This window comes from Gossypium raimondii, chromosome 8, assembly GCF_025698545.1.
Source record: "Gossypium raimondii isolate GPD5lz chromosome 8, ASM2569854v1, whole genome shotgun sequence".
Classification (NCBI taxonomy): domain Eukaryota; kingdom Viridiplantae; phylum Streptophyta; class Magnoliopsida; order Malvales; family Malvaceae; genus Gossypium; species Gossypium raimondii.
Window position 1 is genome coordinate 45,182,082 of NC_068572.1, and position 72,089 is coordinate 45,254,170.

Below are 72,089 nucleotides of genomic sequence, written 5' to 3' on the forward strand. Positions count from 1 at the left end.
AATCTCAAAATTAATACAATTTACCACCGAAAAATGAAAATTTAATAGACACGCAAGCGATAGCCCGGTTAGAAGTCAGAACTGAAACAGCGTGATCTTATCCTCCACGTTGTTTAAAGAATCTCAGCCCATTTTTCTTTTCTGATTATTTTCTTAAACCTTAGACCTAGGTTTCTACGAACCAAATATGTATGCTCAAAACAATTGATTACGACGCCGATTTACCTTTAAACATTGCCAACCCGACAGTAACAAGTAATTGCTTCGTATAATTCAAGGTTGAATTCAATCCTATTAAAAGTCAACAAACAAAATATAATACCAATTTAATGTATGTGTTTGATCCACATGGCAGCTAGCTTGCTTGATGTAAAAGGTATTAGATGTGATTGAAAGGGAAAAATGATGATAGAATAGAAAATAAGTAGGTATTGTTGTAAAAGAATGGTTTCGTTGATGTAAAGCATGGACAAATTGCTCCGATAGGTCAGAAAATCGAAATGGAAGTTCTTTTTTAGTATGGAAATAAAGTCACGTGAGTGAATGGGCTTTAACAATTGTACAGTGTACTCCAAACGCCAACTAACTCAACTTAGAGATGGAGGACCACTGAGGCACGTTTCATGCGCATCATCTCCCAAGACCCTACTAATACAATAAGAATTGACACCCACAGGTGCTTTTGGTTTTGGAGTAGAACCAAGGAAACCTGTAGCGTAAACCACATTTCATTACATCATTAGCCTCAACAAACCACCTTTAATATTATGATTCTAAATATCCCAACCCCCCAAAATGAATATAATAATCATAATAAACAAATAAAAACAATGCTTTACACACTGTTCTGGTAACTGGCAAAAAGGCAAACTCAGATGATTAAAACCCACAAACACAAGCAAGACCATAAAAAGTTAGCCCCCCAAAATGTTCATAATCTAATCGAGCCAGCGAGTCACCCCATCATCCTCCCCTATAGCTGCCAGAATCTCTATGCGTACATCCAAAACCGCCTGCCATTCAACCAAATTAAAATGAGACAAGATAATAGAGCAATGGAAACAAAGGGGAACACAATCTATGGAGAGAAATGCCTGTGCCGAAGATTAAGGTCAGACTATACTATATAGTCCGACATAATAGGGAACTTACTGAAGGATTTCTGCAATTGACCAGCCTACATTCCTCCAAAGGACCTTGCAATGTCCAACTCTCCCAAACATCGAAGCTGTGACTAGCAAATACAAATTCCATTCTTCTGTTGATCTGCCATCACAGCACAGAACAGTGAGTCATCAAAAAGCATAAACTTAATAAAAAATTAGAACAAATGAGAGGGGAGGGGGAGGGGGGGGGGGAAGACTTTCTCACTAGTGACTACACCAACTGTTCTAGCAGCATTCTTATTCAGTTCCTCCACAATACAAGAAATTTTTTTTTAATAAATTGCAACTGAAATCTGTTACTTGACCTAAGCTGTAGCTTTTGATATGGCAACTTCAATGTATTTAAAGTAAACGTCAGAATTGTCTTTTGGGGCCAAAAACAAGACCACCATCATTTCTAGGCTAATGATGTCATAGGACTTGCCTTATTCTTAAGAGTAACTACTCCTAGTAAGAAGTAACAGAAGTAGAGGAACGACTCAGAGAGAAACACTGTTTCAGATTTAGAGAATATGTTAACCAACTACAGCAGAATAAATTAGAGAATTCATGGTTAGGTTTATTGAGAGAAAAAGCAATCCTTTGACGAACAATGTAATAATTAGTAAAGTTACCTGCAGCAATTTCCCACCAGCAGCACAAGATCGTAGACCAATTGTCTCCTGATAAATATGCATAAAAATTTCAGCTACGCTGGCCCAAAGGCTCAGAACTGTAGTTAATTAATTCAAAATACATCCATCATAGTAATTTTAAGTTAAGGCAGAAAGTAAGGACCAATTGCAAATGTCACAAGTTCCTGCCAACAAACCTTGTTTCTGTAGACAACAAGGAACTGTGCTGCAGGATCTCTTTTGGTTACATTAGACATGGTGTCTAGGAACCAACCACCACCTTTAACTCTTTGTCTGGACACGTGGAGTGCAGGACAAACTCTTGCATACAAAGCTATAATATATCCATCTTTCAGACTATCACCAGACAGTTCACTTAGCTTCTTGCTAGTTTTAAGAAGCCGGTCAGAAGTTGACACTTGCATTAATTCTATAGGGGTTTTCCTACTTCTTGAGCCTTCTGGAGACTGAGAACCAGAACTTAGTGCTTGATCGGTGCCACTCATAGCAGTGTCATCTTCTCTTTGTGAAGTACTTTCTTTTTCTAATATCAAGGGCTCATCTGATTTTTGTAGGGTTTTTTGACGGGCCTGCCTCTTTTTGGCCTTTTTACCTGATCTGCTGCGTCTCCCCTCTGATTTGGCAGCAATGTTATGAGGTAAACCAGGACTTGGGTTCTGATTAGACTGCTTAGATTGATTGGAATCCTTTTTAAGGGAGCTTTCAGGACTTTGTTGAATCTCATTGATCAACTGTTCAGCACAAGATCCCTGCAAAGCACTTTCTTTGTCTTGTATGCTAAATTGTCCTTTTTCATCAACTATTTCACTTTCTTCCTCATCCTCATCAGAAATGGCATCCTTTGGAATGACCCCATCAAAAAAAAATGATTGCAACATAGAGATAGCCTTCTCCCTTATCTCCATCCATGCTTCTTCACTATAATCTGCACTTCGTGGAAGTATCAGTACATTGGGCATCTCCTTCACCTGAAGCAAAGATGTTATCATAATTTGATTAGCGACTACCTTCCTAAGGAAACAGCATACCACAGCAACACTTGAATTCATAGCCTAAGATATGTTTCATACCCATGCTTCCATCCACTGTGGCCCTTCAGCTCCATCCAGAGCACACCCAGCTAAGGTGCCATCAATGAGAAGTTGCTTTAATGCACAATCATCCAAGAGCTGGCTGCTGCCAGTGTTCACAAGAAAAGCCCCTGAATGAAACAACCCCAAAGGGGAACAAATTTAGACAAAAGAAAGAGAAGGAATAAAAAATAAAGAAAATGAAATAGAGATCTCAAAATATGAAGCAAATGTACCAGGTTTTACATGCTGCAAACATTCAGAATTTATAATCTGAACAGTTTCATTCGTTAAAGCACAATGAAGCGATATAAGGTCACTTGCAGCTAGTAAATCGTTAAGAGTATCCATTCTGCGGGCAGCTGGTGGAAACCTTATAGAAGATCTACTTACTTTTCCATTTTCCTGAAAACATGAATCAGGGGATATTTATTCCAACATAAAAAGGTGAAGATCATTTCTCTTTTAAATACAATTAACAAATACCCGTTATTTTTTAAAAAATTTACCCAATAACATGATAAGAGAGAGACTATAAGTCTATAACTTTAAGATCCTTAGATCCATCTCAAAATGAGTACAGCAAATTAGCAATTCAGCTATATTATGCTAAACTCTTCCACAGTAGTGTGCATTTTAAGTTCTACTCCTAATGAGAAATTCTATACCGCTTTCCAGAAGCAGCCAGACAAAGTAGATAAAAGAATAAAGATTTAGTTTTTCCTAAATTCCAAAAACATGCAAGCACAAAAATTGCTAGGATTAGACAAGAATTTGCTAAATTAATTTGTTTCACCTAATTATCAAAATTTAATTGATTAATAACAAATGATAATCTCAACAATGAAGCAGATTCTAGTTGTTAAAAATCCAATTGGTGAATAAATAAAGACGTAAACTTTCTAGAATTTTTTTTCCTTTACCTCCACAACATCAAAATAAAGCACACTCATTCTGAAGGCTAAGCTTCGGGATGCCAGAGACCGGGCCGACGCAGATCTGCCAACTATTCCCAACACTAGACCTCGGCACCGCCTCATTCCCCTGCAAAGCGGCTGAACCGAGCCAAGCCAGCCGGAAGCCGAAAGTGCGTGGCGGGAGAGCAAGTGCGTCCGACGGAGCAAGCCAAGAAACAGCGCCATGACAGTGTCAGCGATCTCCTCGGCTCGCGAGACGTCGACATGGACAAGGCGTAGTCCAAGGTCAGCGGCTAAGGCAGAGTCGACGGCGCGGTCAGAGGAGCCGAGACAGAGGATGAGCTGGTAAGGACGGAGGCGACGCTGGGCAGCTCGAGGGAGGTAGGCAAGAGAGTGAAGGAGGACAGCCGCGGCGGCCTCGATCTTCCCATCGGCTAAGCGGCTAAGAGGGACGTGCTCGAAGAGCGAGACGCCGGCCAATGATTCTTGTTCGAGAACGCAATCTTCAACGCAGTTGAGGGAAACGACCAAAGGGAGAGGCGTAGGGATATTACGTCGAGGCATCGTGGCAGAGGATCTGAGCCCAGACGACGTCGTTGGGATGGATGTATTCATCCTCGGATCCCACGATATTGTCTCCAATGAATCACTGAGCAAGGGAGTGGGGTAGTAAAAGTATTTCTCGGGCGGTGGTTAATTGAGGTTAGGGTTTATGGGTGCAAATTTAGGCATTTGCAGGGGCTAAATATCAAATGATGGAGATTGTAAGGTAGAATGAAAACGCATCTCGTATCTGATTGAAAAAGATCTCATCTTGGCTTTGTTTACAATTTCAAAAATCCCAGTTTTGTCCCAATTTTTGGCAATTAGCAGGAGACCCTTTTCCATGTGCGTAGGGAATGGAATATACGTATAAAGGAAATGAGCAGTCTTTTAAGAAAGATCAAATCAAACTTTCCAAAAAAACTACATTCAAATTTACTTAAAACTGAACACTTTTTGTTCTCTCATCCAGGATACAACTATAATACATTACAAATTGAAAACAACTCACGGCTTTTCTAACTAATGAATTGGAATGATAGATATATACATGTACACTCTCACATTACACCAACTGTTGAACCACTCTATATGGCAGCACATTCTTCTTATTTCTCCTTCATCTCTAGTTTTCTTTTTCTATATAAACAAGTATGTTCACAGTTCACGGTCAAGGTAAGGGATGCTTTAGAAACTTCTATCCACTTCCTATAACAACCTACAAGGCCTCGTATTTATAAGTTTGAGGTGCTATCTTGAGCTTTTTGATAGTTTTTGGCCTGCAACACTGATATCTTCCAGGCTGCTACAAAAATCCTGAATTTCTTTTTCCTTTTAACTTCTTCGTAATTAAAAGAGGACATCGTCACACTGCAAAGTGATGGGATCTATCTTAGAAAAACCTTCTCCTAAAGTTCCGGGTAGTTGCTTGATATGATCGCATTAGCAGTCCAACTCCAATTCCAACCCCAAGGCACATCCCAAGGCCAATTCCAACCCCAACTCTAACACCAGCATTAAACCATGAAAGCTGACCATCCTCTCCAGCATACATGTCTTCAGAGTAGTAGCCGTGTCCGATTTTTCCATCAAACTCATAATCTTCAAGTCCGGATTCGGTAACCTACATGGTGAAAAAAAGAACAGCATGTGAGGACAGGAAATCCAATTCTGGACAAATTGAGAAGTATGAAAAGCCCAAAGAAGTTTCTAAGAATCTGCCAAAACACTTGATGAACACATGTCAGTATCCCCATTATTATTTTGAAGCTCATTGTTTTAGTAAAGATACAAATTTATAATGCACCTATGATAAACAGAAAAAGGAACATTAAAGCAACAGTCACTCTACATTTTAAGACCTTGCTATGTTGTTCATTGTCATAACAGGCAGCTGTTGTTGTTATGCTCCCAGAACTTGAAAAAAATTATATTTCCCCCTAAAAGAACCTTAAAGTTGAATCTAGGAGACGAATTGAAAAAGTTTACTAAGAACAGCTGATGAATACCCTAAACCACTCAGCTTGCTTAACAAGCAGAAAACAAGCTGTGGCAAGGACTGGGAATTACAAATGAAGAATCCAATATCATTATACCGACCGAAGCAGACAACAGAATGCTTTATAACGAAACAGGCAAAGCAACAACATTGTATACGCCTACTCTCTAAGACCAGAATAAACCTCCCATCATGTATAGACAAAAAAAAGGCAGCAACATTTCAATTTCAACTCAGCATACTTATAAAAGCAATAACAGTATTCATATGCTAATGCCATAAAGTAACATCTTAAACTCTGTTATAAGATTCTAAAAACAATCAAGGGTTCTCACGCAATAACGCCAATTCCCTTTACATGATGGAATCTAAATCCACATTATTGATTTATGATCAGTTACAATGCCAATTTTACCTGCAAATTCCGGTGTCTAACCAATCCATTACTACCCTTGTTATTCCCTTTGCCAATCTCTTCATCCTCAGGAATCGCATCCAATGTCGAACTAAGCCTCGACCCATTTTTCCTCCAAGGACTCACTGTTATCGTCTTCGTCAATATCACAGGCACACCCGCGGAACACCCCGCAATGTAAACTTCAATGCCCGGCGCTGAAACCCCCTTTTTCCGTTGGAAAAACGCAGAATTCCCAGGCTCCTTAACCGCTGCCGCCATATAACAATCCATGCTCCATTCCCCTTCCATCCTTTCCAAAGAGCCACACAACATCATCTTTTCATTCTCGTACACCTCGAATTCAAACCCTCCGGTGACGCGAACGCTATCGGTGCTCAAATAAGTGACCTCCGACGACTCCCGGTCGAGACGGTCGCGGCGGAGCGTGAACGAAGCGGAATCGGAAGCCGGGACACGAGAGCCGTTGACTTCGAGGGAGAAACCGATTTCGCGGCGGAGGTAGCAGAGGGTGAGGTGGTCCGGCGCGCTATCGATTACGCGGGGCGCTATCCGAACGTAAAAGAGACGGATTTCAAGCCATACGGAGGAATTGTTCATGATACTGTAGGGATCCGAGGCTTTCGGGATTGAAATTTGCAAGGGATCAAGCTGTTGAAGGTCCATGGGTTAAGAAAACTGCAGGGTCAACAACGAAACGAGGTATCGTAAGAGAAAACAATAAAATTAGGGTTTCTGGAAGATTAGGAATGATGGGCATAAATAAACAATCATGATAAAAAGCGATTCCATGGTTCTTTTCAAAAAAAAGGAGAGATTGGTTGTAAATTTTAGTAAATTTTTAGGTGATGGCAATTGGCCAATGGGTAAAACAACAGATAGACCGTGTCAAAGCGAAACCCCCACCTCAAACTGGAAGAAGATGGAAATGGGCGATCGTTAAAACCTAATAAATAAACTAGAAAAGAGCATAATCAACGCCATGGCCCAATCATTGATTTCTTAAGCCCTCGAAGTCGGTGATTAGTGGCTCCTTCCAGCCATCAATTTGTTGGGCTTTTGCTTTTATGGAATCAAGCCCTCAACATAAATTTATTAACGCCTCGTTGGGATGAATGGCAAGATTCAATGTTGAGGGAACCGAATATAAAGGTGAATATAACATATGGTACTCAAATTTGATTTTAATGTTTAATTTTGTCCCAAGGTTTGATTTTAATATTTAATTTGGTATCTAGACTTAGCGACATCACGTGACCCAATGAATATTTGACATTTGTGCTTTAGTAAAAAAAATATGTACTTAATTTTGGATAAAAAAGAAAGCCAAATTTAAGTACTTAACTAGGACAAAAATACTCAAGCATCAAATGGAAAAAAATTAGCTACCAAATTGAATATTGAAATCAAAATCATGTATCAAATTGAGACAAAAAAATTTCATGTCTTAAACTGAATATTAGAGACAAACTCAAATACCAAATAATATATTAACTCGAACGGAAATATTAGATCAAAATGTGTGATGTACATATATATATATATATATATATAAATATTTCCACCAGCAAACTATTAGAAGGAGACAGGGGAATAAGGTGATTCATTTGAAAAACGGGTGTGGGAAGTGGATTGATAATGAGGAAGAAGTCTATAACTGTTGAACAAAATGAGGATCTTGTCAAAATGGTGACTATTGATGAGATTAAAAATGTTGTGTTTCAGTTGGGAGGGTTGAAAGCCCCATGGCCGGATGGATATTGTAGGGTTTTTTTTTATGAAAAATTTTGGTCTGATGAAGGAGGATGTTGTGAAGTATGTGCAAAGTTTCCTTTCATAATGGGTAAATGTTGAAGAAAATGAAAAAGATTGAGATTGTGCTTATTCCAAAGGTGAAAAGGCTTGAGTTGGTATCTCAATTTAGGTCTATAAGTCTTTCTAATTTTGTTATAAAATAATCTCAAGAATGGTGGTTGACAAATTGAGATCATTGATGGGAGGATTGATTACATGCAACCAAAATGCTTTTATTGAGGGTAGGATGGCTCGAGACAATGTTGTGATTGTTGGTAAGGTTTTTCACTGCTTGACATTGAAGAAAAGAGGTGGAAAGTATGAGGTGGGTATAAAGTTGGACATGAACATGGTGGAATGGGGATTCTTAATGGCAATCATGACCAAAATTGGGTTTGATAAACAATGGATAACATGGATTATGGAGTGTGTAACCTCTGTGTCTTACTTTTTGGTCATTAATAGTAAAAATAGTGAGGTCATTAGACCAACTAGGGGTTTTAGGCAAAGGAGACCCATTATCTTTTTTTTTCTATTTGTTGTTGATGTTCTCTCAAGAATGATTTCTAAGGCAATGGAGTCTAGATCCCTCCAGGGTGTTAGAATTAGTAGGTCAGGTCCTATTATTTCTCACATTCTTTTTACAAAGGATTCTCCATTTTTCTTAAAGCCTGATGGGAAGAATTGTAGGTAGTTTGCCAAGATAATTGAGGAGTATGGTATAGTGAAGAAAACTAGGTAACTTTGAGAAATTTATTGAACAAACTGTTTTCAAAAATGAACTTAGACTTTTTTACTTATCTCAATACAAAGCCAGACGATAGTATTTATAACTTGCTATCTTTAACAAACTAGCTAACTTTTCAGCCTTCACTAACTACCTCTCTAACCGTTTTATTATCTTTAACATGCATCCATCTTCTCTATTGATAAGACCCGAAGAAAATTTCTAAACCGAGCAAAACACGAAAACGGCAGTGGTTTAGTTAATACATCAGCAACTTGATCGGATGCAGGAACTTCTCCGACCAGAACTGAACCATCGGCAACCTTCTCACGAACAAAAAATAGATCTAACTCCATATGCTTAAACTTGGAGTGTAACACAGGATTAGCAGCAACTGCGACTGCACTAGAGCTATCACACCAGATATTTGGTGGAGAAGTAGACCCAATTTGTAATTCTCGTAATAATGAAAGTAACCACATAACATCACTCGTAACAGCAGCAAGACTTTGATATTCAGCCTCAGCCGTAGACCGCGACACCACCTGTTGTTTCTTCGATGACCAGGAAACAGGGTTAGACCCAAAAAACACACAGTACCCCGAAGTAGACCTCCGATCATCAAAATCCAATCCCCAGTTTGCATCAGAAAACCCAATTAAAGAAAGAGAAGCAGACCGTCGAAAGACAATTCCAAAATCAAGTGTAGCAGATAAATATCATAATATCCTTTTAAGAGCAGTCATATGAACTGTGGTTGGACTATGCATAAACTGACATACCCTATTAACCGCATAAGCAATATCGGGCCTAGTAATGACCACATACTGTAACGCACCTGCCAGACTCCTGTACTCAGTCAGATCAGATAACGACTCACCATCATTTTTAGAAATATGCAACGAGCTAATAATAGGCGTATGTACGCCTTTAGCATTCGTCAAACCACTACGCTTCAACATATCCCGGATGTACTTCTTTTGACAAAGATGAAGGCTCCCACAAGGCGACCTGGTAACCTCAACTCCCAAAAAATAATGTAAATCACCCATGTCTTTTAATGAAAATTCATCATTCAACATCTGTACAAACCAGTCAATAGCCGACGCCAAATTACCAGTAATGATAATGTCATCAACATAAACAAAAACATAGAGAGTGGAGTCTGAGTGAACTCGAACAAATAGAGAAGCATCCGACTTAGAGCCAACAAACTCATCTGTCAAAAGAAATGTCCTCAACTTCTCAAACCAAGCTCGTAGAGCCTGTCGCAAACCATATAATGCCTTCTTTAATCAACAAACCAAAAGTCTCCCATCAGGACCAAGCTTAACATATTCCGGAGGTTGCTGCATAAACACTTCATTATCAACATCACCATTTAAGAAGGCATTGTTAACATCAACTTGTCTAAGTGACCATCCTTTAGTAACTGCGATTGACAAGATTACCCTTATAGTGGCAGGTTTGACAATTGGACTAAATGTTTCTTGAAAGTCGCACCCCAGAACTTGAGAACAGCCTTTCGTAACCAGACGTGCCTTGTACTGTTCAACCGTTCCATCTGGGTTTTTCTTCACTTTAAACAACCATTTGCAACCAATAATTTTGCGACCTAATGGCATAGGAACAAGTTCTCAGGTACCATTACGAATTAAGGCATCATACTCCATTTGAGCAGCGATTTGCCACTCAGGGCTAGCGACAGCTTCTTCAATCGTTGACGGTTCTACAACCTCAACAGCAAGAACCTTGGGTTTAAAAATGCCAGCTTTTGAATGAGTAGTCATAGGATGAATATTCACATTAGGCACAGAAACCTCTGGTCCTGTAGGGTCAGACGGAATTGAAACAGTGGGCGTGGGAGACTGATTTTCAGAATGCAAGACACCATGATGAGAATTATCTTCTTCAGTCAAAAACTCATTCAATGAGGAAGTATTACGATAGTTAGTATTTGTTGGACTAACATCCACTCCATTCTAAGGACTTAGAGACCCAGGCACACTAGGCGGACAAACAGGACCAGTAACAGAGTTTCGTTGTAACAACGGATTAGTCTCAAGAACAGGAAAATAAGTAGGTATAGTACTCACCTCCCGTGACCGAGATATATTTGGCGGAGAGAGGAACCTAGATTCATCAAACTCCACATGTCGAGAAATAATAACGCGACCATCCGGCAACAGACATTGGTACCCTTTGTGACAAGGGCTATAGCCCAAGAATGTACACGGTTGAGCCGAAATTCTAATTTATGACGCTGAAACGGGAGTAAAAACGGATAGCAACAACATCCAAAGATACGCAGGTGATCATAAGTAGGGCCTGGTCCATAAAGCACATTATACGGAGCCTTACCATCCAACACTGGTGTGGGAAGACGATTTATTAAATGAACTGCGCATGTAAACGTATATGCCCAGAATTCCATCGAAAGACCCGCTTGAGCTAAAAGAGTAAGCCCCATTTCGACAACGTGTCTATGTTTACGCTCGGCAACGCCATTTTGCTCAGAAGTATGCGGACACGAAACACGATGAATGATACCTTGAGACGCCAAAACTGAAGCCAACGCTCGATACTCACCACCCCAGTCACTCTGGAACTGCTTGATGGTCTTGCCAAACTGAGTGTGAACAAGTTTCTGAAACTGAATGAAGCAAGTCATAACCTGAGACTTCTGCCGAATTAGGTATACCCAAGTAAACCGAGAACTCATGTCAATGAACGACACATAATACCAATTGTTACTAGAAGCAACCGAGGCAGGTCCCCATACATCAGATACAAGCAATGAAAAGGGATCAGTATATTCAGTATTGGAAGCCGTAAATGGCAACTTATGAAACTTACCCTTTTTACAAGCAGTACAAACATCACTAATAGCAATTTTATTCAAAGGAACATGACACTTATGTAAAACATTTTTAACAACAGTTGACGACGGATGTCCAAGTAGCTTGTGCCATAATGAAAACAACTCACTGTCGGCAGTCAAAGTCAAACATTCTACCTGAGTAGCAGACATACAAGAACCACCATCTGGCATAGAAAACCGGTATAGCCCATTATGAATATGCCCCGTTAGTAAAACCTCCAGTGTCACGCTGTCCTTTATAACACAATAAGTAGAGTGAAACTCAAAAAACACCCCATTATCAGTAGCAAATTGTGATACTGACAACAAATTTTTTCGAATGGTTGGGACACATAAAACATTAGATAACCGAAGCAACCTAGACTGTGTCGGTAAAACACTTTGACCAACAAACGATATTAATGCGGGCGTACCATCACCCATTAAAATAGAAGACATACCTGAATAAGGAGTAGCATTATGCATAGCTGACGTATCCCGACAAACATGATTGCTGGCTCCTGAATCAGGATACCAGGATGACGTCCCAACTGGTCCAGGAACCAGCGAGTCAGACTCGTCCCCACTCACTCTATGTCGATCAGAGTTAATATGAGAGCTAGAGATCGACAGATTAGAATAATCAGACGTGTGTATATCTCCCAGTCTAGGAAGTCCAAAACACAGATTTGACGCTGAAAACACTCGCGCACGCGGCTTAGTCTGCCACGGAACTGCCATAGTACCGGTTGGGTTAGCCGGATCGAGCTGAACATTATTCACAAACAAATTTGTGGGCATCGGAGGAGGAATATTTGGCCCAATATTCTGCCCACTATTCGGCCCAATATAAGACGGCATTCCAAACCCTCCATGAACACCATCATTTGGCCCACCAGCATGCGGCCCAGGATTTGGAGGCCTGAAATCACGCCGTTCACCACTCGGCCTAGACCAACCATTTGGCCCAACCTGCTGACCTCTACGCTGCTCATTGAACCCCCCTTCATCACACCAATTTTGACCACCATCATATGAATTTTGACCAGGCCCAAAGTAATTTTGACCTGTAACACAATTAATTTGATTAGTCCCATAATATTGTTGACCAGGGTTAGAAATCCTAGGTCTAGTGTTTGGTTGAGAAGGCCAGCCACTATCGCTGGAGTGGAGGTTCGGCATCTGATTTTGTAGTGGAGGTTGCACCGGAGTGATCTGGCACTGGAGTCGCGGCTGAAAGGTCCTCCCACGACCACGCACCCCGATCGTCCTCCTCGCGGCGTGCCGTCCGTAGACACATCCTCCACCAGATTTACAGCATATACCACCTCTTGACTTGAATGAGTATGCCGAGTTTCACACTCTATTAAAGCTTCAACCAGATGCGAAAACGGCAACGGAGTCGGAGAAAATGAAGCCGACGAGACTACACCTTCAAACTCAGATGGAAGCCCCGCAAGAAGCACTGCTGTCCTTTCTGCCATTGAGATGGAGGTTCCAGAGGAGTCCAATAGAGCACACACACGTTTTAACTTCGCGACATAATCACGAATTGACATGCTTCCTTTCTTGAGAGAGTGAAGCTCATGACGCAATTGTGACTGCCTCTGATCAGAATCGGCCGCAAACATTTCCAACGCCGTGGTCCATACATCGTTCGCCAATTGGACATCCATAAAGGATGAGAGAATTGATGAACTTATGGTGGAGAGAAGCCAGTACGTGAGCAGGTTATCCTGTTGCTGATACACGGATGCCACTGGATTGACCACAAGCGCACCATCATGTGCTTGTACAAATCTCGACGGCACTGTAATAGATCCATCAAGAAAATCGAAAAGATCATAGCCATTAACAATGAATCTTACCTGTTGCTTCCATTGAAGAAACGTTCCTTCATCAAGTTTCACAACGTCATGTCTAGGAAGCGAATTCACCACACGCTCAGTAGCAAACACCGAGCCAGGCACTTCAGCAGAGTCCGACACAGCAGAGTTTGTAGTTGCCATGATCAAGAACCCCTAGCGACTGATACCATGAAGAAAACTAGGTAACTTTGAGAAATTTATTGAACAAACTGTTTTCAAAAATGAACTTAGACTTTTTACTTATCTCAATACAAAGCCAGACGATAGTATTTATAACTTGCTATCTTTAACAAACTAGCTAACTTTTTAGCCTTCACTAACTACCTCTCTAACCGTTTTATTATCTTTAACATACAGAATCTAATAAAAAAGTTAATTTGGAGAAGTCTAGTGTTGTTTTTGGTATGAATGTGCATGAGGAGAAAAAGAAAGAGCTTAGTGACCTTCTATGTATAAAGAAAGCTGGCAATCCTAGAACTTACTTAGGTACTTCTTCTTTGTAGGGTAGAATGAATTATGAGGTTATGAGAACTTTAAAAGATAAATTTTATGCTAAATTGGAAAGTTGGCAGCATAATTTATTATCCCAAAGTGGAAGAGAAGTGCTTTCTAAAACTGTGGTGAGTGACATTCTTGTTTATCTTATTACTTGCTTATTGGTTCCAAAAAAGATTTGTGAAGCTCACTAAGCTAAAAGCTGATGATAGCAATTTAATATTGCTATGTTGGCCAAACAGAGCTGGCGGTTGATTCATATGCTTGATGAGTTGTGGGTTAAAGTCTTGAAAGGTAGATATTTTCCTAATTTTGGCTTTTTTGAAGCTAAGAAAAAGATTAAAGCTTCTTGGATATGGGGTAGTTTGTTGACTGAGAGGGATCTTATTAAAGATAATTGTCTATGGCAGGTTATTAATGGTGAATCAATGAGTACTTGGAAGGATAAATGGGTCCTAAAATTGGGTGTTAATGTGCTTGGGGGAGATGTGGATAAAGAGAATGGTAGATGGAATATTGATGTCATTAATGAATGGATTACTGATGTGCAAGAAAAAGCTTCACCCCAACCCTTAAATAGGAGGATAATGCATTTTAGTGCATTCGAACTCACGTCCTCATGCATTGGCAACAATATTGATGTCAATCGAGCTAAGAATCAACCAATGCTTATATACTTATTTTATTTGTTTATAATATAAAAATTAATATTTATATTCCATTTTTTATATAAATAATATAAATATGTTTATTTATGATTTGTAATTGTTTGTGAATATGTTCGTTTTATGTTCAATAATATGTTTACTTAATGTTTATGAATAAATTCATTTAACTTAAACAAACAAATACGAATACACATAATTTTAAAGAAATAAACACAAAAACAATTTTGAATTCCTTAACAAGCACGAATTGAATACAAACAAGCTTAAAAATAAACAGACGAACATGAACAAATGTATGTTCATTCAAACTCAATTCATTTATAACATTAATTATAAATCCTCAAAATATCATTATTATATCATTTAGGTATATCCTTCCATAAGATTGATCTTCCAACATCTGAATCAAATTGGTGATTGGTGTACGTCAATGGCCACTCGGTATAAGTGCTTTCGCCCCAAGACATCGATCCACCGAAGTTGAAATCGTACGCACTGATTGAATGTCAAGCCCGGGTGTCGAGATTCGGGTTATGGTCATACCCTAACTGGTAGTGGCCACCGAAGTTTAAATTTGTGTCGAAAATCGATGAATGTCTACCCATAAATGCTTTGGGTACACTATATTAGGAGCTTTGTAACAAGACAGTGAACCCACCGCACAACTGTAACACCCCTCACCCGTCTCCGTCACCATATTAAAGTTATGGGATGCTACAAATCAAACATTTCATACAGTGATTAATTGAATTAAACTCAATGAAAAACATGTCATTTCATAATTTATCGGTGTTATATTAAACATATATAAGCTATAAAACAATTTAAAATAAATCAGGGACTTAATTAAAACATATCAAAAAATGGAGTAAAAATGCTAAATAACGGTCACACGGCCGTGTCACCGTGCCGTGTGATAACCCCAGGCCGTGTGAAGCCATAAGACATGGTCGTGCCAACTGACCGTGTGCGAGGACTCAAGCCGGTAGAGGAGACACACGGTCGTCTATCCAGACCGTGTAACAAATTGTGACTTGTGTGTGCAAATTGGTACTTAAAAATATATATATCACACGGCTGTGCCAACAACCTGTGTATGACACATGGCCATGTGTCAGGTTGTGTATCAGCTCGTGTGCACCTAAAGGTCACTTTTCCATCAAGTTAACCAAACTAATCTCTCTTAAGCCACAAGCAACAATATGCAGCAAATGTTCGAACCTACTCCGAAACACATTAAAACATGCCAAAATCATCACATAATCAAGCATCCTAAGTGCCAAACCAATATGTCATAAAAAGGCACCTCAAATCAAACAATTTCAAGCTACCAAACATTACCATTTACACACCATTCAATATCCATATACATATGGTATACAAACAATTTATATTATCATGCAAGCCTGTACATGTTGAAAAAACAAATTTGGAAAACATAACAAAAAATAAATTTAGAGAAAAATCAAAATTTTAAAAAATTTTCCAAAACAAAAATCTGATTGTGATATCTAAACTAATAAACACTTAATCAAAATTATGCATTTTCAATTCGTCTAGGATGAACGCTTCGATCGAGTAGTCTTCTCCGTTATCCTCAAGCTCATGTTTGCCGAGTGTGGGCTCACTTCGAATCATAAAATTTTTCACAAAAATTACCAGTGGGGTAATTTCGTAATTTCTCTAAACCTTTGGGCCAAGTTGTAAATAAATAAATCTTTAGAAATTTTCTAAAATAACTTTTTCAGAGAATTAATTCTCTACAACTTTCTCTTGAATTCAAGTGTGTGTAAAATAATAACCCAAGACTCTTTTTATATAGGGAGAATTTAGAGAGTTCAACTATGATTAAATTTAATTACTTAAATATTAAATTAATATAATATTTATCTACAAAAGAAATATTAAATTAAATTTAATATTAAGAAAATCACTTTAATATTAAATTAATAAAATACTATTAAAATGATTATTAAATTAAATTAAATTAAATATTAAATCTATTAAAATAATAATATTTTTAAAATAGTTAATCTGAAATCAAATTCTCTAGTAGAGTCTCAGTAGAATTATAATTCTTTCACTACTCAACCACTAAAGAACCATCGTTCCCGACCATTTTCTGGCCACTGAAATGGCTCTGTTGTAGCCGCCGGTACCCCAAGTCAGTTTGGTCCGAGCTAATGACAACTCGACCGAAATGGTTCAACCACTGGCGGACCGTCGACCCGGTTTGTTTGACCAATTTTTAGGTCTTAGTCTCAGTTTTGGGCTCCTGGGCCCAATTTATGATTTCAAATCCAATTTTCAAGTTCAATTACTCATTCGGCCAATTGTCTTACTTGAAAATTAATTTCTAAAAATATCATATTAATTTTAATTAATTTGATTAATTTAATTTTACTTGATCAAAATTAATTTTCCTAAAAATCACTTATATTTTCCAAAATAATTTTTCAAGAAAATTTTTTTAAAAAATTCTCTAGTTGAACAATTCTTACGACTACCCAGTTTATTTCTACATCGAACAAATCAACTCAATTAAATTATTTCTAAAGTCATAGAATTTTTTTTGCTTCAAATACAGTCCGATCGAGTTTTTGTTAAGCTAGCAGAGGGACCAATTGTAGATATACAATTAGGCTCTAGTAATTGCATTTATATCCAGAAGCATCGTTCCGATAATTCACAATTACTTAATCATGGAGTCAGTCCACAAGAAGTAGCATGATTAAAAACTGATTGCAGTCATAAAGCAACTAAAAATCTGACAAAGGCAAGTGCACCTATCAATTAATAGTATAGCTACGGTGAGCAAAGATATCGTTCCCACGAGGACTAAAAGTACTAGTAATTACTGTATTTTTATTATTTAACCGAATAACTAGAGTGATTAATTGAAACTAAAATTAACTAAAGAACACAACAAAGAAAAAATCAGAAGACAAAGAACAAATCAGGAAAATAATAGATTAATAACCAAGAAGCGAGACAATACCCAAGAAAGAATCCACCTAGACTTCATCTGTCATTATCAATCTAAATTAAGCAATTTCTTCACTTAGTATCTTGATCTGTAGAAATCCCTAAATTATGCTAGTATCTCTCTTCAAGACTAAGAGCAACTGACTCTAGGTTGATTAATTGAAATTTCTTTCTAATTAAAACCCCTATTATCGCATTAACTCGATATACGGATCCCCTATTAGATTTGATTCTAATCCGGTAGATTTATGTCGTCCTATTTCTAGGATTGCATGCAACTCCACTCAATTATGCTAGATCTACTCTTAAATAAGGTTTATTCCTATGATTTAAGCACATCAAACATGGATTAATAGTTTAGAAATATTAAACCAAGAATTAAGCACACATAATTGAGAACAAGATCCAAGTATTTATTACATAAAAATAGAAATTAAATAACAAAATCCATCTTAGGGTCATCTCCCTAGGTATTTAGAAAATTAGTTCATAATCGGAAATAAAAGCATCTTAAAGTCAATATAATCACAAGAAATAAAGAAACTCATAATAAATTTCAAAGAGATCAAAAGGAGATCTTCAATCTTGATGGAAATATGCTTCAGAGTCGGCTTCAATGGTATTTTTTGAGTTATTTTCTTCAATATTCTATGATGGTTTCCTTTCTATCTTCTTATATTTAGTATATATAGGTTTTAGAATGCCCGAAAAACCAAAAATTTGTGTTTTTCCGTGTTTTTGAAGTGCAGTTCACGATTTTCACACGGCCGTGTGCCTAGCCCGTGTAAGAGGGTGCAGCCCGTTTGCCCCCTGTACTTCGCTCCAATTTTCTAGTTTTTACTATATTTGCTCCGAATGCTCTCCTAAGTATAGACACATGAATTTAAAGGATTAAGAGCATAAAAGTAACCATTTTACATCAAATAATCATCCAAAAACACATTAAGAACGAGATTAAAACATGTTACTTTTAGCACTTATCAAAAACTCCTTATTGTATACTTTTTGTGAAAGTAATTCATCCAACTGTTTTGTCCAGCGACCTCGTCATGTGTGTGTTACCCTCATATGATATCCTTGATTCCTTTAAGTTAAACCCGTTCATTCAATACAATCATATTTTATCTCATTTTCACCATTGTGTCTTCTTAATGATTAATATGATCATTGTCAACAAATGACTATGATAAATTGCTCGTTTGAAAACTAGTAACCTGTGACCACGTTCCATATTTATCAATCTACACAATGCCAATGAGAGGATATCGTTAACTTTTTAATTGAACTATGAATACCACTGTTGCTAATAAAGTCATGCCATACACAAGTCATGTGCCCAACATACTGGCTATCGGCTCAATCATCTTTTAAGTATAAGCCTCCACTTATACATACACATGGCTCGTGACTAACTCAAGATTTAGGTAAATCATACCATGAACGTCACAAGTGAATTAATTCACAAACGAATTCAAAATGATCTTATCTTGGGTCCAGTCTAATGTATAATTATGCCAATAAATACATCTACGTCTCTACCCATGGAGTCAACTGCTCCAATAGTGAAGACTAGTCATCTCCTAAATTGGAATTGTAGACAACATAATAATCCTTCTCAGTATTTAAATCAAATGTTCACTTTGATTCTTTTATAGGATTACGGACTCGTTTAGATTATCTACTGAAGTAAGTTGTCTTTCTCATAATGTAAACATTCTTACAATGCCACTTATCATCAGTTTGAACTTAGACCATTAATGAGCTAATATTTGCTTGCCACAATTTCGCTATGTATGCAAAATATGAAAGACAGAAATACAAAAGACATAATAGTGAAATGTGAAATTAATTTTATTTATTTATTTATTCATCATTCAAATAAATAGAAAACAATTACATGTTTACTACAATATGAGCGCATTTCCCAACAGTACAAAGTGAACCAAATTATTCAAAACATTTACATAGCACCTTAACACCAACATAACATAATCAAAACATACCATTTTATACCATTCATGTCACCATTTTCATGCCTAACCAATTTCACATTCATTAATCATCATTCCACAAAACTTATACCAAAACTAACCCGCCAAAACATGATCAAAACAATTTATATATATATATATACATATTTAAATACCAAAAGTACCAACCAAGCCAAAAGTCACAACCATATTTAAATAACCAAAACCACACCATAACTTGAACAATTACATATGATGTTCAAACCACCTACTACATACCACTTATAACCAAAATCAAAACAAACAAAAGTTCTACTGAGTCGTTGAACGGATAGTGTGAACTCCGGCTTGACTTTCAACCGATCAAAACTTTCAATAATCTACAAAGAAATCAAACATAACAGACGTAAGAAAATCATTGCTTAGTAAGCTTGTATTAAACTTAAACCTTATCTTACTAAATATGATGTAACTTAAACATTTCACAATCCAAATCATGAGTTCATTATTTTCCTATACACATCACAAATCTCACAAGGTTAATGAGTTCATATATGAAATATGAAACATGTAACATTATCATGTCACAAAACATATAGAAGTAACTCATTTGAAACACAACTCAAAATTCACATATCTATTAACATTTCACATTTTCATTTCAAGTATCCATTTCATATCACCATTTCGTATAATCATTTTACATATTCATTTACACCCGATGAACCATAATGAAGTAACGCTGGATACACGTGAATAATGCTCACACAAGCTGTGATGGTAAATGCTTACACAAGCTATGAAATGGGCTTGCTCACATGAGTTGTGGGTCAGGATGTTAAGCTACGTGATACTGCTTACACGAGCTATGAAGAATCCCCAACAAATGCAGGATCTTAGCCATCGGTAGGACATCCAAGACCAGCACTCAAAACGATGATAACCTTAATGACATGTCATTTGTATTCTAAGCATTCACAAAGTTCATACGGGCCATGTTTAATATCCATATCATTTAAATCCATACACATTACTTCATCACATGAATTCATTCATATAGTTTTCCAATTTCAAACATAACCTTTAATTATGATATCACTGCAACTTAGTCCATTTCATCACTTTATATTTACCAAGAAAAAAACCCAATCACAAACATACATGGATAATTATTAAATCACAATAACATCAAATAATTATTTTAATCAAAACACGGACTTACCTAAATCGAATTTGTAGCTACCACAACACCGATGATTACTTTGCTAGCTTTCCTTTTTCCACAATTATTGTCTGGTTGATTTGTTTCTTGATCTAAATAATAATTCTAATTCAATTAACCATTTAAAATATCTTAAATAACTAAATTTATGTGTATAAATCCTTTTGTTAACATTTTACAATTTTACCCTAAAATTTTACCTTTTATGCAATTTAGTCCTTATACTAAAACTTGCAAAATTTTCACAATGTCAAATTCTTTATGGTCCATCTAAATAGGGGCAAGGTCAGAAATTTTTTTTAAGGAGGGTTGAAATTATGATAGTAAAAATGTAATTTCACCATTTTAATAGCCTCTATCTTTATAATTTTTAAAGCATTAAATCAAATATTTTTCATTTTAGGGGGTCAAAGTGTAATTTTACCTTTACTAATTTAAAATTTTAAAAATTTCAAAGGGCCTAAATGGAAAATTTTCCATTTTAAGGGGGCCGAGACCCTGCCAATCCCCTAGTTTCGCTCCTTCCTCTAATGCCCCTAAAAACTAAATTTTTACAATTAAACCACACCAATTTCAAAATTATAACAATTAAGTCCTTCAATTCAAAACCAACCAAAATTACTTAACAAAATGTTCCTATTTAACCATCAAGTTCATGACTCTATCAACAAACTTCAAAGACACTTATAATTCATTCATAAAAAGTCCCTAATATTTTAACAGTTTTACGAGTTAGTCTTAGGGCTAGTTAGATTAAGCTACAATGACCTCAAAAACATAAAAATTACTAAAATAGACTTACAAATCATACAATGTAAGAGAAAAAATGTTGGCCAAAAGCTTGCTACATTCAAGTTATGGAGTTTCAGTTTTTTAAAGACAAAAGATGGAGAAGATGACTTTGTTCATCTTTTGTTTACGTTATTTATTAATTAAATTACATTTATAATATTCAATTTTAACTAAAATTGAGTAATTTAGCAAACATAAACTGTCTACCATATTAAATAGGGTCTAATTACCATATAAAGCCCTTAATTCATGTTTTATAACCATGAAACACTTATAAACTTATAACGATTAACTTTTACAGCTTTTTCTAATTTAGTTCTTTTCCTTAATTAAATATCAAATCGCGAAATTTCTGGTTTAAAATTCAATACACCTATATAGTAACTCCATAAATATTTAATAAAATAATTACAAACTCAGTTTACAGAAACGAGTTCCTGATACCTCATTTTCCAAAACCACTTGACTTTAGAGACAAACCACTTGAACTTAAATATTTGTTCAATTATAAAAAAACATTAAATCCAAGATCCTATATAATACTATATTAAACTTGTAAATATTAAATAATAATATTTATGGACCTACTTGATGGATTTGTAGTCTCGAAACCACTGTTTCCGACACCATTGAGAATGGGTTGTTACAAAAACCGTGTAGTTGGACTTTCTACTTCAGCTTCGATTCCAACATTAGCCGTAAAGGTGACTGAAAATGGGTCAGATCCATTAGCCTTGGCAAAATCGACATATAACTACATTACAGCATTTTCGCTTGAGCAGTGCAATTCTATGATCGCCTCAAGCTCGAGATCATGTTTCAAATCAAATAACTCATACCTATAGAGGTCAACAGAAGTAAGATATCTACGTTGCAACCTCAAAATTCTTCCCCGAGTTGAACCCCCCATTTCCCTCCTGATTCTAATCCGTATCTCACGCAATTTAATGACACGATTGAATGTCTATTTCACGGATTGGGCTTCTGCAAATACCACCCCTTTTGTATTATAGATTTGACTGTCATAGTAAACAACAGATTTCATTCATCGACTCATTTCAATATCAGTTATGAATTGAATGAGCATAAACAAAAAAATCAATAAATGGTTGTCCAAAGAAATCACACAACTCTCGCAACTCAAATATTTGATGTTTGATATGAATTTGTTGCGTGCCTAAGTTATAAATATTTCATTACTTTAATAGGAAAATAGAACAATGAGAGAGAGAATGCATGCCCCAAAACCCGTTTTTGAACACGTGTTTTCGTCAAATAATGGTGATGAAACACAAATTATTACTTAAAAACACGTTTCACAAGTCATATAATTTAATCAGAAGCATGCTTCAGAAGGTATTTTGTGCCTCATAACATACTTCAAATATGCAGAAAAAGTTTGAGGGTCCACCAGCTGAGCGCGTTTTCTTGCCATGTCAGCAAGGAAGCTCGCCCAGCTGGACGAACTTTCTCTAGCATTTTTCTTCTCTGAAAAATAAAAATACCTAACCCTTCGAATTTTTAACAGATTTTAAGTAAGTTTTGAATATATTCGATGAAAACATTAGTCTTGCAACGCATTTTCGACCGCAGGAATTTTCTATTTTGTAATCACACCCTTCTCTCCACGCTTGTAAAAGGAGTCCCCCACTCTATACTTCATCATCCCTCAAACATCTTCTCCCCAAGCCTCTCCATCTTTCCACTATACAACATTTCTCGGTGTTAAAAATTTCGATCGCTAATAAAATTTAGACCGTTCAAGGTATTCTTGAGTCATCAGTGATGTGATATCGCTCCGAGATGCACATATTTCATATATCCTGCTGAGATGAGACCATTTAAAATCAAATTTAATTTGAAAAACTCAATAAAAATTTTAAATTTTGAATTAAATAGTTTGATTTATTTGAGTTAATCAAGTTATTCGGATCAACTCGAATAAAAAATTAAGTTTTTTTATTTAACTTGAATATGAATTACACAATTCGAGTTATCCAAAAATCTGAATAAGAAAAGAGAAAACTACGTCATTTTGATAAATGTTTACTTATTAAGTTAAAAGGTAAAACCATCATATTATTTATGTAGTTAAATAATCTTATGCGTAGTCTACTAGTTAAATAATCGGTCTATGTAAACGCAATATTGAGTATAAACAATAGGATTCTTCAACTTGACTCGACTTGACTTGAAATTTTTTGACTCGATTCAACTCGACTCGATTGAATACTCACCCCTACCTCTGAAACCTATCCTGGGGAAGCCGAGTTTCGAGGTGATTTTGTTTTGTATGGTCATTGGTGGAAGTCTACATATAAGTCTCAATCGACGGCTGTTATGCGGTCATGGATTGAGGTATAACGGGAGAACCAATTGACGGTCGTTATACAGCCACGAGCTCAAACTTTTTGGATACCTGAAAATGTTACCTTATAAATACCATATAGAAGTTTAAAGGCATAATCATACGAAAAAACTGTGGGACTTCCCACTATAATCGGCACAACATTTTTCTCTATTTCCAAGCAACTAGTACCTTTAACCTTCCTTCTTATCCAAATGCCAACACCGTTGTGGACTCAGGAGGACTCTCAAGCATGGAGCAGTTGTTTGCGGTGCTGTAAAAATGATGCTCTTTTCAAGGTGACAACGCTTGTCATTATTAAACAACCCATTAATAACTACAACCGCTACCAACCCAACCTGAGTTTGACCTCTACTGTGCCAGAACATCCTCTTCGCCTGAGAGCCCTCTTCTGTCCACCTCGGTGTTAGCCTTCAGATAAGAATGAAAGGTTAAAGATACTGATTGCTTGGAAATAAAGTAAAAAATTATGTTTATTACACCAAAAATCCCTCTGTTTTTCCCTATAATATGACCTCAATCTTATCTATGGTATATATAAGGCATCATTTGCGGGTATCCAAGAAGCTTAAACTCGTGACTGCATAACGATTGTCAACTGGCCCTCGGTTATACTCGAGCTCGTGATTGCATCATGACCATCGACTAGAACCTCCACCTATACTTCGAATCGTGTCTGTATCAAGCACTGTCACCCCAAAACCTAACTTTCCCAAGCTGGGCTTCTAAGATAATGGTCCTATCCCGCCATGACATATGAAATGTATGTGTTTTGAGGCACGTTATCACATCCCTAACCCTTTAAATCTACCTATAACCTTTCGCGATTTCACCCTTAGTCCCAAACCCTAAACCCTTAAAAACCTAAACCTAACATAATTAAAAAAACCCTAACCCTCTCTAGGCGCGCTTTCCTTTTCTTTCTCCAAAAATGTCCTATTTTCCTAAATTAAAAAAAGGGCCTAAAAGGCCAAATAAGAAATGGCATATGTACCTGGGTTTTTTTTTTATAAAAGTAATGCAAAATAAATAATTAAGGAAATAATATTATTTTTAGTTTAATTACGAAAATATGTCATTTTCTACAGTAAAATTGAGTGCCATTTGACTAGTTGGCGACACCACCTTTTTTTCCCCAATCATCAAGTTTAAAAAAAATGAGTTTTTATTGGTGCCACCTAACACATTGACAACACCAGATTGAAATGTAATAAACCAAAATATTAAAGTACTTGATATGAAACTTTCCCTTTTAGATTAATTGTTGTAAAAAAACAAAAAAAACCCTTATGCATTATAGTGTGGCGGCACCAAATATGTTTTGGGGCATAATTGTTTCATAAACCCTTCCTTACTTATTATTTTCTTTTTAAGGTACTTATATTTTTTAAAATAACTACTTTAGTCCCTTTCATTATATGAAACTTGTTCTTTTCTTTTTTTCCTTTTACATGAAAAGATGGTGGTTAAATTTTAGTTTTAATTCCTCTATTCTTTTGAGATTATATAATAATGGTTAATTTTAGTTTTCATCCTTATATTTGGTTCAAATTTGAAATTCAATCTCTATTTATTTTTGAATTAAAATTTTAATTTTGACATAATTTAATATCTCAACTCTTATAATGCTAATACTTTATTCTTTTAAAATATTGAAGTGAATTTTTAAGAAATATTAGGCAACCTAAAATGCAACCTTAATTTTTTTTTACTTACAATAGGTAATCTAAAAGAAAAACTATTAAGTCTTTAAACATTTTGATTTATCACATTTTAATCAAGCGCGCCAATGTATCATACATCAATAATAAAAATTCATTTGATTGCATTATGATTTAGAAAAAATAAAAGTGGTGCAATTAAACTAATCAGAGAACACCTAACTTTATTGCGAAAATGACCTATTTTCATAATTAATCTAAAAACAATATCATTTTGATATTTATTTATTTATTTATTATTTTTATGAAAACCCACACATAACCCTTTAAAACTTACCCATCCACGTTTATAATTGTGAAAAATAGGTCAGGACTTTGGACCATACTATAAGCTTGTGATTAAGTTTGAATGAATGGTACGTTTATCTGTAATTAATTTAAAAATATTGATGATGATAAAATCAAATACTATAGCATAAGATAACAAATAAAATGTATCGCATTCCATCACATCGCTGCAAACCCATTTATGTTTTTATCCGTATTTTTCACTTAAAAGCCTCGTCGAGACAAAGAGCCTTGCCCGCTAGTTTTCACATCCTTCAATACAACACTTCACTCTCTTTCTCTGTGTTCAGTTACTCTCTGTTCTCATCGTTTGCCCACCTTTTTCCTTTTTTTGTTTCTCTCTCCTATTCTGCATTTCTTGTTTTCATTCGGATTTTCTTTCCTTTTCCTTTACAATTATCTGTCCAAATCTTTCTCTTCTTTGTACACCTTTTTTCAAACCCCCCCCCCCTCATTATTCTCTCTTGTTTTCAACACCCCCCTCCTTTTCCTTCTTATCTCACTTTCCTTTCCTCCAAAAAAAGCATCTCTGTAATTCCCTAAAAAAAAGGGTTTCAAGTGCCTCACAAATGAAGGTCTGCTTCCTACTTTGGGATCTCTTCTTCTTTTCCTTGATTGGGTTCCGATTCTTTATTTGCTTTTTCTTTAATTTTTTTTATTGCAATATTTTGTCGTGGGGATTTAAAGAGAATCATAAGGCCTTGTTCTTGAATTGGGTTTTGATTCTTGGCATTTTTTCAGCTCAAAAGAATCCGTACAGTCTTTGGTTTTTGTCATCTTATTTGATGTGCTAAGTAATGGAAAAGGATGAAAAAAATTTGAGTAATTTGATTTATTTTCATGTTTAAAATGTAACTTGAATGCATTTATATATTTACTTATCGATTTACCCAGATGCTTACACAAAAGATACTGAAACAGATCTCTTTTATTTTCTCTTATTTTAATTGCAGAAGATTGTGCTGAAGTTGGATTTGCATGATGATAAAGCCAAGCACAAGGCTCTAAAAACAGTCTCGACTCTTTCAGGTACATGCACAATCTAAAAACAGTCTCGACTCTTTCAGGTACATGCACAATCTTTATTATAAAGTGTTGTTTGCTTAGGTGTCTGTCCAAATGTTTCTTATATTAAATTACAGAAAATGATGTGACTGCTTCATATTATATATATATATATATATATTCTCTAACATCTTTCGATATTATTGTTGTTTCGAATATCAAATTTCGATGCAACATACATTGGCTATTTATATGTATTTGAACTTTAGCTTGGATTGTTAAAACCCCTTTTTATCAATGACTAAGGGATCTTGATGACAACAATATCTTCGTGCTAACAGTGATTTGTTCTTATATTTTCTGAGATTTCTTCATGTTATATTGTTGTTGTTCTTTTGGAGCTGGCCATGGAAAAAGTAATGGTTTCTTTCTATTGATTATAGCTTTGTCTTTTTGGGCTTTGAAAATTTTGATAGGAATTGATACCATTGCCATGGATATGAAAGCACAGCAATTGACAGTGATTGGAACAGTTGACCCTGTGAATGTGGTGAGCAAATTGCGCAAGAACTGGTCGACCACTATAGTATCGGTAGGGCCAGCAAAACCGCCGGAGAAGGAGGAGCCGAAGAAGGAAGAACCCAAGAAAGAGGAGCCCAAGAAGGAGGAGCCGAAGAAAGAAGAACCCAAGAAGGAAGAGGAGCCAAAGAAAGAAGAACCCAAGAAGGAAGAGGAACCCAAGAAGGAAGAGGAGCCAAAGAAAGAAGAAGAGAAACAGCCACAGCCACCAGCACAGCAGCAGCCACAGCTGCTGCCACCACCGGACCCTGTCTTGGAGCTTGTGAAGGCTTACAGAGCATACAATCCTCAAATGACCACTTATTACTATGTTCAAAGCATGGAAGAGAATCCAAATGCTTGTGTTATCTGCTAATTAGGGTGCAGGGGAAAGGCGAGTGGTGATGGATTTGAATGTGATGAATGAAAAACAGGAGGCAACAAACCAAAGAAGACAAACTTCCTTAGTGTATAGATATGGTGATGTTTTTCATTAATCCTTTTTGGTTTTAATGTACTAGTTAAGGTGTTGAAGAAGAAAGTGGAGTGAATAACAAATGGGAATTTGGAAAAATCCATCCACCATTTTTCCATGAATCATGAATGTATGTAATTTTATGTTAGTCTTGTAATCTAATGTATTGCTTATTCTGCCTTCTCTTCTTATTCTCTATTTTTTTTTTCCAACGAAAAAGTAGACTGCTATACAATAAGGATATGATATAGTCAGTGAATAGAGATGAATAATCGGAGGGAAGAAAGAAAGAATCAGAAGAAGAAGAGAAGGAGAAAAAGTTGAAAGGAGAAAATCACAAAAAGAAACGGCCTGTTTTTCATCATATCCCCCTTGCTGTCGACAAAGGGGTTTAAAATGTACAGTTAAAGCAGATAACAACTATCCCAAGCAAAGACAAAACTTACCGTTTTATTTAAACGGTCCTCTTTACACCGAAATAGAAATTAAACTAAATGCAGTGTTTAACAACCAGCAAATTAGAAATTAAAAACAAATCGAAATTGGTAGACTTGAAACCGTGAGCTCCATTTGGCCTGTATCAGATACTCCCTTCTTGAATAGGATCATTGTCCTCAAGGATCAAAGGCAGGATACATCTGTTGTAATTCTTGTAAGTTCTCCCAGGTTAAGTCTTCTGGATAAGTGTTGAACCATTCAACCAGCACCTCAGTCGCAGCCTGATTGCCCTTTTTGACCATCTTTCTATCTAATATTCTCATGGGCTCTTTGTCAATGATGCCATCAGTCCCCACTACAGGTAGTATAGATGAAGTTGGTATCTTACCAATGTGTTTTTTGAGCTGGGAAACGGGGAGTGTAGGGTGAATTTTGGATCCGACTGGTAAAGTTAACTTGTAAGCAACTTGACCCACTTTGGCTTCTATAAGGAAAGGTCCAAAGTATTTAGGAGAGAGCTTATGATTCTTCAACTTGTGGAGTGAATGTTGGCGGTATGGTTGTAACCTTAAGTACACCCAATCCCCTACATCAAAACTCCGATCAGATCTCTTCTTGTTGGCAATTTATCTCATTCTCTCTTGAGCTCTTTTTAAATGGAAGTGAAGAAGCTTCCGCATAACTTCTCTATTTTGCAAGCTTCGGTCGACAGTAGCTACATTGGAAGAGCCAGTGAGGTAAGGTAAGTGTAGGGGTGGTGCTTGACCATAAAGGGCCTCATACGGTGTGGTATGGATTGCGGAGTGGTGTGTGGTATTATACCACCATTCAGCTAAAGGTAACCGTTGCACCCACTCCTTAGGATATTCACTCACCATGCATTTGAGATAGCCTTCTAGACACCGGTTCAGAACTTCAGTCTGTCCATCTGTTTGTAGATGGTTGCTGTTGACAAGCAAAGTTTAGCTCCTAATCTTTTAAACAGTTCTTGCCAGAAATTACTCACAAAAATCTTGTCCCGATCTGATACAATTGTTTCAAGAATACCATGCAACGTGTAGATGTCTGTCAAGTATTCTTGAGCTACGGTGATGGCTGTGAAAGGGTGTGAGAGAGGTAAGAAATGCCCGTATTTTGTGAGTCTGTCAACTACCACTAGGATGGTGTTCTTGTTGTGGGCGACCGGTAAACCTTCTATAAAATCTATACTGATAGCCTCCCAAGCTCGCTCGGGGATAGGTAGAGGCTGTAGGAAACCAGGGGATACGGCAAGGTCTGCCTTGCATCGTTGACAAATAGGACATTCTCTGACCCATTTTCGTGTATCCTTGGTTAGGCCTTTCCAGTATACTTGTCTAGATATTCGTACTTTGGTAGCGTGCGTCCCTGAGTGACCTCCCAATGGGCTACAGTGGAAACATTCAAATAGCTCTCTCTTGAGTTTTATGTCGTTCCCTACAACGACCTTCTCTTTTCTCCTTAGTACATGCCCATTCCACGAATATTTTGGATGCCTCTGAGGGTCCTCTCGAAGCTCAATGCATACTTAGTGTAGCTTGGGATCAACAAAAGCAGATTCTACCACTCTCTTCCATAAGTCTGACCATGAAGTACGACCCATACATTGAAGGAGCTGTCCCTCGAATTCGTGGGCCTTTCTAGACAAAGCATCGGCTACCAAATTTTGAGCACCCTTCCTATAAGTGATGTAATAGTCATAACCAAGCATTTTAACGACCCATTTTTATTGAAATTGAGTAATAGCTTATCGATCAGCTAAAAATTTCAAACTTTGGTGATCGGTCCTGATTTGAAACCTCCTCCCAACCACATAAGTGTGCCTTTTTTTCTACTGCCAAGAGGACCACAAGCATTTCCTTATCATAGATGGAAAGTGCTTGATGTTTCACTCCTAACCCTTTGCTAAAAAATGCCACTGGTCTCCCTTTTTGGTGTAACACGGCCTCAACCCCTTGACCATATGCATCTGTGTCAATGTAGAATTCTTCATTAAAGTTAGGTAGGCATAGCACTGGTGCATGGCATACTGCGTGCTTTAACATTTCAAAGGTAGCTTGTTCATGGTTGGTCCAGTGCCAGAGGGTGTTTTTCTTGAGTAAATTGGTCAACGATCGAGCCATAACCCCATAGCTTCTTATGAATCTTCTATAGTGACCCAAAAGACCTAAGAAACCCCTCAATTCTTTGACCGATTTAGGGGTGGGCCAATTTGAAACTCCTTCTACCTTTGCGGCATTCATTGTCACCTCTCCTGCAGCTATAACATGGCCCAAATACTCTATTTGATGAGTGCCAAATGTACATTTATTTTGCTTGACAAACAAATGCTTGTTCCTCAAAAGCTGCAACACATCTTGTAAATGTATCATATGTTCAGTCTAGCTGTTGGAATAGATAAGTATATCGTCAAAAAAAACCAAGACTGACCTTCTTAATAAATCTTTGAATATAGCATTCATGACTGCCTGGAAGGTTGAAGGTGCATTGGTTAAGCCGAAGGGCATAACCAGAAATTCTTAATGCCCTTCATGTGTCTTAAAACAGGTTTTACGAACATCTCTCTCATACATTCAGATTTGGTGATAGCCCGATCGAAGGTCCAATTTGGAGAAAAAGAGAGCTTGTCCAAGCTCATCTAATAGTTCTTTTATGATGGGTATCGGAAAACGGTCCTTAATGGTTAGTTGGTTTAGGTGGCGGCAATCTACACACAAGCGCCAACTCTCATCTTTTTTCTTAACCATTACAACTGGTGAAGAAAAAGGGTTGTTACTGTCTTGTATGATTCCAACGCGCAACATCTCCCTGATAAGCTTTTCAATTTCCGTCTTCTACACTGTAGGGTGCCTATAGGGCCTAATATTCACCACCTTTGTCTCATTATGCAAAGGTCTTCTATGACCTTGTGTTCAGACAGGAAGAAGTGTATCAGGCATTTGGAATGCGTCGTCATATTCTCTTAAAAGTTGTTGTAAATTTTTCGGAGGAGTTGCAGGTGTCATTTTCAACTTGGTGTGTTGTTCGGCAGCCAATATTATGGGACAAGGACCGAGTGGTGTCATAGACAAGCATTTGGACATTTGTTGACCCGTCAGTATATGTAAGTCTTCGGGTTGAATACCTTGAAGCAAGTAATCGTGGCCCTCGTATTTGAACTTCTTAGTGATAAGTTGAAAGTTCCAAGTGATGGCTCCTAAAGACAGTAGCCACTGTATTTCCAGCACCAAATTGTAACCTTTCACCGGAAGGATAATGAAGTCACTAACAAAACTGTAACCTTCTGTTTGCCACTTAATAGCTCGACACCGTCCCCTAGTGTACAAACTTCTGCCATCAGCAACCATAATCTCTATTTTATTAGCTGGTTCCACAAATAAATTACCTCTCTTGACCAGTTTGGAGTCTACAAAGTTGTGTGTGCTACCCGAGTCTACCAATATTATCACATCAATATGCCCAATTCTAGCTGTAATTCTCATGGTGTTATGCCCTTAGGATCCTTGTAAGGCATGTAATGAAAGAACATGAGGGATGACATCAACTTCGAGTTATGTATTCTCGAGCTATTCGAGACAGTCTTGAAACTCCTCTGTTGGGGAGGTTATGGCCTCCATTCCAATTTCATTGTGAGATCTCACCACTAGCTGATACAGTTGTGATTTCACGCACTTATGTCCAGGGGTATACGTTACGGTGCACCAGAAACATAACCCTTTCTTTCTCTTATCCTCCATTTCAGCTTAGGATAAGGACTTGGTTAGAATGCGATGATTGTTAAGGGTAGTTTCGGTTTGTTATAGGTTGGAGAGAGTCTTCCAGTTGCGGGTACAGGACTGATGGGTTTAGGGTTAGGAAAGAGAGGTTTAGAATATCCCACACTCCCTCCCATCAGAGGATGCCTTTTGACCATGTTTACAGATACAATGCCTTCGACCTGTCTAGCTAACATAAAGGCTTCTAACAGTGTTTGGAGTTTGAATAATCTAAGGTACATGCCAACTTCTATTTTAAGATCACTGATGAATATACTTAAAGCGTAAGGTTCGGGCAGGTGGAGCTGGTTGAGAATGCTTACAAATTGGTCGCGGAACTGGTCAATAGATCCTTGTTGCTTCAAGGTGACCAACTCAGTCATCGGGTTAGTAAAGTTGAAAGAGCTGAATCTCTCTTGCAGCCTACGAGCATAAGTTTCCCATGATAACATTTGAATCCCTCCCTGTCGTTGGCTGAAAAAGTGGTGCCAGTCCAATGCTTTTCCTTTCATATGAAGCATAACAGTTCTCACATTATCTTGTTCCAATATACTTTCAGCTTCAAAACACTGCTCTAATTTCTACTACCACCCTCGGAAGTCACCCCCATCAAACCTCGGACATTCGAACTTGGAGTTTCTTCCCATAGAGTCTAAGGTAGTAGCCCTTGAATGGACACCCATGTGGCTTGACTCTACCATAGGTGACAATAAAAGAGGCTCATTTGGTGGAAATCCAAAAGGCGGACCAAGATCGAGTTGCCAAGTCACGGGAAACTCCTATGAAAGCTCTAACGAATAGATCTGAAATCAAAACAAATAATGAGATTAAATCTAGAAATTTCAAGATCTGGAATAAGAACCCAAAAATCAGCAAGATATAATCAAGAATCGAAACACTTAGGAGAAGGGGTTTCTTTAAAACCAAGATCACGAATTAGCAATCAAGAATGATCCAATCAATAATCGAGAAAACAAACACAAGCAGCAAATTAAACTTAAAATTTCAGCAAATAAATGGAATAAAATTGGGGTTTTAGATGGCAAGAAGAAAAGAAGTAGAATCGAAGAATCAAACGCAATTGAAAGGAAAGAAAGGATGTGAATCTGCCAATGAGTTGATTCGGCCAAGAATGATCCATTTCCAGTAACTGAATGTTCCCCAAATTGAATATGACCCAATCGACCAAGCCCTAGAAATTGGGGATTTTGATATCGAATCGTTCTTTAACGAGGGAAAAATAAATCGTCGATTCTTGGAGTTGGAATGTATTGAAAGAACACAAGAATAACAACAAATAAGTAAGATAAAGAATTGACCCAAGAGAAACAAAGAAATAAATCAAACAAAGAAGAAATAAAGAAAAGTCCTAAGAATCCTTGAATTCGAAAGATTTCACAAATCCTTCAAACGGCTCTAATCTCCCTCCAAAGAATATCAATGGCAAGAAGAAGGTTGAAGATGGCTCCCACAATCAAAAGATTGTTAAAACAACTTCTAAAGAAAGCTCAAGAGAGAATTCTTGGAGAAAACCTCAAAGAAAATTCGCACTTTAACAAAACCGAAATTTCAATGTATTTGAGTAGTGAATAACAAAGGTGGCGGCCATCACTTATATAGGCCACAAACTAATCCTAATCTGATTAGAAAACTTATAAATTAACTCTAATTAATAAAATACTAAGAGAATTTCGCCAAGCACTTTAAGTGGGTAATGTTTTGGGCGAAATTTAACATATCCTATTCCTAGAGCCTAAAATTAAATTAACAATTAAAACATGTTTACAAGTTGGGCCCTTTGACATTTTGGCCTGATTTTCAACTAAATATGTATGGATTTCTTGATTTGGCTGGAAATTGCTTATTGGGCCTCGCCTTCAAGACTTTGGGCTTGTGATCCAGCTCCTACCAAATTTGGGTCGTTGATGCTCGTAACGGAGATCCAATGCACCTTGGCTGTAAGATTCGGTTTCTTGGACCAAGATTTCCAAGATTTGAAATCTTGATTTTCTCGATTCTTGACCAAGATTTCCAAGATTTGAAATCTTGATTTTCTCGATTCTTGAAATCGCTCCAAACAGCAAAATTGGGCCAAGATTCGGTTTCTTGATTTTCTTGAAAACAAGAAAGTGAATCTTGATTTTCTTGTTCTTTTGTGTACGCATCTAAGGCCTTGCTAACAAATTCTTGAATGGTCCCATTTAGTTTGGAATGCATTTGTCGGGCCTTTGATCTCGTTATTGGGCCTTGTGGTAGTTTGAGCCCATCACGTTCTTGGGATGGGCCTTTGAGACTCGTATCATTCCCCCTTCCTCAAAAAGATTCGTCCTCGAATCTGAAAAATCAAATGGACTCGACTTTCCTCGATCGAATGGGACTAATGGCAATTGAATCCACTGAAAAGAATAGCCATGAGTTAGTAAATAGCAACGCAAACAAACTTGTAGCCCAATCATAAGCATAACAAAACAAGTATAACGCATGCAAATTGACAGATTCAGATTACCATGCAAACAAGCTAATTTACTCGCCAATGCCTCGTCAAATATTCGAAACAAATATGGACATGTTTTAAGGCATTCAGTCATCTCAAATTGTTTCCACAAACCATGAATAAATTGCGAGTAATAAATCAAATGGTAAACATAATCGTCACAAGCAAGTATTTGAAAAGATTCACACGGTTCACAGAGTTGCACAATCATACCATGCATTAATCGACGGACTATGGATTCACTCACACATGCATCAAAAACAATAATCTTTTTATCAATCATTAAAACAGATAGATCATCAATAAATAAAATAGGATAGTCAAGCACGTTTCGATCTAAGTGTTTTACAAAAATTAAATCATCAACACGATCTTTGTCACTATCCGCGGAGTACAAAGGTGTTTCAAAAGTTTCAAGCATCTTACCTTTATAAGCAGAAGAATAAGGGTCAATTTTACCTTTTTCATTTAATACAAACCTTCGCTCATCGGGGGCATAGTGTAGTCAAAGCTCCGTTGTTGAGTTAACCTTTGTCAAATGGAACTCAAACTTTATGTATAACCATAGAAATTGTTTAAGGCACGAATATAAATTGAAAACAAACTTGGCAAAGCTCGTTACCTTATTCAAAAACCAAGTATCAAAATAATAGAAAGTATTTGCCAAAATAAATTTGCACAAATTCGAGGATTTTACACAAGGCAAATTAAGAGAATAACAACTCACGCTTCCTTTCGTAATGACTTTATCAACCACAATCAAAGAATAACAATTAATTGGATCAAAATGAGAGGATCTTTTAAGAACTAAGTCACCAAAAGTTTTATCAATTATTTTCAAATCTGCACTGGACTTGGTTGCTAAAATTTCCTTACCTCGCTTACCTTCGGGCTCATGTGGTTGGATTTCATCTTTGGCTATGTTGATTGTATGAAAGCGTCTTTCATTTGAGAGGTATTGAAGTTGAAAGTTATCTTTCGGTCTTTCGGGAACCTGAAAAGTAGCAACACAAGAAAAATTCATATCTTGGTTAGTGGAAACATTCCTCACTACCCTTTCCTTGTCTTTTTCTTTTGTTTCTTTTTCTAACTTATTTTCTCTTCTTTCTCCAATTTCTTTTTCACTTTTCTTTTCTGTTTCACATTCCTTTTTACTCTCAATCTCTTTTTGCTCTTTTTCATTCTCTTTTTCTTTTTTCTCACTTGTTTTAACAACAGAATTTTTCAGTTTGATTTGGTCCTCATGGACTTGTTCCGAAGTGAGCGGCACTAAGGTGATTTTCCTTCCTTGATGCTTGAAAGAATACCTATTGGTACGACCATCATGAGTGACCTTTCGATCTAGTTGCCATGGTTCCCCTAGCAACAAATGACAGGCTTGAATAGGTACTACGTCGCACACGACTTCGTCTTGATACTTACCGATAGAAAAGGCGATGCGCACTTGTTGAGTAACCTTAAATTGGCATTCGTTGCTAAGCCCTTGTAGTTGATAAGGTCGTGGATGCTTGGTAGTGGTTAAGCAAAGCTTTTCCACCATCGTCGTGCTGGCTACGTTCGAGCAACTTTCACCATCAATAATAACTCTACAAAGCTTACCTTGTACATGGCAGCGAGTATGAAAGAGATGTTCTCGTTGCTGCTCGCTCTTTGGTTTTGCCAAAGAGGGTTGTCCACGATCATGAAGATCATAATCAGTTCTAGGGACACGCCGAGGAGCGCGCCTATGAGCAGGAGGCTGGTTATCCACATCGTCTTTAATTGGATCTCGATATTGAGGCTCTTGATTCAACCACACCTCATTGATAGTAGCAGTCAACGCTCGAAGTGCAGCAGCCTGTTCTTCCAACTGTTGTTGGAATTTTTTAAATGTGTCATCATTATTATCACCTTTGGACATTTTCAAAAATTTGCAAAAAAATAAACACTAAACACTCAAAAATAAAAGTTAGCAAACCTCACCGTTAATCACTCAAAAAGAAAAATCAAATTCTCAATGAGGTGGAATTCAGTCTTGTGAGTGCTTTAGTAGAGTTTATATCAACCAATTAGAGAGTGTATGAACCGGACTACCGAAGAATCCTAATTTGCACTAGGATGCCAAAGACTGACGAGACACCAATTGATTCGTGTTGCACCGAGGAAGGATTGTGCACACGTTTAAATCCTACTAACACAAGAAACAAGAAGGTGTTAGATATTGTAAAGGGAGAGTAAAAAGCAAACAAATGAAAACCTATAGCTAAGAATCAATAAAAATTGCTGAAACCAGAAAACCCGAAAAACTGCGGCGTAACTTGACAACTTCGTTCAAGGTGTTCCTGATCTCAAAAAATCATGAAAATAAATCTGAAATGTCCTTAAATATTGAATTTTTGATCTGGAAAGTTTGGGCACCAAACTCAACCCGCTGAATATTTTTTAAAATTTTTATTGGATTTCGTCTTTTTTCAATTTTTTGACTTTTTTGACTGATTTTTTTTGTGGGAATAATTTTTTTTATATTCAATCACAGTGCCACAAATATGTATGTAAAATTTTAGATCAATTGGACAACGTTTACCCTCAAATGAATTTTTTTGAAAGATTTTTCTGGATAAAACTGCTGTTTTTGCTTTAAAAATTTGAGATCAGTTTAGAAATCAACCAAGAACACCCAAAACGCCCAAAATCTGATACCAAATGATATGGGGTTGCGCACGGACCAAGATCGAGTTGCCAAGTCACGGGAAACTCTTACGAAAGCTCTAACGAATAGATCTGAAATCAAAACAAATAATGAGATTAAATCTGGAAATTTCAAGATCTGGAATAAGAACCCAAAAATCAGCAAGATATAATCAAGAATCGAAACACTTAGGAGAAGGGTTTCTTTAAAACCAAGATCATGAATTAGCAATCAAGAACAGATCCAATCTGCCGAATCTGAGAAAACAAACACAAGCAACAAATTAAACTTAAAATTTCAGCAAATAAATGGAATAAAATTGGGGTTTTGGACGGCAAGAAGAAAAGAAGTAGAATCGAAGAATCAAACGCAATTGAAAGGAAAGAAAGGATGCGAATCTGCCAATGAGTTGATTCGGCCAAGAATGATCAATTTCCAGTAACCGAATGTTCCCCAAATTGAATATGACCCAATCGGCCAAGCCCTAGAAATTGGGGATTTTGATATCGAATCGTTGCTGCCAACGAGGGAAAAATAAATTGTCGATTCTTGGAGTTGGAATGTGGCTGAAAGAACACAAGAATAACAGCAAATAAGTAAGATAAAGAATTGACCCAAGAGAAACAAAGAAATAAATCGAAACAGCAAGAAATAAAGAAAAGTCCTAAGAATCCTTGAATTCCCGAAAGATTTCACAAATCCCTTCAAACGGCTCTAATCTCCCCTCCAAAGAATATCAATAGCAAGAAGAAGGTTGAAGATGGCTCCCACAATCAAAAGATTGTTAAAACAACTTCTAAAGAAAGCTCAAGAGAGAATTCTTGGAGAAAACCTCAAAGAAAATTCTGCACTTTAACAAAACTGAAATTTCAATGTATTTGAGTAGTGAATAACAAAGGTGGCCGGCCATCACTTATATAGGCCACAAACTAATCCTAATCTGATTAGAAAACTTATAAATTAACTCTAATTAATAAAAATACTAAGAGAATTTCGGCCAAGCACTTTAAGTGGGTTTTTTAATGAAATTTAACATATCCTATTCCTAGAGCCTAAAATTAAATTAACAATTAAAACATGTTTACAAGTTGGGCCCTTTGACATTTTGGCCTGATTTTCAACTAAATATGTATGGATTTCTTGATTTGGCTGGAAATTGCTTATTGGGCCTCGCCTTCAAGACTTTGGGCTTGTGATCCAGCTCCTACCAAATTTGGGTCGTTGATGCTCGTAACGGAGATCCAATGCACCTTGGCTGCAAGATTCGGTTTCTTGGACCAAGATTTCCAAGATTTGAAATCTTGATTTTCTCGATTCTTGAAATCGCTCCAAACAGCAAAATTGGGCCAAGATTCGGTTTCTTGATTTTCTTGAAAACAAGAAAGTGAATCTTGATTTTCTTGTTCTTTTGTGTACGCATCTAAGGCCTTGCTAACAAATTCTTGAATGGTCCCATTTAGTTTGGAATGCATTTGTCGGGCCTTTGATCTCGTTATTGGGCTTTGTGGTAGTTTGAGCCCATCACGTTCTTGGGTTGGGCCTTTGAGACTCGTATCACTAGGGTATTTTAGAAGGGGTACTCATCCTACTTAGTAAAGGATACAAAAGAGCCACAATTCAATTTGACAACACAGAAGTGATCAAAGCCTTGGCTGATAATAGGTTGGAAGACTCGGGCATTATAGTCCTTAGAAGAGTACGACGACTCTTAAGAGCTGAAGGACAATGGTAGTTGAGATATATACCTAGAGAAGATAACATAATTGCGGATCACTAGACCAAGCTGGGTCTTACATGGCAATCAAGTTTACAAATCTTTGATGTTATCCCTAATGAAGTCTCACATACTTTCCAACATGACAAAGCAAAGAGCTTTTTTTTATCTTTTTAATCTGATGTAATTGTGTTGTTTATTTATTCACAAATAAATAAATAAAATTATTCGAGTTAAATTAAAAACAAATTAAACCAATCATTAATCCTCTTAGCAAATATCACTAAATTACAAATTAAAAAACATAAATGTTATGTATGTCGAAACCAACTTTTATTTTGGAAAAAAACAAAAATTAGTTGTCGACTTTAAAAAAACAAAAATTGGGAGTCGCTACAAATCTTTTATCGAGGTGTGATTGGATCACCTAAAAAATAGCTTTGGTCTACGAGTTTTAGAAAAATAGATCCGGGAGTCGGTTACGTACGAGGAAGGATTAGCACCCTCGTAACGCCCAAAATTGGTACCTAGTTAATTAATTAGTGTCTTAATGTCGAAAATTTAAAAATATGATCCTTAATAAAAACTTAAAAAACGTTACTTATTAAGACTCTTATCATTTCGGAGAAAGAAAATGTCACACCCAATGCGTTAGGGCACGGCATTCTAATTCCTCAAAAATGAATTAGTCCAAAATACTCGTGTAATAAAATTTAAAAGAATATTCATTTGTTTAAGATTTATAAAGAAATCGCGGCCCAATACGTTAGGGCACAATTTCTCAAAATCCTAAACTTGGAATATTTCCTTTGTTATTATTTTTTTTAAAAAATCTTTGTCTCGAGAAATCAATACGTCACATCCAATATGTTAGGATACAACATATTAAATTCCCGACAACAAGCTTTTCATTTTATTTTTTGATTAATGAGCAATTCTCGATTGTTAGATTTAACGAAGAAAATTGGAACCCAATACGTTAGGGCTCAATTTCCTTGAAAATCCTAAATACGAGTATTATCTCAATTTTGAAAATTTTAAAATCGAGTAAAAAAATGATGTAATGCTACATTAAGTGTAAAATACAATAATAAATACAACAATGGCATAGAAATAAACGAAATTAATGTACATAAAAAACAACGACATGTAAAGTATCAAATGAACAAAATATAAATGAAAACATAAATCAATAAGCAAATGAAGGAAAAACAAAAAAAAATATATAAAGAGAAAAAAGGTACAAAATATATACATGAAATTATAAAGAATAAAAGACATACACATGGGTTTAAATATAAAATTTTGGCCTATAGAATTTATAACAAAATATATATAATGCATTTATGAAAATAAAGAAAATATATAAATATACATATATATATATATTATAACATATGTGTTGAAAATATAAGTTTGTATTTAAGCAAATAAAAACATAGACATGTAGTATATATATATAAATATTCATTAGAAAAATATATAAATACATACATGTATATATATACAAAAGTAAAAAAATTGAAACTAAATATAAAAGTATATATATGTATATAAAAGTTAGGAAGTAAAACAAAAATAAAAACATATGTATAAAATATATATAAGCATACGATACTATATATAAAACAATATATATTACATAAAAACGATGCATGCATGAATATAAAAATAAAAATAATAATAATGATACAAGATTAATGATGCCACATAATAGTATTAATAATATTAAAATAATTAATTTAATAATAAAAACTAAAATAACAAATAGAGGATTAAATAGCATCAATAATCAAAGACCAATGAATTTAAAACAAAGAGTATAAAATAAAAAAATAAGGCCAAATAAAATGTAAACATATTTGAAAATAATGAATTTGAAAATGAATAATAAGGGAAAAAGAGATTTGAAATCAACAATATACAAATCAATAAATAAATTATACACAAATCAACAAAATAAGAACGCAAGAGAGAGAGAAATTTGAGTAAATACTCTTAAGAATTATTATTTCTCCCCACTTCCGTCCCTTTTACAATGAAGGGAGAGGCATCTATTTATAGTTGAGCCTCCCCAAATCCAACGGGACAGATTAATTACATCAACGGCTAAGATTAAAAGGTATCTACAAATTAAATATCTAAGATTACTAATTAAAAGCTAAAGTTACATATTTTATGTAACTAAATTGGTTAATTTATGAAAATGCACCACTAATTTTGCCATATTTATTGAATTTTGTGCAGGAATGTAATTTGGGGCTAAATAGAAGAAAAAGGAAACAATTGGGCCAAATTGAAGAAAGAAGCAAAAAAGGAGGGCCAAAGTAGAATTTTTCCAATATTAATTAGCTGAAAATTTTGTTGACTTAGTGGGGGAGATTATTTTGGGATTTATTTTATTATGGGATATTTTTCCTTAATTTCCTATGACTAGTTGGCTCCTAATTTAGTAAATCCCCTAGTATAAATAGAGCTTGTATTGTTCATTAATTCATCAATCAAAAATATTAAGTTCTTGTCTTTCAATACATTCTCTCTTTTCTCACGTAGCATTGTTGTTTCTTTAGTTTTCTTTCCTTCAATTTTTAATTTCCAGTAGCTAATCACCAAATCAAGCCATTTGCAATTCCTTTTTCAATTTTTTTCCAAATAGTCAACCACCCCACTTTAATATATTCCAACCCCCATACTCAATCACATCACCCATCTTTTCACCATTTCTACCTTATTTAATTTATCAAATACCAACATGCCCCAAACCTTAGCCAACTAAACCCATTTTCAGCTTTAGACCGAAATTAGCCTCGTCAAAACCCGTGAGTTACGAACCCGAGCCATTTAACTCCTAAAATTCCAGTACTTATTACTTCTCCGGATTAAGAGTATGATTTTGTCAGCTCATAAAGTCGATCAACACTAAGTCAAAAAGACGCTGTTTGATTTAGTGTGATTAGACGACTGATTGGAATTCCGAAAGGAACGTTTCTAATCGGTTTTCTGTGAACACATTGGCGTGTCAAGTGGAGATTGCTGTTTGGTTCCGTCAAGGGAAGGAGTAACCGGATTTAAATGTCCCATGCGGTTGTGGGCATTGGTTCGAGCTAGGCTCTTCTAGAATGCAAAGCTTCCAGAGTTCTAAATCACGAACGTTTCGTGGTTGTTCGATCGGTAAGAGTTAGTTATTGGACGTTCCATAACTAATTTACACAAGGAAGAGTTGGTGTCTGAGGCGTCCTTGGTAGCTATAACTAGCTTATTGGAAAAGAGGAGTTCATCCAATTTCGAGGATCGGTTCAAAGACGAGGAAAATTCGCGCCTAAAGCTGAGCTCATTCTAATTAATTTTCCTTAATATTTATTTCACGGTTTTTATTATTCTGTTTTCAACTTTTACTTTTGACGTTATTTTTCTGTTAATTTCAGGTTCTTAAATTTTTATCCCCCCCCGAACGTCTTGGGCACGACAGCTACCCCGACATAAATCTGGTCAAGCGAGCAACAATTTACAGTAAACCAGTCTCTGAGGGATCGACCCTACTCCCTATACTGCATAATTTCCAAACTAAGGCGTAGGTTTATATTGGTGGATTCGACACCCATCAATTACAAAATCATATCTTTTAAGATTGCATATCATATCTAAGATTACATATCATATCTAAGATTGCATATCCTTGAAGATTATGTTTCCATATGCATCAAGCTTGTAGATAGACCTTCAACCTTTTCAAGTAATGGGCCATCCCGATCGGGCCAAATGATATAATTTTGGACTTTGTTTTATTATTTTGGGTTTATTATTTTTTTATGAGCCCGGGCTAAATTGGCCTATTACAATGTATATTTGAAAACTGTTTTAAAACAAGGAGAAGAACAATGATAAACTATATTTGCCTCAAATTTATCATTATGGAATTTTAAATATATATAATTTAGCATTTTATATAGTTTAAATATTTTTAGTAATATTTTGAATATATATTTATCAATTTTTGGAAAAAGATATTTTTATAAATATTTTGAATTATTGAAGATTATTTTGAGTTCTTTCTAATTTTTGAGAGGGATCAATTTGCACATATTTAAAACTATCGGGACCCAAAGAGTTTTTGCATCAATTTGTTATTAAGTTATTTGAATTATTTGAGTTGTAAGATTTAACTCGCTCGAACTTAAAATTTTGAATTACATATTCATGTTGATTCAAAAAATCTATTAACTCGAATAACTCAATTTGGTTAACTCAAAATTAAAAAATATTAATTTTTCGAATCGAATCGAGTTTTGTTCACTCCTTCAAATTTAATACTGCAATAGTGAATTTAAAATCAATGATGATTACAACAATTTTTTTACAAATTAAGGACATTATTTATAATATGTAAATACATAACAAAAACTGTACAAATTAAGGGAATATGAGCATTTACGCTTAGCGTGTCGGGTTTTAAACCCATACTCTTATATTCTTGAAATTAATAAATACGAGTTCTTAAATCATAATCTACTTCTTTATTATAACTATGATTATAAATTTATTTCAACATAATATACTTTCTTATTAATGTATAAATTGTAATAATTTATCATATTTTACAACAAGAACAAGTGAGTAAAATGTGCTTCTAGATAATCTTACTTACTGTCAATCAAATATTTAGATCTTATATTCCAGCCAAATGAACTGAACAATGCAACCTTATATTCCGCCTATAATCTTATTACGTAACGTAATTACATCATGGACTATGTTTGTCATCTACTAACCCACGTTAGGACTAAGCCCAATCCATATATCATCTCTGAGATAATAGCTTTTTGATAAAATGCCAAAAAGAGTTATTATTATAACAATGAACCTGTCCATTTATATATATCAAGCTAATTCACCCTCTGCTACCATATAATAAAAACAGGATAATGTGTTTGTGTTTAATAATAATAATAATAAAATTTTGGAGATTAATATTAATAACGGTAAAAACCTCATTACCTTTTTTAAATAAAATTTTATTCAAATAATTGCATTATTATCTAATTCCGTATTTATTATATGCAAATTATTATTCCAATTCGAATATAAATTAAATTTTATTATCTATCAAATATCAGAATCTGCAAAAGAAAATCTATTTTAAAATCTAAATTCAAATTCATTAAAATTCTTTTTATTTATATATAAAATAAAATTTATAAGGTGAATTTAAATATATGAATCTGCATTTATTATCTAAATAAGCAATACAAATTCAAATAATATACTTTAAATCTGCTATGGATAATAATTTTAAATTTTAAACTCAAATATTATTTAAATATTAAAAATATACAATCCAACTTAAAATTGTCCCATTAATTGCGAATTAGAAGAGAATTATAAAATATGAATTATTGGGTTCAGATAATTATAAAGCTATATAAAAATTGTGTTTCTTGTCCGTATTAAAATATTTAATATTTTATATGTTAATGATTCGTTTTATGTTGTTGCTCATTCCATCTCATATTTAACATAATAAAGATTTAGTCATGTTTGGTAAATAGAATTTTGAGTGTTTTTTAATTGATTTGAGCATAAATAGAGGTTTGGATAGTCAAACCCTCTAATTGTAGTGTTTGGTGAATCGAGGTTTGCAAGAGTTTGTTGAGCTAAAACCTCCAAAATCAAAAACGCAGGAATGAACAACTTTTTTCACAGTTGATTGAGAATGAGATATGTGGATTGACATATCTGGCCATGCTTGTTAAAAAATTACTTCATTTACCACATGTATCTATTTCTTGAATATTTATGTACACTTAATTTATTTTCAATTTACTTGTGTAAAATGATTTCTTATGCAACTTTATATTAATTGAAATATGTTATTTGACAAATTTATTCAAAGTGTGACATAATTATCACTAATTTACATACTAAGAATATGACATAATTATCACTAAGAATATAGTTTACAATTATATTGATACACTATTAATATTTATCAATTTCCACAAGGTTAACATTTGCAAATAAGGAACTTAAGAAATTTGTTTATTTAAATTTTCAAAATATTCACTAACTAATTTCCATAATGTTTAAATTCCTTCAGATTAATGTTTTATTTCAATAATTTCAATGTGACACACTTATTTGTTATTTTACACATAGTAGCTTTCAGCTATCAACTAAGTTTTACCAAACACTTTTAAATAAACAGTTAATAGAATCAGTCGATCAAATTAGTTAATAGAATCAGTTAGTCAAACTAGCTACTGCAATTAGCAATCAACTACCACCTATAAGGTAATTGCCAAACAGGGCCTTAATTTAAAGAAAGATATGTCTTCATAATTTTTGTGTTACTTCTTTTTGCATGTTTAAAGTTGTATAAATTTATGTATATTTTTATAGGCTCCTAATACATTTTATGTAAATTGTAGCATGTTCATACATTACATTGTGTTATAATGTTACTTTTGTGACAATTTTATTTGTTTGAATAATTATATCTGTAATATATTATATAAATAAGGTAAACTATTTAATTGATCATTTAAATAAAAAAATTAATTCGGTTACTGGCGTTATAATAATTTATCGTGTTAATCACTCTTTCGTTAAATCACTAACAACAGTTGATTGTGTACACTATGTCATCATTTTTTACTTTTTTTTAACCCCATTACTGTTCATCATCTTCCTTCTATGCCATACTCTTGCTTCCACCTTCTTTTTCTTCTTCTTCCTTTCTTTTTTCTAAACAAACTTCACATTTATTTGCCTAGGAGCTTCTTAGTTGTTACCCATTCTGCATGGTTCAGGCAATCCAAGCTAACAGCAACCTAGTGAAAAATTACTTTTTATTAAACTATTTAGTAAATCATGCATATAGTACCTCATATATAGATAAATCAGAATTAATTAATATACAATTTTAAGCTCTGATTTTCCAAACAAAATCTCACAAAATCAAATTCCATTTCTCAATTTCCATATATATTGCCAGAAACAAGGGAAAAAAGAACTTATAGGCAGGGCAGTTCAAAGATGACAACTTCCTTGCCCTGAAATGAAAATTTAAAAAAAAAATACATAATTAAATTGTTATATAATACTTCACAAACCCAGAATTCGATTCGTCCAGGTGATTCGGAACTTGACTCGATCAAGGAAAGGATGTCATCCAACTCGCCACATTTGCTAGCTCGTCACTTCCAGCTTGCCGCCTTCACTAGCTTACCACTCCGCTAGCTTGCCACCGACGTCTCGCCTCACCACCTCACGAGTTGCACCCTTTACCATGATACTTCTCTACCTAAAAAGAGACGTTTAAGGGTACATGTCCAGTCTAAAGGGGGAATGTGTCATATGCATGGAGCCTAACTATCCCCTATCATGTCACATAAGTAAATCGTGCCTTATAAATATAGAAGAATTGCTCTTAAGGGGGTCGAGAAAAAAACCATCAATAATTGGTGTGGTGAGCATGGACACACTTCTGGCTTTCAAATTGAACACAGATTGATATGGCTCACCCAAACGAGAGATCCCCTAACACACCTTTTTCAAGCCAGAATGTGAGAGGAGAGGCTAATAATCATCCCGATAAACTTGATCTATTTGCGAATTGGTTCGCGAACAGGCTAAAAACTTGGACAGCTCAGATCAGTAGGAAACACATCGTAATTTTAACCTTAATTTTCCATCAAATCAAGAGATTTCCAACCCATCTAACCAGGAGACTCTGAAACAGCAGCTTGTAAGCCTACAAGAGCAGGTATGCATTTTGAAGGAGCAGACGGTACAGTAGAATGTCATATATGAAGAGCAACAACTTTTTCATCAAGAATAGCTCAGACAGAATGAGAAGAAGATGCGAAAGATGTAGTCAAACCATTTTGGTCATCATGATAACAACATGCCCTTATAGGAGGAGGACTATGGAGTATATGCAAGGCCATGGCAATAGAAAATGGATGCCTTGTGCCGAGACATGTAGACACTACATCTTGATGTCGAGGACATGGATTGAGTCTTTTGTTCTAACAATCTTTTAGCCATAGAAATTGTAGTGGTGGATTTACCTTTAGAGTTTAAAGTGCCAAAAGAGGTTTTCGAGGGAAGAAGGGACCTACGGCCATAATCTGATGTAGTACAACGACTACATGAATTTTTTGGGAGCCTCGGATGTTACAAAGTGCAAGGCTTTCTCCACGACTTGAAGGGAAACGCTAAGGATTAATATTTTTATTTGTCATAGAGTTCTGTTAGGAGTTTCATGCAGTTAGGTTAGTTGTTTCTAGGAAGATTTCGCGCCCACAGAACAATTATGAGTACTTCAATAGGCTTAATATTGGTCAATCAGAAGGAAGATGAGTCTTTGAAAGAGTATATAAAGCGTTTTCATATGGCTTCCTTGAATATAAAAAACTTGGAAGATCAAAAGGCCATTGATGCTTTCATCATGAGGTTGTTGAGTGACTTTTATGAAAGAGCTCACAAGCTCGAGGAAGCAGAGGAAATCAAAAGGTCAACTCGTTCTTTTCACTGGAAAGATAGGCAAGGTAGGGAACGGTCAAATACTCGTGGGCAACCAATATACACCCCGTAGAGTTTGTGGATACAAAGTGGGGGATAACACAAGAACTATTCGCCAGGTGGTTATCTGCCAAGCTTTCAAAGACCCAGCACGAGTCTACGAGAAAGTACATCTTCGTAACTTGATTTAATATATCAGGCTTATTTTTTTATTATAATTTCATGTTTTTAGTATATAGTAGCCTCATGTGTTATGGGCTAGAATGCGAAGTGGTGAATTGTGAAATAATTAGTTTACGAGAAGTGTTAGTAAGTAGCGAGGAGAGTTACTGAAACTATTTTGGGGTTTTTCTCTCCTTTATTTTGGCAGATTTGTTAGTAGAACGGTTAAGAATAAAATTGGCATGATTTTCTCCTTCCCTTAATTCGCTCTACTATTTTCTTCTTCCATCAATTCGCTACTTACAAGATTTTTCCAATATTGTGGCTTGTCAATTTAAGATCGTAGCCCGACTCGCTGATTTAAGATCACAGCCCGATTTGCTGATTTAAGATTGTAGCCTAATACTTACAAGATTTTTCAAATCTTGTGGCTCGCCGATTTAAGATCACAACCTTATACTTACAAGATTTTCTGAATCTTGTGGCTTGTCAATTTAAGATCGCAGCCTTATACTTACAAGATTTTTCGAATCTTGTGACTCATCGATTTAATATCGCAGCCTCATACTTAAAATATTTTTCGAATCTTACAATTTGCCTATTTAATATTCAAGATTCAAGATTCAAGATCACAACCTTATACTTACAAAATTTTTTAAATGTTGCGACTCGTCGATTTAAAATCCCAGCCTTATATTTCCAAAATCTTACAGTTGTTGATTTAAGACCGCAACTTTCTCATGCAGTTGATTTCAATTTTAAAGTTGCAAAACCTTCAGAAAATTGACGTAATTTTTAAGTACAGTTCGTAGTATTTTTACAGTGTAGTCCGCAGTATTTTTACAACACTGTTCGCATTATTTTTACAATACAGTTTGAAATAATTTCACAATACAACTCGCAGTATTTTGCAGTACTAAATGCACTATTTTTAAAGCATAACTCCTTGAATTTTTGCTGTACAGCTCGCTGAATTTTTGTTGTACAGCTCGTCTAATTTTTCTATATACGCAAGTATTTTTGCCATACAGTTCGTCGTATTTTTGCTATGCTGGTCACCATATATACACACTATTGTTATCCCTAATTGTTACATGCTAAATTAAGTGGCAGTTTTATTATTATGAAAAAAACATCAAAACCTAAATCAGTATCAATAGCATCGCTCAATGAAACGAAGTTTACATGCCATTGACACACAACAAAGTTTATTCAGTAAGTTTCAATTAAAACTTACATAACAAATCCTCAATTACTCGAAATTCGATCCGCTCGGGTGATCTGGAATCAAAATCGATAAAGGAAAGTATGTCATCTAGCTCGCCACTTCGCTCCTAGTTCGCCATCTTCGCTAGCTTGCCACTCTGCTAGCTCTCCACTCATGCAAACTGTGCACTTGGCGAGCTATACATCAGGCGAGCCTTACATGCGAGCTGGACATTGCCTGCACACCACCAACATCTCGCCCACCTTGCGAGCTATACGTGCAGGGTGCACACCGGTAATGTCTAACAAGCCAACAACGCCTCGCCCACCTCGCGAGCCATACAAGCGGGTTGCACGTCACCGACGTCTTACCTCACCACCTCGCGAGCTCCACTCTCTACAATGATACTTCTTTACCCAAAGACATGTTTAAGGGTACGTGTCGAGTCTAAAGGGGGAACATGCCATATGCATGGTGCCTAACTATCCTCTAGCACGTCACAGGAAATCGTGCCTTATAAATGTTGAAGAATTGCTCCCAAGGGGGACCGAGAAAAAAGCCATCAACATAAATAATTTTGAAAGAGAAACAAACCTTGAAAATATCATTGACAGAAGTAGTGGAGAAATTGGAGGAAATGCCTTCATCCCAGCTTCGTGCTTTCTGGAGATTAACATGGGATACGACTGACAGAATGTCAGCTCCCACCGCAACAGAATCATCACATCATAGATATCTAGAGCGATCCTTATATATGATAGTCATTTGCTATTTACAATATTTAGTCTTGTTCTGCTGCCAACAATTTGGACCTCTTTTTTCTTCTAACAAGCAAAAGTTTGGACTTTACATGAAACCTGCTTATTTCACATTTATTAATTTTGATTGGAACAAGGTGCTTAGCTGATAGAAAAGATTCACCCAGGATTTCTCAACAAGGTAGCTTTGTTTAGAAAAAAGCAGTATACAACGAAAGAATAAGGATGGTGGAAGCAGGGGTGGTGTGGAGGGAAAAAATGAGTTGAAGAAGAAGATGATGAATAGTAACAATGTTAAAAAAAGTAAAAAAAATGATGACATGGCATGCACAATCAACTAACGATTGAGTGATCAAGACGATAAATTATTCTAACGTTAATGACCAAATTACAAGTTTTCTTATTTAGGTGACCAAAATAAAAAGGTCCAAAAAATTAGATGACCAACTGAATAATTTACCCATATAAATATCATGTTTAAAACTTTAATCTAATTTTTCAAAATAAGGGCCAAATTTCAATTATGTCTTTTCAATATATCATGATATATTTGTCTCCAAGATTACTTTAAAAACTTCAAAGTTTTTTTAGTGGTTGCGGAAGTAAGCAATCGGTTGGTTTGGTTTACTCAGTTTAATTTAAAATATTAAAAATTAATTTATTTCATCATAACTTAAAAATCTCAACAATAAATTTGATGTGCACCACCGATGTTAATTTAAATTAAATTTATAATTGTTGAGGGGAGGTCGATTTCTTTTGGGAAAATCTTTAAAGTGTCGTATGTTAGGAGTTGACAAACTCCTTAACGAGTTAGTATTATTCCCAATCGAGATTTTTTTTTTGATTCTACGAAGAACTTTAGTGCTTAAAGTTTCCTAAACAGACAACAAATTCAACAGAGCAAGAGCACTTCGTCAAAATGAACTATATGTGGGGCACAGTAACCTACCAAGGGAATATGAGCATTTACGATTAGCAGGTCAAGTTTTAAACCCACACCCTTACATTTTGGTAATCAATAAATACGAGTTCTTTATAATTTGTGAAAGGACTTTTGGCATTTCAACCTTTCTTTTCTACAGTTCTCTCGACTATTCCTTTATTCAGTCTCATTCTCAACTACATTTAGTCTTTTCAATCATACAAACTGATACGAGTCACAAAGGCCCAACCCAAGCTCAAGAAGGTGATGGGCTCAAATCAAGAAAATCAAGATTCACTTTCTTGTTTTCAAGAAAATCAAGAAACTGAATCTTGGCCCAATTTTGATGTTTGGAGCGATTTCAAGAATTAAGAAAATCAAAATTTCAAATCTTGGAAATCTTGCACCAAGAAACCGAATCTTGCACCCAAAGTGCATTGGATCTCCGTTACGAGCATCAACGAACCAATTTCGGTAAAAGATGGAATACAAGCCCAAGTTCTTAAGGTCAGGCCCAATAAGATGATTCCAATCCCAAACAAGAAGACAAACCATACTTACTTGAAAATTAGGCCAAATTGTCAAAGTGACCCAATTTGTAAAGTTTTATTTTTTAAATACTTAGTTTAAATTTTTATGTAGATATTCAGTCCAAGAGGCCCAATTAAAAGCCCTTGGCTGAATTTCCATTTAAATATTAAAATAATTAGGAGTTTTTTTATTTTTAGTTTTCTAATTAGATTAGGAAAACACTTGAGAGGCCTATATAAAGGCTTGGCCTGCCACCTTGTTATACACTTCTCAAATATATTAAAATTTCAGATTTGTTTAAGTGCAGAATTCTCCTTGAGTTTTTCTCCAAGAATTCTCTCTTGAGTTTTCTTTAGAAGTTGTTTTAACAATCTTTTGATTGTGGGAGCCATCTTCAGCCTTCTTCTTGCCATTGATATTCTTTGGAGGGGAGATTAGAGCCGTTTGAAGGGAGTTGTGAAATCTTTCGGGATTTCGAGGCTTCTTAGGACTTTTCTTTATTCTATTGCTGTTCATTCTTCTTTATTAAATTCTGCTTGTGCCGATTTGTTGAATAATTTGGGATTAATTGTTCTTGTTGCGTTTCAGCCTTTCTAAAACTCCAAGATCTGATTCGGCACTTCCTTGGACATAAAGAAACGTTTTTGATTTCACAAAAACCCCTCTTTTCTTGCCGTCCAATCCCTAGAATTAGTTTCAATTAATTTCGTAATCTGTTTTAATTTATTTGTTGTTTTGTGTTCTTTGATAGATTCGTCTGATTGGAAGTTAATCTTGGGGCTTAATTTCGTGTTCTTGGCTTCCAAGAACATCTATTCATAAGTGTTTTGATTCTTGGCTATTCTTTATTGATTTGGGGATTTTTTTAAGTTTCCAGATCTAATTGCTTCTAATTAAGTTTTGTTGTTTTGTTGTTTTGTTTCAGATCCAAACGTTTAGAGTTTTCGTAGGAGTTTCCTGTGACTTAACAACTCGATCTTGGTCCGCGCGCAACCCTCTATCACAAACCATCATCATTTGTTACTACACGTTACAGATTCTACTTCAATCTTCCTTATCATATTTTGATACATCCAATTTCACTTATTTACGGAGTTTTTTTTCTCTCCACCAATGGGAATAAAGGAGAACATTAGTGAAGAACAAGTTCCCCCAAGCCTTTCCTACCTCAAGTTCATGAATGACAAGTGATACGATGAAAATTGCATATAAAAAGGGAATAATATATACCGATTAGCCATTGATTGACATCTGGGGCTATATATATTTGGCATTGCTTCCTAGTTTGTGGTGTTGTATGCTTTGCAACCCCTTATTATTTTTTCTCCTCTAGTGTGCCACCTTCCCCCAGCCACTAATCAACTGTTTTCCCTCCTATATTTTTCTTCTCATAGATTTGATGCTAAGGGCAAAACAAAAAGTATGGTAGGGGGGCTGGATAATTCCCAATTTCCTCGTCCTCTCAAAGTGCTAGAATGTTTGAAAAAAAGTTAAAACCCCACATACATTGGGACCATGGGATTGTGAACCTTGTTTGAGTTGTAGCCATCCATCATGTGCTACCTCTAATCTTTGTCAATGTCTTAATCATGTAATCTCAATGAAATATATAAAAATTAATAAACTCGATGTCTTTTAAACAATGACTCGAATTTGAATTTAGAATATGATCCAACTCAATTATAAATTTAATCCAAACCTTACAACTCTACAAAACAAAACCCAATATTTCAAAAAGAAAATGGTGTGGTTAAGCTAATGGAGGTGGAGGCGGGTACATGAACTCCTGGAAATGCTTGAACCTATGTAATTATCATGAAAACCCACTTTGTTGTGATTTTCTTTTTTGTTTTGCCGCAATAATTATTAAGGATTTTGATGAATTTGATGGTTGGGGGCCAGCTGGTCTTTTCCTTCCAAACTACAACCTATGAGAATAAAAACTCCAATTCTTTCAAGTATATATTTTGGTAATATAATTATCTTGAAAAATAATTTTAAAAATTAAGTAAAAGTCCTCGGGTTATATATTTATCCCGTACTAAATAAAAAAGGAAAACTAATCTTGTTCCTTTCGTTAAAATTTCATCATACTGACGTAAAAAGACTAATTACAGTAAAATGGATGTAATTTTTAGCATTGAGAGACTAATTCAAGTAACTATTATTAATATACCTTGCTTTGCATTTGAGTTATAAAACCAGAGGTACTTCATTTTCTTTTCCCTAAAAAAGGGAAGTCAGAAAGTAAAATATTAATTCTGAGAAAACACCCATGTAGGAGAGTAACATAAATAAATAATTTAATTTTATATTTTTTTATTTATTAAGGCTCAAAAGTAAGCAAAGCTTTAATTTCATCAACAACAATTACTTAATATTATTTATTTTAGAATAAAAAAGATATGCTAGTGACTGAACAACTAATAAAAATAAAAGATAATGAGTGCTAACCTTTTAAAACAATACTGTGAGAAACGTGTGTTGTTCTTAAATTGCTAGTTGCCACCATCATCACTTTCCTCTCACAATAATACACCCAACGTGTGCCGCCTTCACTTTCATACCCATCCTTTGCAGGCCCGATTGACGCTCCATTTTATATTTATTTTATTATTTTAAAATTTAACAATATTTGTAATTATTAATATTAATATAAAATATTTTTTTGTATTTTTTTTATCGTTTGTAAACAATAAAATAAATCAAATGGATCGGCCAGAAATTAACAATCAAATGGACCATTTTTTTTTTTGTGTTTTGTCCGGCTTGTTTTCTTTGAAAGTAATATTAATTTTCAGTCATGTTCTAGCATATATGTGAGATTTATTAATATAAGAATGTTGTCAAATTTATTAGAAACTATTCTCGAAAGACTTTATTATGATAGATCATAATGATGGTGATATATTCGAGATGATAAAAAGGATGATAAGCCATCTGAGACTTGATTTTTTGTGCATCATTGATGCAGTGGATCCCTAGGGCTTTTTACAGTTTTTCTTAGTTGATTAGTATTCATCGTCAAGTTGATTTGATGATGGCGAGGCTAGGATACACATTTTAGTGATTTGATCAAGTTAATGCATCTTTGGTTTATTTTTAGATTATTCCGGTGTTGCAATTACTATTGACTTGTCCTTCTCTTTTCTTTTCTTTTTTAGATTATTATGGAAACATGACATTTGTGCATTAGTTTGTACCGATTTATATATCGTTTATACTATATACCATATCTTTGTATTATTATTGTTCATAATTCCTATTAATAATAGTACTTCAAAAAACGAATTACATTTCATTAGAATTTTATTATGGAAATATACCAAGCACCACCCATGTGATAAATAGTTATCCACCTACTTACTTTATTCAATAATTATTAAATAAAATTTTTAAATCATTAGAAATGCATTTAAAATTAAATATTTTATATTTTAAAATAAAACCATGGTTTTAAATAACTTTATAAAACGATAGTCTCAAATGATTTTGGCATAATGTCAAAGATAGGCCTTAATGTTTATATCTATTGTCAATTTAGTTCTTATTCTTTTTCTTTTAGTTAAATTTGCCTCAATATTTTAAAAGAGTTAAAATGATGTATTTTTCATGAGAATACTAACCAAAATGTTAAAATTTTAAATACAACTGACTATATGACAATCATGTGTACTCCATGCTAATTTTTTAAATTATTTGATGACGTAAAATACAAGACAAATGGTGTTATGTTAGCAACATGTCCACATGAATTGTCATGCGAGTTGTCAAGCCAACAACATTAAAAATTAATATTTTGATAAGCATTTTTGTTAAAAAAAACACAGTTCGACTCTTTTTTGAAATGTTAAGGGTTAAATTTAGCTCAAAAAATAATAAGGATCAAATTTATAAAAAAAATATAAACTTTGAATGCTAAATTTATCGTTCTGCCAATAATTTTAGAGAAAGGATTGTATGGAACTTGGATACCATGTCATTTGTATCTCTTTCCAATAATTTAATGTTATTTCAGTATTTTCATCCTAAATTTCAGCACATCATGTTGGATTTGATTTTTTTTCAAGATGAAAATACTAAAATGACATTAAACTATTGGAAAGTGATACATATGACATGGTATTCCATTCATACAATATTTTCTCATGATTTTATCAAACACTTCATAGTTTTAAGAACATTTTAAGGTACACTCTGAAAAGTAATGTTTATTAAAATTTAGGGTAAACTATTAAAATAGTCACTTTTGTTTACCTCAAGTTACATTTTAGTCACTTATGTTTGAAATGTTACATTTTAGTCACTTATATTATCCTGTTGTAACATTTTAGTTACTGTCGTAAATTGTCATTAACGGTGTAACGGTAAGCTGACGTGGCATGTTAAATCATCATTTCAAACAAAAAATTTAGGTTAATATATACAATTGGTCTTCATAATTTTTTGTTTTGAACAATTTAATTTTTTTCTTTTATGTTGTATTAACTTTTTTTTCTATTCTCTTCTGCTTCTCCCTCTATTTTCCTCCTCCTCCATTTCTTTTAATGCAGTTTTTTTTATATTTTCCATTTGTTAAAACTAGTCCTTATACTTTTATCTTATTAAATAATTTATTTTTTTGAGTGAGGCGAGCTTGTGGACTAGTTTTAACAAATGAAAACATAGAAAAACTACGTTAAAAGAAATGAAGGGAGAAAAACATAAGGAGAAGCATAAGAGAATGGAAAATAAAGAAAAAAATTTAAGTTAAAAGAACATAAAAGAAAAAAATTAAATTGCTAAAAATAAAAAAAATATAGGGACCAATTGTAGAATTTAACCTAAATTTTTCGTTTGAAATGATAATTTAACGTGTCATGTCAACTTAACGTTACACCGTTAGCAACAATTAACGGCTGAGTGACTAAAATGTTACAGTACGATAACGTAAGTAACTAAAACGTAACATTTCAAACATAAATGACTAAAATGTAACTTGAGGCAAACAAAAGTGACTATTTTGACAAATTGTCCTGGAATTTATAACATTAATGCTAAAAATTTTGATATGGCAAGTTTTCAAAGTGTACGACTAGATTAATTTAATTAATCTGATGGAACAAATATTTAAAAAGTTGAGTGTATATTTTATATATTTATCTCTAACATTTTGACTGCCTCAAATCTGGATCATTATCAACACTTCAAACATATCTTATCTAATCCACCATTATCTTAGACCTCTGAAATCAATGCTTTTATTCTTTTAATAATATTTGACTTCTTAATTCTCAAACAATAGTTTTAAATTTATTTTGGAGTGATTTGATATGTAGTTAGGATGTATGTATCATGAGTAAATAAGTTATGGCAAGTTTTATGAACCTCTGATTAATTTAAATGTAAATGAATAATTTAAGTGAGTTTGATGTGACTCAAAGTGTTGTGTGAATGCACATAAAAGATATAGTCAATACCAAGAAATAACTTTATTTAAATAACAATGAAAATAAGGAAACAAAATCAATTAGATTAACACAATCTACACAGGTAAACGTTATATTAAGGGAGAATTATATTTTGCCTATTCTAAAAAAATAGGTAAATAAATTTTTGTATGTTAGAAAAAAAAGTGTAAATTGGTCATCCCGTTAAAGATTTTATCCATATATGATGTTACGTAATGATTTGGCTTTTTCTTTTTTTCTTTATGCAAGTGACCTAGAATTAAACAATGAGTACGATTAGGTAAAAGTAACACGGAGGCTGCTATATTAAAAGTCGGGTTGTATTTACCCCTTATACTAAAAAATATGTACATTACATCAAAGAGCAAAGTGGTTGTTTTATTAAAAATTTCATTCATTTTTACTGCTAAATGTTGATGTGGTTGATAGAGGAATCAAGCACTAACACATTGTATGCCTTGTGTGCCGTGTCAATATTTTAAAAAATTTTAAAAATCTTAAAATTTTAAAAATGATTAAAAATAACATCTAGAATGATTCTGAACAAATGGTTGTCCAAGCTCAAATTAACTTGGACAATCATTTGTTTAGCTTCTTTCTAGAGCGATTTCTTAAATAATTATTAAATAATTTTAAAAAATTATTTAAAAGTTATTAAGAATTATTATAAATTAATAAAATAATACTCGTCAAATTGACTAACCAAAAATATCAGTTTGATTAAAAACTATAAGAAACTATAAATAATGATTAAAAGTTTAAAAATTATAAGACACATATAAGATGTTTAAAGAATTCAAATATACCCATATATATAAACACACACATATCTTCTTAATCGAGTTGATTTTTGGTTGATCAATTTGATGAGTACTATTTTATTAATTTCTTATAATTCATAATAACTTTTAAATAATTTTAAAATTTTTTAATAATTATTTTAAAACAATTCGAGATGAACCTAGAAAATGGTCGTCTATACTCATTTGAACCTAGACACCTTTTTGTCCAAGTTAATTAGACATCGTTTTAGTAATTTATAATAAGTTCATAAAATTCTACAATTTCTCATAAATTTTAATAAATTTTCTATATATTTTTATAACTATTTAAAAACCATATGGACAACTATTTATTTAGATTCATCTTAAACGTAGTTTTGAAATAATTATTTATTTTTGAAAAATTTAAAGTTTAAATATTTGTTTGTATGAAAAAATGTGCCACATAACGTGTCACTGTTTGATTATTTCGTCAGTTACGTCATCACTTAAAAGTTTAAATAGAAAGAATATTTAACAGCAATACCAATTGACTTTGTGATTAACGTATAAGGACTAATTTACCCGTTTTTTGAGTAGATGGACAAAATACAATCCGACTCTTAATATAAGGACCTTCATGTTAATTTACTTGATTCTACTCATCATTTAATTCCACTGTCACTTACATAAAAAAACTATGAAAAATTCAAATCATTGTTGAATGACTTATAGGGATGGATTTTTTTATAAAAAAATCAATTTATATTTTTTATCTATTTATTAATAGAGGAAACAAAATACAATCCACCCGTGTACAACTTTTATCATCTACATACTAAATTAACATGTATGAATTTAGAATTAGTGGCGAATCTAGAGGGGGGCTAGCATGGGCCCGACCCCTCCTAAAATGTAAACTTGTTATTTAAGCCTTTAAAATTTTTAAAAAAAATTTAAATTAGTAAAGGTAAAATTATACTTTGACCCTCTTAAAATTATAAAAATTCGATTTAATTCTTTAAAAATTATAAAGATATAAACTATAAAAAATTAAAATTTTATTCAATCCCCTACAAAATTATTCTGACTTCGTACCTAATTAGAATAAGCTCTATAAACGTACCAAGTCAATGTATTAAAGTATTTAGAAAGCATGATCTCATCCAAGTATAAAAAAGAAAAATTCAAAACAAGTGCCTGCCGTCGCTGTATGAAAATTGCGGAATAGACCCCACACGCTTGCAAGTCCATACCCTCGTGCCATCCACGTCTCTCTAATAAAATAACCACTGTTTTATCTCAATGAATGCCGTGTCAGCCGCAACCACTGATCCAATTTTATAAAAAGAACATCAAATCACTGAATCATCACCAATTTGTAATCATCGTCAACCGTCCGATTCTCCATCATAGGATTCCGTAAAAAAAGAAAAAGAAAAGAAGAACATAGAGCCACTCGATGCCGGTTGTAACGGTAATTTAAAGGGAAAAAGAAAAAGGAGAACCCACAACAAACTCTCCCAGCTCTTATTTGCCAACTCACGCACGTTTCCTCCTCCCCACCGCCACGCGCTGATCCGGATTTCATGTGTGAACTAGAACGGTTACAACTTCAACAACTCTCAACCGTCGATTCAGAAGACTGGTCAACCTTCGAGTACTCCAAAGACTGAAACTCGCTACTTTTCGGTGAACACGTGGCTAGCCGACACTAAAAAAAGGAGTATTGGATTACGCGCCCGATGAGGTATTACTTGCTTAAAAAGTGCAAACTGTATTCACGATTTCCCGATTTTGTTATATTTTAAAGGGAGAAAACCAACATTTAATACTTAAAACTTGGCAACTTTCTCAATTTGGTATCTACTTTTTTTTTGTCAATAATAGTCCCAAAACTTATCGATTATCTAATTTGATATTTGAATATACTATTTGATGCTTATATTTGGTTTCAATAATCAATTTGGTACCTAAATTTGGCGTCAATATTTAATTTCATACCAAACTAAGCAACATTATGTGACTCAATAAATATTTGACACATGTGCTCTATTAAGAAAACATATAAGTATTTAATTCAAAAGAAACAAAAACTCAAGTACCAATTAGAATATTAAAATCAAACTTAGACATCTGTATGCCTCAATGTGAAAAAACTCATATACCAAATTATATATTAAAAACTAAATATAAGGATCGAAAAGTAAATTGACCCTTATTCTTTCTAAGAGGAAAAAGAAAAACAATGGTGATGCTCAGCACGTGTAGTCACGAGAGTGTCAACTGTCCAATGTAAGGTAAAATGTCCCACATTTTCAGTGATTACAATTAAGAGCAATGTTTTTTCAATTAGTCCTCCACGTCAAACTTGGGAATCGCTTAGAGGTTAAATTGGTTGATTTAGGAGTATTTAGATTAATTGAATTGATAATTAAATTATTTTATATTTTAAAATAATTTATTTAATTAAAATGGAAGAATTAAAAGAAATAAAAATTAGCGGTCGATTCAATTTTAAAAACTTAATACTTGAGTAAGTAGAGATTTAATTTATACTTCATTAATTACAGTACTATTTATTATTATTATTTAATATTGATAAAAATATTGAATTGTTATTTTATATTATTATTTATAATAAAATTATGTTAAATTATGCTATTTTTTATTATGAGTAAATTATGAAATTAATTATTTTATTTCTTGAATTGATCTATTTTAATGTTTTAATTTTAAAATTTATTATAATTGAATTATATTAATTAAATCTTTTAGGTCAAATTTTGCTATTGGTCCGATAAGTTATGAATGTAGTTAATGTTATATAGAAATTTGAAATTTTAGCCTTGATTCAAAATAATATTTTGAAAATAACTTAGGAGTCAGCAATACTTAATTTTTTAAATTTCGAGTTAATAAATTTAAATAAATAGGTCAATGTTTGGAAATTGAATTATTACTAACTTGAATAATTTGACGTGGGTAGTGTGGGTTGAGTTGTAAGCCTGGTGGACAGAAGAGAAGATAGAAGAGTAGGACCCAGCTTAGTGTCGGGGCACCCTAATTAACTGGCCTCCACTTTACTTTTATTTATTTATTTTAATCTCTATTTCATTTGTCGGTAATTCACGAGCCTCCACCTAGACAGACTGACATAAAAAGTAAAAGAAAACTAGAAACAAAAACCGTGTGGACTTCTTCCACAATCAAGAATTTAAAAATCCTTTGACATTGCCCAAAAGTCAACCCCAAAACCAGTCCGGTTTTCAATGTCGGAAGCTGAGTTATATAAATGAGATAGGACAAATGACAAAAAGATAAGGCTTTGAGATGCCCAATTTGTCAACCAAAAATACCTCCTTTTTTTATTTTTATTTATTTTCTTCTTGTTTATATATAATAATCGCACAAGCCCACTCAAATACAAACTGCCTCCTTTGCTCTCATTGCAACCATTAAAAAGTCAGCGCCTTGTTTTGTCTTTTACATTCTGTTCTAACGTTTTCTTGGCAGAGGAGGCAACTACAGATACAGGGGTGTGTTCATGGATGTGGATTGGGATTTGCATGCGGTGGTGAGGGGCTGCGCCACCGTTACAACAACCACCACCAGCAGCGGCGGCGGCTGCGGTGGTGTTGCTGCAAACAGTTCTTTAATGGCGGATTTCTACCCTCAATCCCGTTTTTCTTCGTTTGGTAGCCAAGAAGAACCTTTTCAGGGTCAATTTTCGTGTTTTCTGAATCAGTTCGAAGCTAAGAACGCCATGGAGGAATTGCATGAGCTTTACAAACCTTTCTTCCCCAAATCTCAACCTCAGAGAAAACAACAGCAAGAACATCAACAAGTAAAGCCTAAGCTGTCTCAAGTTGGCTCTGTTACAACAGCTAGTAGCAGCACTTCTACGAACAATTCTCGATCTAAAAGAAGGTAAGTTTTAGCATTAAATGTTTCAAATAAACCTGCTGAAAAGGGTTCCTCAAATCTAATTACTTTCCCCTTTTTAACAGAAAGAATCAGCTGAAAAGGGTTTGCCATGTGCCGCCGGAAGGTCTCTCTTCAGATGTGTGGGCATGGAGAAAATATGGTCAAAAACCCATCAAGGGATCTCCTTATCCAAGGTAAAATCTTCTTTAAAAATGGAGAAAATAAGTTTGGTTTTGTGTTTAGATATTCGAGTAATGGTTTTTGGTTTTGGTTTTGTGTTTAGATATTCGACTAATGGTTTTTGGTTGTTTGTGTTTTTTTTTTGGATAACAGGGGATATTACAGATGTAGTAGCTCAAAGGGGTGTTTGGCCCGGAAACAAGTCGAACGACACAGATCCGACCCGAATATGTTCATAGTTACGTACACGGCCGAGCACAACCACCCTGCTCCGACGCATCGGAATTCACTCGCTGGCAGCACTCGCCAGAAGCCTTTCACTCCACAAACGGTCACCGCCGGTGACTCAGTCAAACCTTCCTCATCTAAACCCGCCGACAGCTTGTCTCCGACAACCTCCGTGGATGAAGGGGTTGTGGTTCAAAGTACACAGGTGCACAGCCGAGAGGATTTGGTTGAAGATGAAGGGGAAGATGAGTTTGGGATGTCGGACACGGCGGTGAGTGATGATTTCTTCGAGGGTTTAGAAGGACTCGCTGAAATTGTCACCGGAAATTGCTTTCCCGAAAACTTTCCGGCAAGTTTTGACTTTTCTTGGACTGCAAATAATGCAGCTACTGCCGCCGGTGGCATCTAAAACTCGCCCGGATATATATTTTTAATTTCTTGTAGATGTCATATACCTTTTTGGTTGAATCTAAGCCAACAATGCTTCCTGTAGGATTCCATTTATTCTTTGTAGAGATAAAAATAGTATAGTTTCTTGTTTTATTCTTCAAGTGAAGCTTCGTTTAGTTATTGGTTTTAGACAACCTTTTATTTTCCTAGAATTAATGGGTTTTTTTTCTTAGACAAAAATAAACCTGAAACCCATTCGAGTTAGACTCAAATCAAATAATTATTCTCTGTTATTCTCGAGAATTTAAATGGTACATGGCAGAATGCAAAATTTAAAGCTTCAAGGACAACATGCAGTAAACATAATCCTAATCTTTTGCAGCCATTCTATTCGCTAAGGGGAGAAACCTTGTATCCTTGTATGAAGCTTGTTAATTTTTCAGATTCACCATAGAAAGCCACCCTGTGAGAATCTCCATGGTTATATAATCAGGCTTGCAAGCATGCTCAATCATGGCGTCCATCAATCTAAAGGCATCTTCCAACAAATTGTTCTCTTTAAGGCCTTTAAACATTGCATTATATGTGTCGGAGTTAGGCTTCACCCCTTTTGCTTTCATGTCATCCACCAGAAAGTGCACTATTGATGTCATTGTTGTTGCAGAGAGATTCTATACGAATGTTGTATGTTATGGTGTTTGGAGGAATCTTTGATGTGGAACTCATGTCATTGAAGAGCTTCATTGCTTCCTTAATATTTCCATTTGAGCCGTATGCGTGAATTAGAGCTCCGTATGTGGCGATAGTAGGGACATGACCGTTAATCATCCATTCCATTGCTTCGCGAGCAAGTCCGAAATTCCCATTTTGGCAAAAATAAGCAATCAAACTGTTATATGAGACACTATCAGGCTTCACTCCTGCTTGTTCCATTTCCTTGATGATGTCATACGCTTTATCAACCATGTTTTTCTTGCAGAACCCTCTAACAAGCGAATTGTAGCATACAATGTCAGGGCGGAACCCAGCTTCTTTCAGCTTGGACAAAACATTGCTGGCAGCATCCATCCTTCCAGCTTTGCACAAACCAGATATCAATCTGTGGTAAACGCTAGTATCCGGAGAGCATCCACTTGCCAGCATTTGATCAAACAGATCAACCACTTTAACGATATGGTCGATGTCACAGTAAGCTGTAATTAGGGTAGTGTAAGTAACTGCATTGCCTTTCAACCCGTTTCCCTGCATACCAGAGAAGAAATTGAGTGCACCATTGATCCTCCCATGTCTGCACATACCATCCACCAATATATTATGAGTGATCACATTAGGTGAAACCCCCACTTCATTCATTTGATCAAACAACTCCTTCCCTTTCTCAACGTCACCACATTTACATAATCCATCAATCAAGCAATTATAAGTAAATACATTAGGTGCCAATCCCTTCATGGACCTCATCCGATCCATCAAACGCAACCCTTCTTCTTGCCTCCCTACTTTACAAAGTCCATCGATCACGGTATTATAAATGATAACATCAGCTTCGATTGAAACACCGTCACTCCCGTGTCATTTGCCGAGCTTGTTGTTTAGCACTTCCATTGCGTCATCGACCCTCCGTAACTTACATAGCTGATTGATAAGAATCACAAAAGTTACAACACTGGGCTGAATATCATTCTCCTTCATGTCAGCTACAAGTGTATGCATTCTTTTAACATCTCCATTCCTCCCTTAGCCGGTCAAAAGTACATCAAAAGGAGGAGTTTCGAGAGGCGCTCGCAGTGTCAGCAGTTCATGCAAAACATTCCAAGCTTGATTGGTTTTGCCACTCCTACATAACCTAGAAACCAAATGGGGTAAGCCAAATTGTCTTTGGGAAAACACCATGTTTTCTTCCTCGCTTAAATTTCTCTCCTCTTTCCTGTCTCCCTTCAATAACTCGCTAAAAATAATATAACCAGTGATCTCATCAGGTGGAACCTCGGACAATGGTTAAAGCATTTCTTCGAGCACACTGAGCGCGTACTCAACACGTCCGTTTCTTATCAGCCATCCATAAAAACATCGCGAACGTGCGTGTTTTTAAGAGAAGGGTCGAGTTCGTTAAAAAGAATAACAGATCCATCTACCATTTTGTGTCTCCCGAAACCCCGGATAAGAATCGCGGCGGCATTAACAGTCAGAGGGATTCCCCATTCTTTCGAAGCTTGATACAGTTCGGATAACCTCGACCCAGCATCGAGTTCTCGATTCACTTGCTCGACAGGTGCTTGGAACGGATGAGAGAGGAAATGGGTGTGTTGAGATGGGGTGTTTTGTTGAAGGTGTTTGCAGAAATTAAGGGCCAGATTAGAGGAACCGAGGCCGCGAGTAATTTTGTAGAGAAAACGAGGAGATGGAGAAGGAGAAGAGGAGAGGAGAGATTACAGGGGTTAATTAGAGGACCATTGTTGGTGTGGGTTTTCGCGGAGGAGCTGAACTGCTTCGTTGATTCTTGATTCATCGTCATGCGGTGGTAGTTGGGGTCAGCTTTGGTGCAGAGGTGACGATTGAGGAGGTAAGATGCCGATAGGGGTTTAAGGAGAAGGAGTTTTGAATGCTTTGAAAGTTGAAACTAGAATTGTAATGTTCATCTTTCCTTCTTTGTTTACGTTCGAAACTTCGAATATTTGACTGAAACTTGGACGTATTTTTTTTAATATTATAATATATACGAAGATAGGGTTTTTTACAATAATATTATAAAAAAATAAAAAATAACCAAAATATTATAAATTTTTTTATTTATCAAAATATTATAATTATTTTTATTATTTACCAAAATATATAAAAAAAAAACCTGCAAAAAGCTGTACCAAAATGACAGGAGCCTGATCAGGCCAATGGCATTGGTGGCACCAAAGGTGCCAAAACCATTGGCGGCACCAATGGTGCCAAAGGTATTGGCAGCACCAATGGTGCCATACAGATTGGCGGCACTACTTGTGTTATAAATACGACCTCTGTCCAGCTGAAGGGAGAAAAATCAGAAGGAAAAAAAGAAGAAATAGAGGTGTTGCGGAAAAGAAGAGAAAAAGAGAGAAAGAGAAGAGAAAAAGAAGGTATTTTTAAAAAAAAATAATTGATTATATTGTTGTAATTGTTTTGTATATTTGGTAATATTTTTGTTTTAGGTTAGTTATTAAGATTAATAAAACTCAAATTGATAGTTTTAGTTATTATTATTATTGTTGTTGTTGTTGTTGTTAGTATTAAGATGTTATTAATGTATTAAGATGTAACTTAGGGTCCGTTTGATTGCCTGTAAAATGTTTTCCGTAAAATGATTTCTAGAAAATGTTTTACTTTTCAGTAAAATGATTTCTTGGAAAAGATTTTACGGTGTTTGATTGAATCTGTAAAATATTTTCTGTTTGTTTGATGATTTCTGAAAATATTTTCCTAAAAGTTGTTTTACATATATTAATATATATTAATAAATTTTATATTTTAAATTATTTTTACGTATATTGCAATGATTTATTTATAATAATACTCAATTATTAAGCTACAATATTAATAGCTAAATTAAAAAACTAATATCAAATAAATTATTTGTAATTGTGTTAAAAAACAAGTATTGAATAATTATAAATTACTTCGAAACCACAATGAGTACTAGAAATTAATAATATTATCCAAATACATAATTAGTAGTACACCACATAGTAACAACATTGTCCAAATGCATAATATACCTTAAAAGGGAACATGCTTCGAAAGTAGCATCTAAATTTGAACTACTGTGAATTGTTAAACACAGGTCCAAAGTCGTAACAAACTACTTCATTGTCTCACCATAAGCCCCAAGTCATTTTCATTGTCTATTACACAAGAACCACTTACTGGTGTAGCACACGTATTTTCCGGGGAATGATGAAGGTCCAATGGGTAAGTGTAGTTTTGTCTGAAACAGATCGCCATTGGGTGAAAAAGCGGGTCGTCGAAGAAGAATTCGCATCTTGGACGATGAATCAAGGGTGCGATGATCGCTCCGAGTTAGGAACCGAATGTTGCACACTATTGCCGCCATCATCGAACTCGATGGTATGGCACTAAGCTCGCTTGGGAGGCCAACAATAGGACTCCAGCTCTTGCACGGCGATCAATGCACTTGCTCGTAATTTTATGTTTCTGATACGTTTGCATTGCAGAAGTTTCTTTTATTTAATTCTACGAGTCAAAAGACAACAACGGAGCACTGCAAAACCTTTCTGCGTATTTAACCGATAGCACTATTATTATGAATAAGTTAAATCACCCAACCATTTCCAACAACTGCTGCTTGGCAAGAATAACACATCAAAGAGAAGAACCGGATGAATTCTGCATAGAAGGTCAACAAAAGGCATTAGCTGTATTTTATGATGGAGAAATCAAGTAACACCAGCTTTTCTTTTATATCAGATGAAATCAAACAAGAAAAAAGATGCACCAAATGGAAAGGAAAATGAGTTCAAATCTTCTTAATCTGACTAATGATGATGACAACAAAACGGTACATAGCATAAAACAGGAAAGATCCTACATGTGTTAATAACCTAACACGTCTGTCATGCATAAGATGGACACCAGTACAAGTTTTCAGCCCCTAGAGTAAAAATATAGATTGATTTCATGCGTAACATAGCTGGTAAAGAAGATTGTATGAATGAAATAGTAGGCAGGCAGGATGATGCAAGATATATAAAAAAAAATTATTTAAATCTTCAGGTAAAATATGTTTCATAAACAAATATCAGCAAGAAATTAACATGAAAAAGGTTTATATAGGAACTTGAAAGGGAAAGAAAAAGCAGCTCATTCATTAAAAGGACAGAAAGCATCTAGTAGATTCATACAGCTTAAGCTTTTTCAGTAAAACAAAGAAAACAATTTGCAGAATCAAACCAACGCTATGCTGCTAACATAGAACTAAAAGTTGTAAGTGAAATTAAAAGAACATGAAGTTTTTCGCAATGAAATAAAACAAACATTCATTATTTAATATGAAACTATGAAATTGTTTTATATTTCCCCAAAAGAGTGAAGATTTCAATGATAAGAACATAAAAAGGCAGGGTTTAAAGAAGAAAAGACAATTACTTTCAAACATGCATGAACATAAAGATTATACCTTTTACAACAACATACATGTTATCTCAAAGAAAACTTGGTACTAAAAATTCAGCTAAAAAAAACTCATTTTAGACCTCAAATGCATTCATTTGTATCATATATAAGAAGAAAAATAAATACCGAGAAACAAAGCAACAAACCATGAAACTCGGTGATTTGGGAAAACAAAATCACCCCCCAAAACCAGAAAAAAAGCTTTAACAAAGACCCTAGTTAATTTTAAGTAATAAAAGAAATGGATTGAATACTGATATCCCATACCTTATTTTGATTCCACTTCTAAACTAAAAGTTTTGGTGCTAAGTTGTGAGAATAACACTTCATCATCCATTGACACCTGAGCAACAGGAACACCAACACCACCGCTCTCTTCCTCATCCGCCATTGAATTCTCCAAGCTATCCAAATCATCATCATCTTTGTTAGCCACATAAATTTTGTACCTTTCACTAACCCCACCATGATTTTCACCACCCAATTCAATTCCCTCATCTGGGTCTCCATCTAAAGGCCTATCCTTCTCTGAACCAGTCTCGAACTCCTCATTACCACTCAAAAACCCTCTTGAACCCCTAACTCACCGTTATTCTCATAATTATAGACACTACTCCCGCCAACAAGATTTGCGGTTTCAAGTTCATATTCGAATCGAATCAAGAGTTAAAGGAGCTCGAATAAGTAAAGAACCTGTTGAAGATGATGGGGTCTATGTTTCTGGCATTGTTGTTGAGTCCATGGCTGCTAAAAGAGATAATGAATCTAGGTTCGGGATCGACATCGGAGACAAAGAAGGAGATCGCAAGCTTCGACCATTTGATTTTTCCCTCTCCGGTGACATTAAAGTTGAAGACGACGAGGGAGATCGTACATTTCCATTGGACGCATTGGGAAGTCGTGGCGAATCAGCTGAAATCCTTCCCGCAGTTGAAGAAGGTTGAAGAAGAGAAAGGAGAAAGGAAAATATCTTACAGTAGAGAAATGGGTAAGACAATTTCCAAAAAAAAGCTTTGGATTTTACCTGTGTTTGTAAAATGTTTTCCTATGGAATTCATTTTACACAAATCAAACACCGAAAATTTCGAAAAATGTTTTCCGGAAAACATTTTACACCAATCAAACGGACCCTTAGTAGTATTATTGTTAGTAAAAAACTAGTATTATTATTATTGTTAGTTATTATTTTTATTTACCAATATAAACTAGTTAGTAAAAACTAGTATTATTATTATAGTTAGTTAGTTATTATTTTAGTAAAACCCTAATTAATAATTTTAGTGTGTATTATTTTGAGTATAAAATTATTAATATTATTATTGTGTTAGTTATTAGGATTAGTAATTTATTTACCGTTCGAGAATTTTTATGACTTTTTTTTTTACAGATTAAATATTGAAGATGGATGTTAAGTTTCTTGTATGCATTTATTTCGATAGAGTCATATTGACAACAAGTGTTGGATGTGTATTTGAATGTTGACAACAAATAGCAACGAGATTTAATAGAAATGTATCGTTCGATGAAATGAAGGGAAGGATTAATGCAAAAATTCTTAGACGTTGTGGGAGAAGGATATCAAAAATTTTCTACAAGTTTTTAGTTTCGACAAATCTGGTCAAATTCGTCGAAATGGAACTTGTAGACGACGAAGACGTGGAGACAATGGTCGATCTCTACTGTGGGAATGGGAGTGAGAAGAATGCACCGATTCACTTTTTGCTAGTTAGTCGGTATGGAGCAAAATGAAGATGTTAATGCATCTGATGAAGAAGACGGGGCTGAAGAACCGTGGATGGTGGCTCCAATATCATACGTTGATAGTGAATCAACTATGGATGGGATCGGTATCGACCTGAATATTACACCCGTTGTTGATATGGTTGGTGGTGAAGAAGAATGTGCTGGCGAAGAAGAAGGTGGTGTCGATAGTGACGATGATCCCGATGTAGACGATGTACCTGATGATATTGATGATGAAGGCATTAACGCTTCTTCGGTCGGGGAGCAGATGTGGCGTATTTTGATACACAATAATCCTGGGTCACACATGTCGCTCATAGACCCCGACGCAGCATATGTAGCTGAGTTCCCGGAGTACCCTGAAATAGTTCATCCTCGCGGGCTGGCCGTAACATCTGATGATGAGGAGTTTTTCATAGGCCAGAGATTCAGCTGTAAATAAGAGTGCGTATATGCCATTAAACGGTACAGCATGAATATATCGGTGGATTATAAAGTCTCCGTGTCTACTCCGACAATATATGTTGGGGAGTGTTGGAAGGCAGCGGAAGGCTGCAATTGGCGGGTACGAGCTGCATTCATTAGAAGTTCTCAGACGTGGGAGATACGAAAATTTGTTGATCTTCATACATGCACATCAACACGTATGACAGAAGATCATGGAAAACTTGATTCGAAAACTATTTGTACGTGTATCATGCCAATGGTGAAGGACATGTCGACCATTAAAGTTTCGATACTGATTGCCAAAATATAAGCACGATTCCAGTATCGAGTCTCATATTGAAAGGCATGGATAGCTAAACAGATGACGATGAGGCAACTGTATGGAGATTACAATTCGTCGTATAATGAGCTTCAAGGTTGGATAGCTGCTATGCGGGAGTACGTACTGAAGACTGTGATTGAGTTGCAGACAAAGCCATATTACGGCCTGGATGACCAGTTACAGCCGGCAAAAAGGATTTTACATCGGATGTTCTGGACGTTCGATCCATGTGTGCAAGCATTTCCCACTGCAAGCCACTTGTGTAGGTGGATAGGACCTAGCTGTATGGAAAATATACACATATCCTACTTCTTGCAGTTGCTCAAGACGGTAACAGAAACGTACTCCCGATAGCATTTGCTATCGTAGATAAAGAGAACATGGAGTCTTAAGAATTTTTCCTCACAAATCTGCGGAGGTATGTTATTAGGAACGATAACATTTGCATCATCTCCGATAGAGGGAAGGGTTTAATTGCAGCTATTAGGTGTTCCGGTGTACCGTGGAGATCCGTTTACTGCATTCGTCACATTGCGTCTAACTTCCATAAAGATTATAAGAATGCAGACTGGAAGAGACAATTCGTGGCAATGGGTAAATGATAACCTTATCTTTTCAATATAAGTTGTAATGTTTGATATTATCGACTTACTAGAACTTATTTTTCCTTAATACGTATGCAGCGTACGAGTTAGAGCCACATATTTTCCTGCAAAGAATGATCCGACTTGAGAGTGACATGGAGGGGCAGACAAACACATCTTTCCGACAATGGTTGGGCACAATGGAGCCGTGGCAGTGGGCTCAAAGTTTTGACGAGGGCTTTTGTTATGGCCAAATGACCACAAACTTAGTGGAGGGGATCAACGCTGTCTTGTTGAAAACACGTCATCTTCCGATTGCATCGGTATTTTCTGCTACTTTCTACAGGTTGGCTACTTTGATGCCAAGAATGGGTCAGCAGCAAGTTGACCAGATTCAGGCAGGACATGTGTTTGTCGAACATGTCAGAGATGCAATGGTCGTAAACCGTTGGTTGGCGAGGTCAATGAACATGGAAAAATATTCACGACAACTGAAAACGTTTCGAGTTACTGAGACCATCAGTCGTCGACCTGGTATACCAACTAGGTCATACGGAGTTGATCTCTGGAATAGACGGTGCGAGTGCAGGAGGTTCGAAACACTTCATTATCCCTGTGTGCATGTCGTGGCAGCGTGCGGGGGGATTACAGTTAATTGGCCTCCAAGTAAATATGGCTTCCCGCAACCATAATACCATTGTATATACTCTAATGATGGTTGTGGGTCGGTAGCCATAACCATCTGAGGTACTCGATGCAATCTATCGTTCCACAGTGCCACAAATTTTCGGTGCTGAATTCCCCAATCCAATTAAAATCTTCCTCTCTTTGTCATGCCGTGAACTTCCCCCAACTGGCACGGCGGATCCGGGATAGGTTGGATGCATCCAAACTGCCGTAGTACCCGGTCTCCGTGATACCACTCGACTACGTTGAAATTGATAATTAGTGCGTTAGTGCACCATATATGTGAATCAACGTATGCAGACGAGGGTACAACATTTGTAATTTCTGGCCTCCGGTATGGCATCCATATAAACTGCATGATTAATAACATTGTAACGAGTTAGAGCCATAACATATGAGTAAGATATAGAAATAGAATAGATGTCATGAATATTAGAATAGCAGGTTACCCCTTCCCGGGCATACTGTTCAATCATGAGGCGGTATATTGGGACATCATACGACTTCTCGATGCCTGGACGAACAATCCACCTACAAAAAATAATATAGGGTTTAGGGTTGGTAACATTAGTCAATATATTATGACTACAAATAATGTCAATTTATATTTTATCACCTGAGTGGCAGTGGATATAGATACGGTTGGTGACTAATGGATGCCAAAAACGGCAGCCGATAAAGCGCCCAGGACTGCAGCAGTATGAGACATTCGCCGATGTCGCGCACATCCGGCTTTGTCGCTCGACAAAGCTCCCGGTACAACATTGCTAGGACAGCGGAACCCCAGCTATACGACCTAGCAGTGAACAAATCAGCTAGCAGGGACAAGTACATCAAATGTACACTGTCGCCGTTTGTATCAGGCATGAGTACTGCCCCTACCATATGCATGATGTACGCTCGAGCAACGCACATCAACTCACCTTCAGTGGCGGTCGCTGATAATTGTCCAATTTTAGCTTTTAGCCATGTAAATTTTA

General features: G+C 35.2%; 4 protein-coding genes and 1 pseudogene across 6 annotated transcripts in view; 2 read left to right on the forward strand and 3 right to left on the reverse strand.

Annotated features, from left to right (window-relative positions):
• Window positions 1–918: 918 nt before the first annotated feature.
• LOC105791623 (C-terminal binding protein AN) lies at window positions 919–7,172 on the reverse strand. The gene is made up of 9 exons (XM_012619780.2): window positions 6,245–7,172; window positions 5,234–5,454; window positions 3,795–4,404; window positions 3,108–3,276; window positions 2,872–3,002; window positions 1,978–2,769; window positions 1,781–1,828; window positions 1,153–1,266; window positions 919–1,013 (listed from the first exon to the last, which is right to left on the reverse strand). Exons 1-9 carry the CDS (start codon window positions 6,908–6,910, stop codon window positions 939–941), a joined length of 2,826 nt encoding a protein of 941 aa, XP_012475234.2. The 5' UTR covers window positions 6,911–7,172; the 3' UTR covers window positions 919–938.
• Window positions 7,173–26,234: 19,062 nt separating this feature from the next.
• On the forward strand, window positions 26,235–28,223 carry LOC105791625 (heavy metal-associated isoprenylated plant protein 39). 3 transcript variants are annotated; one of them, XM_012619785.2, is made up of 3 exons: window positions 26,235–26,577; window positions 26,956–27,069; window positions 27,484–28,223. In XM_012619785.2, the coding sequence occupies exons 2-3, from the start codon at window positions 27,036–27,038 to the stop codon at window positions 27,939–27,941; spliced, it is 492 nt and encodes a 163-aa protein (XP_012475239.1). In that variant the 5' UTR covers window positions 26,235–26,577; window positions 26,956–27,035; the 3' UTR covers window positions 27,942–28,223. The 3 variants fall into 3 exon arrangements, with proteins under 3 accessions (XP_012475239.1, XP_012475238.1, XP_012475237.1); XM_012619784.2 differs by having other exon boundaries at window positions 26,959–27,031; XM_012619783.2 differs by having other exon boundaries at window positions 26,236–26,577; window positions 26,956–27,031.
• Window positions 28,224–60,810: 32,587 nt separating this feature from the next.
• LOC105791626 (WRKY transcription factor 22) lies at window positions 60,811–62,330 on the forward strand. Its single transcript, XM_012619786.2, has 3 exons — window positions 60,811–61,374; window positions 61,455–61,565; window positions 61,705–62,330. Exons 1-3 carry the CDS (start codon window positions 60,992–60,994, stop codon window positions 62,186–62,188), a joined length of 978 nt encoding a protein of 325 aa, XP_012475240.1. The 5' UTR covers window positions 60,811–60,991; the 3' UTR covers window positions 62,189–62,330.
• Window positions 62,331–62,484: 154 nt separating this feature from the next.
• Window positions 62,485–70,256, reverse strand: LOC105793354 (pentatricopeptide repeat-containing protein At3g61520, mitochondrial-like; annotated as a pseudogene).
• A 977-nt stretch (window positions 70,257–71,233) lies between these two features.
• Window positions 71,234–72,089, reverse strand: part of LOC105793355 (protein MAINTENANCE OF MERISTEMS-like) — a 1,375-nt gene continuing 519 nt past the window's right edge. Inside the window, exons 2-4 of the mRNA XM_012622270.2 lie at window positions 71,726–72,089; window positions 71,559–71,640; window positions 71,234–71,461 (exon numbers count right to left, since the gene is read on the reverse strand). The exon at window positions 71,726–72,089 is cut by the window's right edge and continues 352 nt beyond it. Coding sequence (XP_012477724.2) covers window positions 71,234–71,461; window positions 71,559–71,640; window positions 71,726–72,089 — 674 coding nt within the window. The remainder of the gene's footprint in view (window positions 71,462–71,558; window positions 71,641–71,725) is intronic.

Excerpts from the sequence above, each read along its gene's own strand:
- LOC105791623 (XM_012619780.2), bottom strand. The coding sequence starts at position 6,910 with ATGGACCTTCAACAGCTTGATCCCTTGCAAATTTCAATCCCGAAAGCC. Across the intron at positions 4,405-5,233 it reads ACCCGGAACTTTAGGAGAAG|GATGAATACATCCATCCCAA; the intron begins GTTTTTCTAAGA and ends GTGGGATCCGAG. Across the intron at positions 1,829-1,977 it reads TTGTTGTCTACAGAAACAAG|GAGACAATTGGTCTACGATC; the intron begins GTTTGTTGGCAG and ends CATATTTATCAG.
- LOC105791625 (XM_012619783.2), top strand. Across the intron at positions 27,032-27,483 it reads AACAGTCTCGACTCTTTCAG|GAATTGATACCATTGCCATG; the intron begins GTACATGCACAA and ends AAATTTTGATAG.
- LOC105791626 (XM_012619786.2), top strand. The coding sequence starts at position 60,992 with ATGGATGTGGATTGGGATTTGCATGCGGTGGTGAGGGGCTGCGCCACC. Across the intron at positions 61,375-61,454 it reads AATTCTCGATCTAAAAGAAG|AAAGAATCAGCTGAAAAGGG; the intron begins GTAAGTTTTAGC and ends CCTTTTTAACAG. Across the intron at positions 61,566-61,704 it reads AAGGGATCTCCTTATCCAAG|GGGATATTACAGATGTAGTA; the intron begins GTAAAATCTTCT and ends TTTGGATAACAG.